The 72,089-nt window shown below is 38.9% G+C and overlaps 3 protein-coding genes across 6 annotated transcripts in view; all 3 read right to left on the reverse strand.

The window, feature by feature from the left end:
• Positions 1-7,444, reverse strand: part of LOC146400842 (UDP-glucuronosyltransferase 2B18-like) — a 21,359-nt gene extending 13,915 nt beyond the window's left edge. For 2 of the 3 annotated variants that reach the window (XR_014812634.1, XM_084972423.1), the window contains exons 1-2: positions 6,694-7,444; positions 5,924-6,072 (exon numbers count right to left, since the gene is read on the reverse strand). The gene's annotated coding sequence lies outside the window, so the exon portion shown is untranslated. Of the gene's footprint in view, positions 1-3,802; positions 3,935-5,923; positions 6,073-6,693 lie in introns of those variants that run through there. The other variant, XR_014812633.1, reaches the window with a different exon arrangement.
• An 11,362-nt stretch (positions 7,445-18,806) lies between these two features.
• LOC110262115 (UDP-glucuronosyltransferase 2B31-like) lies at positions 18,807-42,443 on the reverse strand. Of its 2 annotated transcripts, XM_084972424.1 has the most exons (6): positions 41,696-42,443; positions 40,926-41,074; positions 26,795-26,926; positions 24,761-24,848; positions 23,646-23,865; positions 18,807-21,466 (listed from the first exon to the last, which is right to left on the reverse strand). In XM_084972424.1, the coding sequence occupies exons 1-6, from the start codon at positions 42,414-42,416 to the stop codon at positions 21,187-21,189; spliced, it is 1,590 nt and encodes a 529-aa protein (XP_084828550.1). In that variant the 5' UTR covers positions 42,417-42,443; the 3' UTR covers positions 18,807-21,186. The 2 variants fall into 2 exon arrangements, with proteins under 2 accessions (XP_084828550.1, XP_020957065.2); XM_021101406.2 differs by lacking the exons at positions 18,807-21,466; positions 23,646-23,865; positions 24,761-24,848; positions 26,795-26,926 and adding an exon at positions 37,995-38,134.
• A 15,675-nt stretch (positions 42,444-58,118) lies between these two features.
• The window catches only part of LOC146400843 (UDP-glucuronosyltransferase 2B31-like), a 21,354-nt gene continuing 7,383 nt past the window's right edge, over positions 58,119-72,089 (reverse strand). The window contains exons 3-6 of the mRNA XM_084972426.1: positions 64,622-64,753; positions 62,590-62,677; positions 61,475-61,694; positions 58,119-59,294 (exon numbers count right to left, since the gene is read on the reverse strand). Of these exons, the coding sequence (XP_084828552.1) occupies positions 59,015-59,294; positions 61,475-61,694; positions 62,590-62,677; positions 64,622-64,753 (720 nt within the window). The 3' untranslated portion in view covers positions 58,119-59,014. The remainder of the gene's footprint in view (positions 59,295-61,474; positions 61,695-62,589; positions 62,678-64,621; positions 64,754-72,089) is intronic.

The raw sequence follows: 72,089 nt of genomic DNA on the forward strand, positions 1-72,089 counted from the left end.
CAACCCTTCCACCATAAAATGTATGGCTTCTCATCCTAATTGTTGTCACAAAAGTTCTTTTCAAAATGATGATTATTATTATTGTTACTATTATTATTTTGGCCGCATCTGCAGCATATAGAAGTGTCTGGGCTGGGGATAAAATCCAAGCCATAGCTGTGATCTGCGCCAAAGCTGTGCCAGTGCTGGATCCTTTAACCCCTGCCCACTGCACCACAGAGGCAACTCCTTCAAAATGATTTTTCGCAGAAAAGTAAAAGAGGATTTAAAAAAGAAACCTCAGTCTTGCAAATTATAATGTGTAGAGTTTTATTAAAAATATAATTTCACCCTGATGATATCAGGTTCATTATTAAGTTCACTGAAGTTTTCTCATGACTCCTCTTACCACTTCCAGGTAATATACACATACCCGTTTACCTCCAGCGGTCGTTAAAGTTACCTGCCTTCAGTATTTTGTCTCATTGGCTTGCTACCCAAGGCTGCTTCATCTCTGCCATGGAAGATGCATCCCTATCGTATTATTGTAATACATCATTTCTTCAAAAATCGGTCACTGATGTGAACTGGTTATTCTCATTCTCTGACACCTTTATGAAAATATGGTGAGCTAATGGCCAAAAAGAAGGCAAAATATGAACAATTGTAAAAATGAACTAAGATTTACTCATACTCTCTGTGCAAGGATATCCTTAGTTTAAAATTCATATGCTTTTCTAAGGAGATGAAATATATGTGGCATCAAACATCATGCAGTTTAAGGTTTATAACGTATTGATTTGTTCATGTATACATTGTAATAGGATTGTCATGTTCATGACTGTTCGTACCTCATTCATGTCACATAATTATCATTTCTTTTTTTGTGGCTGGAATGATTAAAGTCTAGTCAGAGGAGGATTGATGATTATAACATAATATTGTTGTCCATATTCACTGTATGATAACTTAGCTCTCTAGGAATTATTTACTGTAGGATGCAAGTTTGCGCCCTTAAAAAATTCTTTCCTATTCTCCCATGCCTGAGCTTCTAGTAGCCACCATATCCCTCTCTGTTTTTACAGGTGTGACTTCTTTTAGATTCCACACATAAGGGATGCCATACAGGAGTTCCCATCGTGGCGCAGTGGGTAACAAATCTGACTCGAAACCATGAGGTTGCGTGTTCGATCCCTGGCCTTGCTCAGTGGGTTAAGGACCCGGTATTGCCGTGAGCTGTGGTGTAGGTCACAGACACGGCTCAGATCTGTGTTGCTGTGGGTCTAGCGTAGGCCAGTGGCTACAGCTCCGATTTGACCCCTAGCCTGGGAACCTCCATATGCCATGGGAGCAGCCCTAGAAATGGCAAAAAGACAAAAACAAAAACAAAAACGGATACCATACACTGTTAGTCTTTGTGCAAAAACATAAAATTTACAAGCATTAGCTAGACTAACCATGAAAAAATAAAGAATCAAATGGGTTAAATTAGAAATGAAAGAGGAGGCATAACTTATACTACAGAACTATTCAGGGCCACAAGACACTGTCGTGTAGGAGTATGTGCCAACAAATTACGTAATCAAGAAGAATGGATATGTTTCTAGAAACACACACTCTATCAAGGCTGAATCATGAAGAACTAGAAAATCCTAGCAGTCATAATTTGTAAAGATATTAAACCAGTAATTAAAGATCTCCAAATACAGAAAACCCCAGAACCAGATGGCTTCATTGACGAAACATTTAAAGAACAACTGATGTCCGTCCTTCAGAAAATTAGCAAGGAGAGAGGAAATATTTCTGAACTTATTTCACAAGGCCAATAGTACCTCGATAAGCTATAGATAAAGACATTACAAATAAAGAGGCCTACAAGCCACTATCCAGGATGAATACAGAGGCAAAAACTCTCATCCAAATATTAGCCAGCCAAAATTCCTGACCATAGGAAAAGGATTGTATACCATGACCAAGTGGGATTTATCCCTAGGATTCAAGGATGGTTCAACATGCCCAAATCATTGCAGATAGGACCTTGCATTAATAGGAAGAAACCGAAAATAACTTGATCATCTCGATAGATGCAAAATAACATTTGACAAGAGACAGTATCCTTTCCTGATAAAAACTCTCAACTTATAGGGTAGAGAAGGAACATACCTCAACATAATAAAACCCATACATGACAAACCCAAAGCTAACATGATGCTCAACAGTGACCAATCGAAAGGTTTTTTTTTCTTCTGCGATTAGGAAAATGGCAAGGGCGCTCGCTCGCACACTAATTTGACATAGTATTCCAAGTCCTAACAGCACAACGTGGCAAGGCAACGTGGTAAAAAGTATCCAAATCAGAAAGGAAAGAGTAAAATTCTCAGTTTTTTTTACAGATGGCATGAATTTTTGTATTGGAAATTCCAGAGACTCAACCCAAATCCTAAGCTAACCAACAAATCCAGTAGAGCTGCCAGCTATAATATCAACACACAGAAATCAGTTGCATTTTCCTACACTAGAAATGAAACATCTGAAGAAATAGCCCATTGATAACAGCATCAAAAACAAAAATGTAAGTAGAGACGTATTTAACCAATGAAGCGAAAGGTCTGAACCTTGATAACTCCGAGACTTTGTCGAAAGAAATAAAAGACATAAATGGAGAGGCATCGTGTGTTCATGGATCAGAGAGTAAATGCTGCTGAACTGGCCTCACACCTTCCAGTTTCAAATTGTACTGCAAGGATACAGTGTTTAAAACAATACAGAACTGGCCTAAAAATAGACAAACAGACCAGTGCAACAGAACACAGGGTCACGGGATTAAAATTGTGAGTTTATAGTCAACCACTATTCAACAAGGGAGGCAAGAACACCCAATGGGGAGAGGTTAGTCTGTCTCTTCTTCTCTGAGAAAACTGAATAAACACATGCAAAAAAAGTGTAATGCCGCCTCTATCTTACATGTCTCTTAAAAATTAGCTTAAAATGGACCAAAGACATATACAGATTAGACCAGATACTGTAACTCTCCTAAAAGAAAACATAGGGAGAAATCTCTTTGACATTGGTCTTGAAAATGATTATTTTGGATATGACACCAAAACTATGACAAAAGAAAAAAGTCAACAAGTGGAACTGTATCAAACTTAAAATCTCCTGCATGGCAAAAAAAAAAAAAAAAAAAAAAAAGGAGTCAACAAGTTGAAAACAAAGTACAGAATGGGAGAAACATTTTCAAATTGCATATGGAATGAGGGATTAAACCCCAAAATATATAGAGAGCTCATTCAACCCATCAACAAAATTCATTCCATAGAAAAGAGTAAATGAACAAAACTGACATTTGTCCAGAGAAAACATCCAAATGGCTAACAAGTTTGTGAAAAGATGCTTGACATTACTAAGCATCAGGGAGAGGCAAATCAAAACTGCAATATCACCTCGCACCTGTTGGAAGTCTACCACTAAGAAGAGAAAACCGTTGGTAGAATGTGGAGAAAAGTGAATGCTTGTACATCATCACTTAGAAGGTAAATGGACTCTGCCTCCATGGAAAACAAAATGAACATTTCTACAAAAAATAAAAAATAGATCTGCTATGTGACCATCTATCCCACTTCTGGGTATGAACCTAAAGAAAATAAAAACAGGATAGTGAAAAGCTGTTTGTGCTCCCATGTTTATTACAGCATGATTCCTAATAGCCAAGGGAAATAACCTAAAGGCCCATCAACTGATGAATGCATAAGAAGATTTAAACACACACACCCACACCCACCCACCCACCCACCCCCACCCCCACACACCCACACCCACACTCAAAAAAACACACTGGATGTTACTCCTCCACGAGAAAGAAAGAAATCCTGTCATGTTCAACCACATGGATGGACCTTGAGGACATTCTTCTGGAAATTGTGCTTCCATTTGAATCGTTCTTCTACTCCCACACCTAAATATACATCGTGACATATAGTTTTAAAATTGTAATTCTAACTGATATTCTTTTGTTACCTGCAAGACAACTGTGATCTCGTTATATCTGTTATTTTCCAGCTAAACCGCATACCTGATTTAGCATAAATAGGTATTTGATAAAATGATTATAATGATGTGATGTACACACTATAATTTACTTAAACATTGCTTAATTTTGGATATGTAGATTACTTCCGGGGTGACTTTTATGAATTACTGTCCAAAATAGCGTGTTTGCACATCTCGATTATTTTCCTGTATAGTTTCATAGGCGTACACTGTGAAGTCAAAGGCTGTAAGCATTTTTATGATTCTTGATGAATTCTGCCAAACATCTTAATACTTTAAGAAGTATAGAAATTTTCTGAGAGAACATAATAACTAATGGAAAGGTTAGTAGTTCGAAGGAATTGCTTCTTTACGTAATGAAGTCTTTCCAGTCATTGACTCAGATTCAAATCTTGTGTTGCATCTTAGTAATAGCAGCTACTATTACTAATTGTTACAATTATACTGTTAGTCATCTTTCACTCTGTCCTTCTTCCTCTCCTCCTAACTTCCCCTCCTACCCACAGTATCACTTTCCTGAAATGAGAATGGTGAGCTCTTTCCAAAAATAGGGCTAGATAGCACAGAAATTTCACTAATGTTCTCTCAGCCTCTGGATATTGTAAGAGCTACCATAGAGAATCCAAACAATTTGCAGTCAAAAGAGATACTGAGTTTTCTCCTTGAAAGAAACATCAGTTTCATTTTTCCATCAATAAGGAGTGGACAAAAGGCTCTCCTAAGGGGTCACTCCCAAGAGTTGGCTAAAGAGTATTTGCTTCCTATTTATGTCTAAACTACACAGAAAACCGATCGTGTCAACTTAGAACAGACTAGATTCTTGCTTACCTTCATGAGGACTAGCACCCTAGAAACTTGGGTGATTTTTGAGAAATTTTGGGATTTTTTAACCTATGGGCAGTTTCCAGATTCAAGAGGTATAAATTATTTTCTCTTTAATATATGTTCAGAATTTATGGTTTCAATATGTGCAGTGTATGTTTTCTCTGTGTTCACACCGTCAGGCCGCTATGAACTTGGGGCCTACGTTCCTTAGGGTGCTTTAGAGGTTTGCTATAGGATTGGTGTAGGCAGAAAACACCTGGCCTAATAGACTAAGCTATGTCTTTTATGCTGTATGATGTGAACCCTGGAATTTCAAATGAGGCACGGTTTAAATGCTGATGTGCAAGTGGGGAAAGGTTGGATTTGGCCTCAGAAGTTGTTAAGACTTACATTTCTATCGTTGAAGAATGGTATTTTTTTAGCTAGGGCACTGGTGAAGGGCCTCATCCTCCAAAATAATTAAGAAACTTTTAGAATCTTTTAGAATTTTAGAATTTAGAATTTAAAATTAGGAGTATTAGAATCTTCTCAACTAATTACTAACCTTAAAAGCTTCTTAGCACTAAAACTTTTAAAAATTAAATGTAAATTAAAAAATTACATGTCAGCTTTTCCCATTGTCTCAAATAATGTAATGGGCCTTCCTGAAAGATAAAGCAAAACAGTAACTAAAGTGACACATTTCACTTGATGTTTATGACTTGCTTGCATTCTGTCTTTCCAGGTAGAGTGCCAGGTGGTAGAAAATGTATCTACACTCTTTCTCTGCCTTTCAGCACCTACTCCTGGTATATGCTAGTCATTTAATGTTTATTCTTATAATGAATGTCTGATGCCTTATTATATGTTAAAAAACGAGGATGGTAATAACTGATATATTCTCAAAGTCTCCCAGAGGTCCCTTTATTTCATAAAGATACTGAAATTCAGAGAGTTGAGGCAGAAACGAATATGCGAGGTACTAATTGGCAGGTCATTCTATCCATCTTCCTATTCGAACTAAGGAGTGGAGGATTATTCCTACTGAAAATGTAAAGTAGAAAAAGCACAACAAACCAAATCAGGTTACCTTAGGTAGGGGTTTGGCAGGTTTGCAATGGAAGCCTCCAATAAATTCAAAATTTGGTAGCAGTGGGCGGGGAAAATCAAAATCCCAATAATTTCAAATGAGCCACATGTCAGCTTTCCCCATTGTCTCAAATAATGTAGTGGGCCTTCCTGAAAGATAAAGCAAAACAACAACGACAAAAGTTAGATGAAATGAGAATATATTCAGGTGCATACATTAGGTAAGTTTTGGAAAGGAGCTGGGAATGATGTAGCCAGAGATGTTTGCAAATGTCTGTTCTTGATAAAGCAGTTATGTATCTCCGTGTAATGTATATCAGCTCATCTCATATAATGCAGAAATGGAGCTACATCAGTAGAAACAATCTCTAAATACTCCCCAGATTTTTGTGTTACACACACCTGTGTGAGTCCTCAGTCTACCTGTCATCATTTATTATGACATTCTATGAGGCTTAGAGTGACCTTTTTAGTGAACGTAGAACTTTAGTAATGTGTTTATAATTGCTTGGAGAAGTCCTAAGTGTTTTAATATGTGGCTTAGAGTTTGGGGAATGTTCTGAACTAGTAATACTTCACAGGGTTTATCTTACCCAATGATTTAATGTTTCCAAAGTGTTTACAAGATTGATGGATCATTTTATATTTTCATTTTTCATCAATTCACTTATAAGGGACAAATTCCTGGGGCTTAATATTTACATAAACGCAGCCACCAAGGCATTAGGAAACTTAGCTCTTCATGTTAAACCAACTAAAAGCATGACTTACCTAGTGCTTCACTGTAAAATTGATTCCACTTCTTCTCATTAAATGTCTGGAACCAGAAGTCCAAAAAAACTACATATAACATATTTTTAACCCTCTCCGTGAATGTCATGTGATCACTAAGTTCTGACATAACAACAGGTACATAGGACGGTGGGAATGGAAGCTTTCCACCGAATTTTTCAATTGAATAACCAGTTGAGAAGCGGAGGCTGTACACCAGCGGTATGTTGAGTATCTCAGCCACCAGCTCACCACAGGGTATAACGGGATCTGCAAGAACAACATCAAACCTTGATTCTTGTAGCTTTGTCATAAATTTCTTGTTTAATATAGCATCTTTACAGAGCTTCAGTGCAATGTCAGAGAATTTCCAAAAGAAATTTTGAATTTTTAAAAGATGTGTCCAAAGTGAATCTTTTGTAGCATGTCTCCATTTCTCGATAAACTGCTTGACAAAATTATCAAAGTAATCTTTAGTTATCGATGTAGGGAAAATCTCAAATTTGATAGTAGATGATTTGTTGACATCAACAACAACGGCAGCTGGCGATGTCAGAACCGTCACCTCATGACCCCTGCTGACAAGTTCCTCCAGAATTATCTTCATGTTAATCCAGTGACTATATTCCATTGGCCACACCAGCACCTTTCCACACCTGCCAGAGCTAAAGTAGCACGTCAGCTGTAGCAGCAGCAGGAGTGAGAGCCATTTCAGAGACATCTTATTCATATGTAGTACTTTTTAAAAATTAGTCTACCCTTTTGTTACTGCCCTTGCTTATATCCGAGGAGAAATCAATCAGGAAGTTAAAATATAACTCCTACACCTTAAGTAAATACCTTATATGAATGGTCAGCAGCTGTGGCAAGCAACTGAAGGGGCAAAGTGTAGAACACTCCATGTTCCTGTGGTGTGCTGAATGTTGTTCCTGGGCTTTATCCATCTAAAAGTCAATGACCTTGCACAAGCACATGAACTATATTATGTAAGAGATAAGACATTTGTAAAATCAATAGAAAGTGAGAGGCCCTCTTGTCTCCTTTCTTCTTGACAGGAAATTAGAGATAAGGTGATACTAGCAGGATGGAGTGTTATGGGGTGCAACACCTGTATCCCCCACAAAAACAACAAAAATAATAAATGAACAACTATGAATGATGAATTATAAAGCATAAACTATAAATTGTAAAGCAAATGTAAATTACTTTGGGATAGCTCTGGGCCACAGGGAAGGAGCAGCAGATACCCTGCAGAGTTTAAAACCAGAAGATGGCCATATAGTAAAGCTTAGCAAAGATGGGATCTCCATCATGCCCTCCTCCAGTTCAGAGCAGCTTAGAAGCAGCAGGGCTCCTTTCAGAGGAATTTCACTTTAGGAAGAAAGGAGACTAGGAGAAGGTCCATAAGGCTTAGACACTTTCAGCCTTTGCTGCTGAGGGCTTCCCCAGCCTTCCCCAGCACAGTCCAGTTGCCAGAGCTGCCCAGGGCCCTTGCAGCCATGTCTTTTCTGAGGCAGGAGCTGTCCCTGTGGTGACCTGACCTTGAGGCCCCATCAGCCCTCTGCCTTGCTTTTCCTGGTTGAGTTGCCACAGTGCCCTGCCATTGATGGCACTAGAGCCACTCCTGTCTAGTCTCCTCCCAGGATCTAGGTCAGTGCTTTGTCCTGCCGTGGCCAGGGCCGTGCTGCTGTTGCTTTGCACTCACGCTGTGTTTTTCATTGTGGCTTGGGCTGGCCATTACCTAGCTGAGGTGTCGCTGCTCTGCACTGTATCTGTGGGTCCTAAGTCATGGCCCCAACCTGTCATTCCTTGGGCTAAGGGGCTGCTACTCTGCACTTTACCCTGGGTCCTAAGTCAGTGCTGTGACCTGCCAATACTACTGCCACACCACTGCTGCTCCACATCCCACCTCATGAGTCCTGACACGTGGTTTTAACCAAGGGAACATGCTGCTGCTGCTGCTGCTGCTCTGTGCCTTCTCCTGAGGGCAGAATTGGAATCTTGACCCACCCTCCTGAGGCAGTGCTGCTAGAGGACCCTGCCCTCCTGGGCTTAAGCCATAGTTGGATCCTCTCATCTCAGGGCCTGTACCAGCCCCCCTCCCCAGAATTATATTCACTCTATGCCGCACACCTAGCAAGACAACTGTATACATGTTTTACCTGCTTGCTTGTTATATTTATTCAGAGAAGAAAGGAGGAGAAATGGGTAGTCACCCAGCCTCGTAAAATTAATTATCTTCCCCGGTGCTCTCTGCTTTATCCTGTGGATTGGCACTGCAGTCTGAGTTTACTTTCTTCAGCCTGAAGACCTTCCTTCAGTTTTTCCCGTAAGGCAGGTGTTCCAGCAATGAATTCTTTCTTCCTGTGAAGGGTCACCAGAATGTCTGTATTTTGCCCTCATTTTTGAAAGATATCTTTGTTCGATGTAGAATTTTTGATTGACAGTTTTTCTTTCAGCCCTTTGAATATGTCATCCCACTCTCATGTAACATCCATTGTTCTGATGAGATATATATAAGTCCTGTATTTTGGAGTTCCCTTGTATGGATATGCTCTTTTTGGCTTAATGCTACAAGTTTTTTGTTTTTGTCTTTTAAAATTTCACTAATGTCTGTGTAAAGCTCTCCTATATTTATTCTACTTGGAATTGGGGATGTATAGATTAACATTTTCCATCATATTTGGGGATTTTTTCAAGCATTTTTTTAAGTACTTTACTCTTGTCCTTTTTCTATGGACTTTCATTTGGTGGATGTTAGTGGGATGAATTATGTCCCACCTTTCTCTAAACCTCTGTTCATTTTTTTTTTTTTTTTGCGTTTTTTTTCTCTCTGTTCTTTGGAGTGTATTATCTTATTGAGCTCTCTTCAAGTTCATAGGCTTTTTCATCAGCCTCTCAAACCATCAGTTAACTCCTCCTTGTAAACTTTATTTTTGGTTATGGTAGTTTCCAACTCCAAAATTTCCATTTGATTCTTTGGAAGAATATTTCTATCTATTTTTTACATACTTTATTGCTTGGGATGGATGTACTTATTATACTCTCCCCACATCTTTAAGCATGGTTTGCTGAAATTAGGTTCTACGCTTTTTGGAATTTATCCATTTCTTCTAAGTTGTTCAGTTTGTTGGAGTATAGTGATTCACAATAGTTTCTTATGATGATTTGCGTTTTTTATTTTGGTTTCTCCTATTATCAATTTGAGTGTTTTTTTGTTGTTGTTGTTAGTTTCCTTTTAATCACTGAACACATGTAAAATAGCTAATTTGAAGAGTTTCAACGTTAGAGCCAACTTTTTGTTCCCCTCACAGACAGTTTTCATTATTTGCTTTTTTCCCCACGTACATCACATTTTCCTACTTATGTATCTTGTGAAATTTTTGCTAAACTGTGACATTTAGAAAATAGAGTGTAGCAACTCTGGATACTGGTCCTCTCCAGGTCTGTCTGTTGTCGCTGTTATTTGTTTAGTGCCTAAGTGCACTATTTTAGTGAAGTCTCTTTCCTTTACTATGCAGAGTCTCTGTTGTGTCTCTTCAGAGGGCGTTGCCTCGGGCATATTCACATTCCTGGGGATGACAGGTATTTTGTTCAGGCACACCTTTGACTCTCTATTGTCTTACTGTTAGCCTTCAGCAGTTGTTGGGTGATTGTGCTCTAATTTTTGATATCTTGGGACTATAACTTGCTCCAGATTCTGACGCTAAAATGTTCAGCCACTTTTGTAGGCTCATAATTTTTGAAGTCAATATTTGAGGTGTGTTTCTACCTCAGGACGGCTTTTCTTTGGTGTTCTCTGATAAAGTAGCTTGCCAGTGGTTTAAAGCCTACCTCAGGAAGGCTTTTCTTTGGTGTTCTCTGGTGAAGTAGCTTGCCAGTGGTTTAATGTGCATGAATCATGAAGCCTCCAGATTCCTCTTAATTGGTACCAACTAATCTTTCATAGTTTGAGGGCACTCTTAGCCACGAGCCTCCCAGAGTCTGTTTCAAATAAAGTGAATTCCTTCCACGTACCTTTGAGCGCTCTCTGTTTTACTTACCGTGTCTCCCTTTGTTCAAACTTTCTGAATGTTGGCTTCCAGAGCTGGGGACAGGGACAGTGGCACACATCTCTCCGAGCGAGATTCCTGCTTTAGATGTAAACTGTAGCCTCTATTTTTAGTTTGCCTCTTTCCTCATGGACACTCAATTCTATGAAAGAGCTGGGGCAATGACCATTTGGGATTCGGTGTTCTCAATACACTATGCCTGAAAAGAACCTCTGCCCTAGGAGTCAGGCTACGTGGAAGAAGGGAGGACCTTCTTGGCTCCACCTTCTGGATCTTAGCCTCTGTAACACATTGCTGAAGTGTGTGTGTGAGAGAAATGCAAGTGGACTGACCCTTCTAAGGAGACACCATAGTAGTCAGATGGGAGCTGTGGTGAGTGAGAGCCCGGTGTTCTTTCTGAACCTGCTAGGATTGGAGTCTCGATCTGAGTAAGAAGGGTATGAGAGGGAGCAGAATGAGCTTTAAATGACAAGGCTCTCACTGATTTTACTCTTGGTAGTACTGTTTTCTGGAATAAAATGGGTCTTTTTTAGCTGTTTGTCTTTAGGACAATTTCTAGATACCTTAAATAGTTGTTTCAAAAAATAATTTTCACTAGAAGTTCTTGTTTCCTGTGGGAGCTGGTCTATGGAATTCAGGTCTGGGAGGTTCATGCGGTTGTTGTAATTTTTCTCTACATTCCTCTCTTTTAATATATGGTATATCCTTGCACGTAGTCCATAAAAGAGCAACCATGGGAATAAAAGGAAATTTTAATACATCTGTGAATTTTAATTGAAGAACGCTGAAGATATAGGAAGAGTATGCAAAGAAGCCTGGTTAAAAGTATAGTCTTGTATGTCTTTTTTCCTCTCCCCTTTGGGTGTTACTGACATGCACGATGATGTGAAGACAATGCCAATTTACTTGGGTTGGGAATGGGTGAATTGGAAGTAACTGTTTAATGTGTGTGTCACTTTTTGCGGGATGAACATACTCTGGTTCCTGCTAAAGATGAGAGTTGTACATCATGTGAATGTATGAATGATATTGAATTACGCAATTTATAATAGATGGTCAGACGCATTTTGTGTTATGTGTATTTTACTTTAATTTTAAAAACACAGATGGCTGCCAAGGTTTGGTCCAGAGGCCGTTTTTAAACATCATTAGTTTGTAATATTTATTTATTTATTTATCTATCTATCTATGTATTTCTATTGAAGTCTATTTGATAAACATTTTTGTGTTAGTTTCAGCAGTAAAGCATAATGATTCAGTATTTTTGTAGATTATATTCCATTATTGGTTATTATAAGATATTGGGTGTAATTCCCAGTGCTGTACAGTAAATCATTGTTGCTTATCTGTTTTATGGTAGTAGTTTGTATTTCTTACCCCACACTCCTCATTTGTCCCTCCCGCTCCCTCATTTGGTAACCGTAATTTTATTGTCTATATATATGAATCTGTTTCTGTTTTTTATATGTATTCATCTGTATCACATTTTAAGTATTATCCTACAGTACTCATCTTTCCTCTCTGACTTATTTCACTGCCCCAAATATTCTCTAAGCCCACCCCTGTTACTGCAAACTGCAGTATTTCATTTTGTCCTTATGACTGAATGATAATTTCTTGTACACATATACCACATCTTCTTAAGACAATTGTCTGTTGATGGGCACTTGAGTTGCTTTCATATTTTGCCTACTGAAAGAGTACTGCTGTGAATATTGGGGTACATGTTTTGAACTAGATTTTTTGAATTTTTTCAGATGTAAACCCAGGAGTGGAGTTGCTGGATTATGTGGTAGTTGTAGGTTTAATTTTCTGAGGAAACGCCATACAGTTTTCCATAGCTGTTTCACCTATTTACAACCCCAGCAACAGTACATGAGGGTTCCCTTTTCTCCAATGATTCTTCAACATTTGCTATTTGAACACTTTTTGATGATAGCCATTCTGACCAGTGTGAAGTGATATCTCATTGTCATTTCGACTTGTATTTCTTTGCTAGAAAGCAGTGCTGGCAATATTTTCATGTTCCTGTGAGACTTCCATGTGTCTTCTTTGGAAAAATGTTTATTCATATCTTCTGCCAATTTGGGGGATTTTCTTTTCATATTTAGTTGTATGAGCTTTTTGTATACTTTGGATATTATCCTTGTCAGTCCCATCATTTGCAAATATTTTCTCACATTCCATAGCTTGTAATTTTGTTTGGTCTATCAGTTTCTTTGCTGTTCAATGTAATTTAAGCTTAATTAAGTCCCATTCACTTAATTTGCCTTTATTTCTTTTTCCTTGGGAGACTAACCAAGGATAATTTTGCTACAATTTATGTCAAAGATTGTTTTGCCTCTGTTCTCTTCTAGGAGTTTTATGGTTTCATGTCTTGCATTTAAACCATTTGAGGTTACTTTCGTATGGGGGTGAGAGTGTTCTAACCTCATTATTTTTCATATGACTGTCCAGTTTTACATCGCCATTGTTTTTTCTGCTTTTTGGGGCCACACCCAGGGCATATGGAGTTTCTCAGGCTAGGGGTTGAATCAGAGCTGTAGCCGCTGGCCTACACCACAGCCACAGCAATGCAGGATCCTCGCCATGTCTGCGACTTACACCACAGCTCACGGCAACACCAGACCCTTAACCTACGAAGGAGGCCAGGGATCAAACACGCAGCCTCATGGTTACTAGTTGAACGCATTTCCGCTGCGCCACAAGGGGAAGTCCTCCATCACCATTTGCTGAAGAGACTGTCTTTTCACTTTTGTATGTTCCTGCCTCCTTTGCTGTGGAAGGACTGTAGGCATATGGCTTTTTTTTTTTAGGCTGCCTATTCTGTTCGAAGATCTATGTGTCTCTTTTTGGGCCAATACCACAATGCTTCCATTATTGTAGCCTTGTGGTCTTGCCTAAAGTCTGGCAAGGTTATACCACCAACTTTGTTCATTTTTCTCCTGATTGCCTTTGCCATTTAGAGTTCTTTGTGGTTCCACATAAATTTTAGTATTGTTTATGCTAGTTCTGTGAAGAATGTCCTAGGTGTTTTAATAGGGAATGTGTTAAATATGTAGGTGCTTTGGGTACTATGTTTGTTTTAACAACATTAATTCTTCCAATCCAAGAACAAGGAATGTCTTTCCATTCTTTGAATCATCTCCAGTTTCCTTCATTCGTGTTTTTTTTTTTTTTTTTTTTTATAGTTTTCAGTGTATACGTCTGTCTACCTTTTTGGTTCAGTTGATTCTTAGGAATTTTAATTTTTTTCGATGTGATTTTAAGCAGATTGTTTCTTTTTTTAAACTTCTGATAGTTTGTTATTAGTGTACATAAATGCAACAGATTTCTGTATATTAATCTTGTATTCTGCCCCTTTGCTGATTCATTTAGTAGTTCAAATCATTTTTGTGTGGAGACTTTAGGGTTCGTTGCAGAGAGTATCATGTCAACGGCAAAGAGTGAGACTGTTGTCTCTTCTCTCCCAATTTGGATAATTTTATTTCTTTTTCTTCTCTGATTCCTGCAGCTAAGACTGAGTATTCTATGATAGATAGATGCAGTAAGAGTGGACCTCCTGACTGTTTCTGAATGTGGCAGGAAGGCTCCTGGCTTTTCACTGTTGAATAATCTTATTATTTGTGAGTTTGTCATATATGGCCCTTATTATATTGAGATATATTTCCTCTATAGCAACTTTGATGAGAGTTTTTCTTCATGAATGGATGCTTAATCACGTGCTGCTTTGTGTCTATTGACACAATCCTGTGATTTTTGCTTTTTTTTTTCTTTTTGAGCCTTTTTGGGGGTCACGCCTGTGGCATATGGAAGTTTCCAGGCTCGAAGTCATATTGGAGCTGCAGCTGCTGGCCTATGCCACAGCCACAGCAACATGAGATCCCAGCTGGGTCTGTGGCCTATATCACAGGTCACAGCAGTGCTGGATCCTTAACTCACTGAGCAAGGCTAGGGATTGAACTTGCATCCTCATGGATACTAGTCAGGTTTGTTACTGCTGAGCCACAATGGGAATCCCTCATTTTTTTCTTAATATGCGTATCACACTGATTTGCCTATGTGGAATCAAACTTGTGACCCTGGAATAATTCCAACATGAACTGGTGAGTGATCTTATATTTATGTATTCTTGGATTCAGTTTGCTAATATTTTGTTGAGGATTTTTGTATATATATTTATCAAAGATATTGGTCTGTATTTTTTTTTTTTTTGCATTGACATTGACTAGTTTTGTTATCAGGGTAACGATGGGTTCATAGAGTAAATTTGGATGCATTCACTCTTTTTTACTTTTTTGGAATAGGTTGAGAATGATAGGTATAAGTGATTCTTTAATGTTTGGTAGAAATGCCTCTGAAGTCATCCGGTCCTGGAATTTTGTTTGCAGGACGTTTTATTTTATTTTTTTAAATGACGGGTTCTTTTGTACTTCTAGGAATTGGTCTGTTCAAATTGTCTGTTTCTTCTTCAATTAGTCTCAGCAAATTGTATATTTCTAGAAGTTTGTCCATTTCTTCTGCATTGTCCAATGCGTGGGCCTATAACTATTTATAATATATACTTCTGATTTTTTGTATCTCTGTAGTATTAGTTGTCATACTTTTGCTTTCATGATGTTCTGTTTATGTCTCCTCTCTTATTCATGGTGAGCCTGGATAAAAGTATGTCAATTTTGTTAATTTAAAAAGAAAAACTAGCTCTTCGTTCTATTGATCTTTTCTAATGTTTTTTTTTTAAACTTCTAATTTATTTTTGCTCTGAACTTTATCAATGCCCTCCTTCTGCTGTCTTTGTTTTCTGCTGTCTGCTGTCTTTGGAGTTGTTTTTTCTTCTATTTGTACTTTTTTGGGTGCTCAGGTTGTTTACTTGAGATTTTTCTTGTTTCTCAGGAAGGTGTGTCTCACTCACTATGACCTTCCCTCTTAGAACAGCTTTAACTGCATCCTAAAGATTTTAGAAAGCTGTGTTTTCATTAGTCTCATGGTATTTTCTCATTTCCTCTTGATTCCATCATTGACCCATTGATTTTTAATGGCATGTTGTTAAGTCTCAACATGTTTGTTGTCTTCTTTCTACAGATGATTTCTAGTTTCATAGCATAGTTGTTTGAAAGATGTTTGACACAACTTCTCTCCTCTTAAATTTGTTGAGACTTGTTTTGTGACCTCCTTTGTGGTCTATCCTAGAGTCTTCCATGAATTCTTAGCAAAAAGTATTTTCTGTTTTTTGGAGGTGGTATCCTGTAGATATCAATTAAGTCCTACTGGTCTACTGTATCCATAAGGATATCTGTTGCCTTATGGATTTTCTGTCTGGATATCAGTGTGGTGTTAAAATCTCCCACAATTATTGCATAATTGTCCATTCTCTTTTTCTCTGTTAGTATTTGCTTTATATATCCAGGTTCTCCTCTACTGGGTGTGTATATATGAAGGAGTATCATATCCTCTTCTTGCATTGATCCCTTTATCATTATATAAAGGCCTTTTTTTTTTTTTGTCTTTTGCCATGGACTTAATTTTAAATCCATTTTGTCTGATATGAGTGTGGCTACCCTCCTCTGATGTTGTTTCCATTTGCCAAAAAAATATCTTTTTCCATCTCCTCCTTTTGAGTCTGTGTGTTTCTTTCCCCTTTAATTGAGCCTCTTGTAGGCATCATATTGCAGATTTTTGTATGTTTTAAAAATCCATTTAGTTACACTATATCTTTGATTGGAGCCTTTAGTCCATTAACATTTAGAGTAATAATTCAAAGGTATGTGCTTATGGCCATTTTAATCATTGTTTTCCAATTTTCTAAAAGAAATTCTTCTCCGTTCATTTCTTCTTTTTGTTTTTCCACTTTGTGGCCTGGTGATTTTCTCTTGTGACATCGCTAAGTGCATTCATTTTTTTTATTTTTGCGAATCTCTATATGCTTTTTATTTGTGGTTACCATGAGATTTGTTTATGATGCCCTGTAAATATGTCTACTTGCTTTGGCAGAGCCCTTGTTCAGCTGGTAGATGAACTGTGGTATGCTGGTTGTGGTGGCTTTGAAAGAGCGCCTACTAAGCACTGGTAGTGGCAGCATCCTCCCCACCAGAACCACACTGCAAGCCCAAGCTTTCTCTGCATAGCTATACTGAGTCTTCTCGCAGGGCCAGGCTGGCCCAGATGCTGTGCCATGCAGGGTTGTGGAAGGAACAGGGCTGGGATGTTTTCCCCACTCAGATTTGGGAGTATTGTGAGGAAGCAATGGCCAGGGTAGAGCTTCTCCTTACTCTTTTTTTCTTTGGGGGGGTGGGGCGGCAAGTCAGCACATATGCACTCTTTGGGAGTAGAGTTTCACTTTCTCCATCTCTACTGTTCATCTCAGTATTCTTCCCATGAGTCAAGTGATTTGTTTCCTCCGTACAAGACACCAGGACGTGGACATCCAGCCTGTAGCTTGACTCCTTAGCTCTTCAGGGTAAGGGTCCATCTATGAGGACCTTTTTCCTTTCCAGTCCCTCCCAGGGGCAGAGGTCCCAATCTCATGACCTTTTCCCATCCTACCTGGTTGTATGCAAAGTTTTCTTGTAGCTTTGTTTTATAGGCCCTTTGCCAGTTTCTAGGTATCTGTCTGTGGCAGTTATTCCCCATGAAGCTGTACCTTTTGATGTGTTTGTGGTGGGAGGTGAACCTCATGTGCTCCTACTCCACCATCTTGATGTGATTTTGTCATGATCCCATAAATTTAATTCCTGCATATTTAATTTTGGCATATTTAGCTTCTACATATTTAACAGGAGATGCAGATTACTATTAACATTTATATTTGAAACATTAAATCTACTTCAAATAAATGCGAAGACTGAAATCACTGTGGAAAATTTTCTATGCATGTAGATGTAAACAGTTATTGCAAGTTATACTTTGCTGTATACAACACTTATTTAATGCTTTGCTGTGGACATTTATGCAAACTACTAATAAATCCATGAATCAGGTGATGCTGTCGCCTTATCTACTTTATAGTCATGGGGTAGCCCCGTTATAGGGAGGTTAAGTAACATACTTACTAGAACATAGCTCTGTAGTATTTATATGGTGACTGAAAATGATGTTATATGGTATTCAGACTGCAACCTCTTAACCATGATGGTATGGTGACTTCTTTTTCTGGGTAACAGTTCTTTTTACAATGTAGTATTTGGCAGTTTCCTATTTTTAAACTACATTTGAATTGTATTATTATGACAAAATATAATTATTGTTCCAGTTATGCATTGGTACGTGAAAAGGGCACTTAAGTATAGGGGCTTACAACCCTTACAACCACAGTACTCATGTTATTTTAATAAAATGAGTTATAGCTATGGGTCTTTTCTGGGCTCAGCCAGGTGATTCTTGTCAGAGATTTCTCAGGTGATTATGGTCTTGTGGCGGCTAGGGTTGTAATCCCGTGGACATACCTGGTGATTGTTCTGAGAAGATCAAAACCGCTGTGGAGATGGAACTCCTGGGATGTTTTAGACTTATGTGTGTATCTCTTCACCATATGCTCATCTATCCTGGAGACTTTGGGTGTGGTACAGATCTCCATAGCAAGTAGGGGGATAGATGAAAGAGAGAGAGAGAGAGACAGAATATGTTGCATTTTGTAACTGCACCTTGGAGATTAAGCTCAAGCATTTGTGAGACGGCAAAAAGATTTACTGAAGTTCAAGTGAAGTTCAACTTCTATTTCGTGGGAGCGCTGTCACATATTTATGGTCATGTCTCAAAAATACTACAAAGAGAAGTTTTTGAAGTTAGCCAGCAGAGGTCCCTAAGGGATTGTAAAAATCGTGCAATGTGGACCTAAAAACCACAGTAAAGTCCTTAAAATTTTGTGAGTTAAGATCTTTAAACTACTGAACTTTCAATTGTGTGTTCTAGTATATTTATTTATAGTATTTGAAATATGAAGCCGGTGTCCTAAAAATTGTCCTTCCTTGGATCTATTCCATCGCATGCCAGATTTCCAGTCAATTCATGGTTTCTGAAGGAATTGATTGCTATCATGATATGAACATCTCAGCACTTCATATCTTGGATTAACATGTTTATTCCAGTCATTATTTAAAACCACATAATTAATGCATAAAAACATTGTTGCGTGAGGGCAAGTAGTAAAGAAGTATATTGAATAAAAACTTAAATTTTTATCATTGGAAATTCTGTGTATTCTTTAAGATCCTTTCTTCTGAGGTATACTGATTAAAATGGGACATGGAGAGCATTCAACGGTATTGCTCACATCTCTCCATTCTCTCCCATGGTTGTATGTAGCCCATGCCTGTGCTGTTCGTTCATTTACTGATGGTCATTGAAGTGCCAGTGGGACTCTTCAGAATATAACTGAGAACATGTGCAGTTCTTTCTACATGACACATTCCTAGATGTAGAGTTTCACTCTCAAATTGCATGTTTACATTTTATTGAAAAGCATTTTTTCCCATGTTATACTTCCAGGAAAGCAGTCCCACCAGATTATTTGTTCGGCAAATCATCTGAAGGAAAATAATTTATTGACTTAATTTCCATTTCCCAGAGCACGAGTGAGGTTTGTCACCCTTTACACGCCATTGGCCATTTCACGTCCGTGAATTTCCTCTTCATATGCTTCATTTACTTTCATACGAGACTGTTTGATTTTTTGTGTGTGTGATTTGTAATAATTCTCACGGTATGGAGACCACCGATCCCTTTTCTGTTACAAGTGTGGCAGGATAGATTTGAGAATTTTATTTAAGCCTGTATATGTGCTTGAACATTTTTATCTACTGTGGCATCATATTAGTTCTCTTTTTCTTTAAAAATGTGTCTGCTACCTAGGGAGTCTGTGTGGAAAATTCTATGGTAAAGTTTGCCTATACTTCCCCAAGAGTCAAACTTCTAAGTTTTTTAAAAGAAATTATTCCTTATGCAGCAGCATTTTGATCATATGACTTGAATGGAAGGCCTCTTGACCAGTCCTGCAAGTGTGCTTTTCCTCCCCTGGACCACTTTGATCATAAGTGCTTTCCTGACTTGTAGTTTTCAGGAGTGCTTTCAGAATGCTTTCATGTGATTTACTAATTTTCCATAAAATGTTTGTAATTTTTGTATTCTCATTGTTATAGAAATCCAAAGAAAATGATATTTTTATTATTTACCGTCATGAAAAGGACTGAATGTTTACTTATAATTTTATAGGATGGCTGGGTCAATATGATCCTGAGGAAAGCACAAAATAATGAGACATGCTGATCAAAAGTGTGCTTGTATCAATTAATAATCATTAATTAAGGGAATTTGTTTTGTGGCTCAGCAGAAATAACTCCAACTAGTATCCATGATGATGTGGGTTTGATTCCTGGCCTCAGTGGGTCAGGGAAACAGCATTGACATGAGCTGTGTTGTAGGTCGCAGATGCTGCTCACATCCCTCATTGCTGTGACTGTGGCAAAGGCCAGCAGCTGTAGCTCTGATTTGGCCACTAGCCTGGTTACATCCATATGCTGCAGGTGAGCCCTAAAAGGAAAAAACAATCATTAATTCACTCTTCTGTTCAATAAATACATTTAATTTCACAACATACCTGCAAGTAATTTTGATAGATCCAGGTATCTTTGTAGAAAATGAAAATTCAATAAATCCCCTTGGAGTACAGGTCATGTATTATGCTAATATGCAGTGGAGAACTTAAGTCAACTACCGGAGGCTGAATATGGGAGTGGAAGTCATTGTGACAAGAAGAAGATGAGAATTAGGTTACAAATTCCCAGATTTTCACACATAGGTCTATTTTTTAATAGGAAGCTGGTAGCAGTTGCTAGAATTCGAATTCCACCAACATTCCATGAGGAAATGCATTAAACTGGATGACGGCAACTGGTTTGCCAAGGCTTTAGATAGGAAGTGATGCTGAGGCTGGATGCAGAGGAAACACCAAGAAGTTTTAGAGGTCTCACAAAAAAATGAAAGGGTAACTCTTCTTACATAATTCCAATTATTGCACACATTCTCTGGCAAGATAAAACTGTAAAATTCTGCACCTGAATGAAGTTAAAAATTCTGAATATTGACAACGTGTGGGTACTCTGGGTGTACTTGTTATTGTTCTTATGTCTATGCACCCCATGTGAACCACAGTTAAATTCAATCATGTCTTTTGATATAACTATTGAATTAAAATAATAACTTTCAATATATACCCATATAATTTTATTTTGATGGATTTTTTCACTAGGTGACCTCTTGGCATGACCTAGGTCTAACTCTTGAACAGGCAGAAGGTCCCGGGTACACAAGTTTTGCCCTGAGATGTTAAATTATGAGAAGTCATTTTGTCACAGGAGGATGGGAACCTTGTCATACCTCCTTCCTGCTGGAATAAACGGAAGAGTTCTATCTACTGGGCCATACCCGCTTCTGGCCTCAGACACAGCTACTGCCTTTTTGCCTTCTCTCCCGCATTAGCCAACTTCCGGCAACAAAACAGACAACCCCTTGTGAGGGCAAATGCAGCCGTTGCCACACAGGCCAGCAGGAGCCCAATGACATCCAGAGAGTGGTACTGGTACCAGGTGAGGTCGTGGGCTGCTGGCCACAGGTGCTTGGCTCCTTTGTGGCGCATGACAAACTCGATCCAGAAGACCGCCCGGTCCAGAGGCTTTACAGGCTGATCATGTTGAATGGTTGATAACCTCATCACGTTTTCTTTGTAGCTGAAGGACAAAGAAGCAGAATCAATGTAGAGAATGAACTAGGAAGGATAAATGTGACATTTTCGTGCCAGTGGTAAAAAGGAGTGTCGCACAGTGGGGAAGAAAGACAGATTATTTTTCAGAGATGACTATAGAGACCTTAGTTTATGGGCTACAGTTTGTTACATGAGTAGGATTTCAACCTATGAAGAAAAGAGAGGAGATGTGAGAGGAGAAGTAGTTGTAGTATAAGGAGTGGAAGAACTTAAGTTGCAACAGCAAAAAAAAAAAAAAAAGAAAAAAAAAGGAAAAAAAAAAGGGAAAAGAAAGAAAGGAAGTGCAGTAACTATGTGCTTTGAAAGTTCAAACTTTGATTTCCCCAGTAGGGCATTGTTAATAGACCCAGTGGACAAGTTTTAAAATACTGTCATAATCCAGGGATATGCATAAATCCATGATGGTGTTCAGAGGCCAGTCTAGGCAGGGTTGCTCAGGAGCTGGTGTTGACCTAGTATTAGGAAAGTAGTGGTTAAAAGGGTGGAAGTGGATTGCCTTGGTTTGAATCCTGACTCTGACGCTTACTTTGTTGCCTGCCTCTGTCTGTTCCTCAGTTTTTGAGTATCAGATGGAATGGTTAGGAATAGCCTCCTATCTGATTATTGGGAGGAACAATATATTGATTTGTAGAAGTGTTCCTAGCCCACAGTAGACTCTCAGTGAATGCTTGCTAGTATTGATATTGGTTTTCGTGGTAGCTAATTTAGAATAGAGTGTGCTCAACATTTGACTTATTTGGCATTGCAGTTACATTTGTTCCCACTCTGTTAAAGTCATTATGGATCAAAAGGCACGGAAGGAGGAGGCCTCGAGAGATAGGGCTCACAAACCGGAAATCCCAAGGTGCTATGGCATGGGAAAGGAGCAATAAGGATGGAGGTCAGTTCTGTCCTGTTCTGTGGAAACACAGAGGGAGCCCTGGGGCTCTGAGTGGAGGGTGGTAATCAGGAAGTGTTTGTAATACAGTGGAAAAGTCTGTAAGGAAGTAGTAAGGGAATGTGAGCTCAGGACTTAGTACGATATATAACATATTGTAATCAGTCAGTATAAACTAGGTAAAAATTATCTTCATTTTGGATACTACCTTCACACTCTTAAAAAAATCAAAATCTATAATGATACTAGAGATGTATTTTTACATAAAATCACCAAAATGATGTATACGTAAAAAACAAGAAGAAGAAATATGTACTTCTTACGCTGCTCTCTTCGGATAATCGTTGTGCTAAAATTAAAATTTAACAACACTGCTTTAAAGCACAAATGTCCACAGTGTATTATTACCAATATATTCTCCAAATGTGTATTTTCCAAAATCATTGTGAAACACAGGAGATATTCATATTTATATATACACATACATGTATATGTCATTGTTACAATATTTATAGTATTCGAGAAATTAATATAAGTCATGAAATAATTTGGAAGCCGAATGACTTGCGTTTCTGAAAATTGGGCTTTTATGTAGTAATGTACCAATGTCTTGTCCAAATCAAATGCTTTTTTATTTTATAATTCTTCCAAATAAGACAAATGCAAGCCCAAGCAAAAGAACTAAGACTATAACTACATTGATAGGTAGTATCTGTCTTATTGTATTGGGGTACATTAGAAAGTTCTAGGTGTTACCTGTTCTCAGTAATGGGTTCAAAATGTTAGCATAGAAACTTTGGGAAGTGTTAATTGTAATGGCAATTTGAGATTGATTACGTCATGGTGGTTTACTAACAACAAACCATCTTGGAAGAGGTTTAAACATTAAATGAGTCCATGTGCCGAAAAAAAAGTCACAAGTCTGCAAATGACTGCCTTTATAATATACATGATTTCCCAGTTGAACCTGGTTCAAAATGCTTCTTCTTAATTCTTCTGCTCCTACCTCAGTGATTGTTCTCATGCGAATGATTAGTGCTTTCAAAATTTTCCCACCATCCTTACATCCTCTGACAAAAGTTCCCCCTAAAAGCAGGGGAAAAAAACCTTAATGTGACCCAGTAGGTTACTGATGACTGTTTCAAAGCATTGAGCAAAGCTTACTCCTCATTGTGTTTGTGTCAAGACTCATTGCTGACCCACTAGCCTTCATCTGGGAACCTCTCTAGAAACAGCATCAAGTAAAAAAAAAACAAACTATACTCACAAAGGGTTGTTAATGACTTGCTTCAAGGCATTGACCAGATCTGTTCTTGACATTGTGTCCAAGTCCAATCTTACAGCTGCTCCCTTGGCTGTCATGTGAGCGATGTTATCAGGCTGATCAGCAAACAGAGGAATGCCCACCATAGGGACCCCATGGTAGATGGCCTCAAAAATGCCATTGGCGCCACCATGAGTTATGAAAGCTTTGGTTTGGGGATGACCTAGGATTGAGTGAATTTCAGGAAAGGAATTAATTTTATGTCTTAAAACAAAATGATCCTGTGCACATTAGAAGGCACTGAAAGCAGCAGTGTCTTCTAGATAACAGATGATTATGTACAGGAAATGGCATTTCAAGTGCTTTCAGAACTCAGAGCAAGAAACCCCTTGGTCTGCTGGAGAGGTCAGTGAAGACTTCATGAAAGCAGTGCTGTGTCACTTGCATTTCACAGATGAGTCCAAGATTGTCCCGTGAGCAGGACTTCCTTGAAAGAACCTCCTGGGTCAAAGAGAGCATGTGTGTAACCCAGGGGGAAGACAATGCCGGAAATACCCGCTCTCCAAGAAGTAGGAGGTCACTGAATCTGATGGGAAGGGCATCAGGGTAACAGGAAAAGCATAAAGGTAGTGGCACTGGAACCAGAGAAAAGAAAAGCTACACTGTATCATGAAATCTGGAATCAGCTCATGAAACAATTTTGGATTTTTTCCTGTAGAAAATGGAGAGTCCCTGGTAATGAAGGAGGGCTTGGTTTTCTGTGGCATTTCAAATACCTCTAGAGAGGGGGAAAGACTGCTGCAAGGAAAGAATTCAGCCAGAGAAAGACAATCCACAACGTTCTTTCTAATTTCACTGTGAGAAGTAGTTACAGTCAAAATAAATCTACTTTGATTCTGGCCATGAGAAATGTGACCTGCTTTAACAAAATGCCATCTCTATTGTAGTCGCTCCTCTTGTCCTCAGAGGCTGGAAATAAAAATAAAGGACCAAAGTTTTCTTTCTGAAAATTAGTTTCAATAATAAATGCTAGGAGAATGATAGATATTCCTGCAGAAGTATTAACATTCTGCTCAGCTGTTACTCATGTTTTCAGTATTTGTTCTCCCAAGTCTTACCAAGAAGGTCATTTTGGGGGATCCACTTATACAGCCGAGTATTGGGTCCTAAGGTATCAGGTTTCTTGCCTTCGTATTTCCACAGAACCTGTCAGGGTAAAGAAATCCTTGATTCCATGAATCAACTTCAGAGTTATAGCAGTAGAGTTCTATAGAGATTCAAAGACATCTAGTTAAATGCTCTCCATATGACAGCTAAGGAAATGAGGCCACACGCTCTTCAGTGACAGTAACTACGAATGCTCTGACCTCAGCTCACATTTACACAGTTATGATTATATTCAGTCAGGTATGGACTGTAATCGTGACCTCTCACACATGATGCCATAGGCAATTGAGATTCAATGACAATTCAAATATTTAAGAAAATGTTAGGTGCTCTAATTCTATTGAAAAAAAAAATAGTGTCAAATTACTAGTCACCTACACATTATTTTTTTTTTATTTCATACACAAGCTTTGATTTTCAAATTTGGTATTCACTTGTGTATTTCTTTTTGACTGCTCCTTATGTTCACTTATACCTTGAGTTATTTTAGGAGAGTTTTACACCTCGTAATTGACATGTATAGGGAAATGGAAGTCCTTAGGCTGTTAGGAGAAATAAATGTTTTTGCTTATTTATAATTTATTACTAATAAGTTAATTAGTACTGCTTAGGAAGCATAAGGAATTTTAGATTATAAATCGATAAGCACTAATTCCAAGAACAATGACAATTGGTAATTTCTGATATGAACCCAGAGTATTGCCATTATTAAAAAGTTTAGAAATTCATTAAATTTAGAGACGGGGAGTTTGTTGGTAGTTTGTAAGTAAAACTAAGTCTGTTGAAAAAGTTGCAGAACTATGATGCAAAAATGTATTCACTGGACTCTGAGCAGTTTAACAATGAAGCACAAGGCATTGACCGCGTTGGTCAAGATGTGGTTTCTATGCACAGTACCAAAAGAAGTTACTAATCTTGAAATTCCTATGCAATTTTCATAAATTGAATTATAATTTATTAGTGCTTAACCCCTATTTGCACTGTGAATAGAACATCCTTTAAGTTCCCAGCCAACAATTAGCGTACCTGGCTAGGAGAATACTAGGATATCAGATAGTAAACTGAAAAGGAATATCCAAATATCCAAAGACACCAAGTGTATATTACATGTTAGAAAATAGTTTTCTGCTCTATTTTATGGAGAAAGAGGCAGCTGCGCTTTTTCCATGCCCGTCTTCCTCATGCTTGACCCCTTGGTATAGTCCCTCCTCCTTCCTCAGTGAGGAGGGGTAATCTTCAAATAGGTTAGAAGCAGAGTTCATTAAGGGCCAGACTTTACAATGCACAGGGTTCACTTTAAAGGGCAACCCCCCATCTTCATCTTTTATCTTCCTGCTTCAGACATTGGCAGGACCCAGTCCAGTAGGGGAGGCTGATGTTTCTCTTTGTCTAAATCACTGTGACTATGGGGGTAGCTGGAAGCAGCCTGATGAACCCTGGCTACTCTTTCTCTGAACAGCACCTTGAAGAGTACACAGAATGGGTGTGTGTCAACATTTAGAGGAGTTCAGTAGGGTCCGGGATTATCTGACAAGTATGAACTGCATGTCATATTCCAGACTTTTGCCAATATTGCTTAACATTACTGTGCTATTACACTTACTGTTAAAATTTAACTCCTGAGAACATCTCTATGTGAACCATGTCCTCAGGAGTCCTTCTGGGTAAAGGAGCAAATGACTAGGCAAAATTTGGTATTTCTTTTCCTGTCCATGATATCATTATAATACCAAATTTCACAAGGTTGCTGTTAAATAACTTTTTTTGGGGGGGATTACAATGTTAAACCAGAATTACTGTCAGTCAAATATACTCTGTCTACTAATGCAGCAGCTGCCATGTATATTTTGCTTGTCCAATATATCTGAGATAAGGTGGACCTATCATGATGGTTTGCCTTTCTTGCAGGAAATGTCTAATCAGGTCTTTCACAGAATTTAACAGTCTCATAAAATAGTTGTCCACAATTGTATTCCTTCATCTACCTTTTGGGGAATCTGGGCAAAGGCTGATGCAATTGTATTGGCTCTTTCTTCTGTCATGTTACTGATCATTGACCCCAGAGTAAAGAGCACAATACCATGTTCTCCAGCACTCTGGACAAACTCTTCCATTTCCTGTAAGAGAAGAATTTGCTGCATCACAGAAGAGTCACAACATGGTCGAGATTATTGGAAGGATTGCTACAAACAACAAAAGAGAGAAAATCTGGTAGCATCAGAAATTATTAGCGTGATGGCTTTAAAAAAATAGTAAAATACACATAAAATTTACCATCTTGATCATTCCTAAGTGCATAGTTCAGTAGGTGCAAGTACATTCATATTATGCACCCAATCTTTAGAAGTTTTTCATTTGGCAACGCTGGAAATCTATTTCCATCGAAAACTCCATCATTCTCTTCTCCTAGGCTCTGGCAACCTTCTCCTTACTCTACTCTGTTCTACTCCGTATTTCTACAGAATTGCCTCACCTGGATACTTCCTTATAGTTGAATGGTACAGTATTGATATGTCTGTGACAGGCTTATTTCATTTAGTGTAAGGTTCACCCATGTTGTGTCAAGTGTCAGCAAATGGCAATGAAGATAGCACAGTCCAAAACACAGCAAAAGCAGTTCTAAGAGGGATTGTTTGGTGATAGAGTCCTATTTCAGAAAATAAGAAAACCCTATGGAACCACAAAAGACTCAGAATCGCCAAAGCAATCCTGAGAAACAAAAACCAAGCAGGAGGCATTCTCTCCCAGACTTCAGGAAATACTACAAAGCCACAGTCATCAAAACAGTGTGGTACTGGTATCAAAACAGACAGACAGACCAATGGAACAGAATAGAGAACCCAGAAATAAACCCTGACACCTATGGTCAATTAATCTTTGACAAGGGAGGCAAGAACATAAAATGGGAAAAAGAGAGTCTATTCAGCAAACATTGCTGGCAAACCTGGACAGCTCCATGCAAAGCAATGAAACTAGAACACACCCTCACACCATGCACAAAAATACACTCAAAATGGCTGAAAGACTTAAATATACGACAGGACACCATCAAACTCCTAGAAGAAAACATAGGCAAAACACTCTCTGACATCAACATCATGAGTATTTTCTCAGGTCAGTCTCCCAAAGCAATAGAAATTAGAGCAAAAATAAACCCATGGGACCTCATCAAACTGAAAAGCTTTTGCACAGCAAAGGAAACCCAAAAGAAAACAAAAAGACAACTTTCAGAATGGGAGAAAATACTTTCACATGATGCCACAGACAAGGGCTTAATCTCTAGAATATATAAGCAACTTATACAACCCAACAGCAAAAAAGCCAATCACCCAATGGAAAAATGGGCAAACGACCTGAATAGACATTTCTCCAAAGAAGATATACAGATGGCCAGCAAACACGTGAAAAAATGCTCAACATCGCTGATTATAAGAGAAATGCAAATCAAAACTACCATGAGATACCACCTCACACCAGTCAGAATGGCCATCCTTAATAAGTCCACAAATAACAAGTGCTGGAGGGGCTGTGGAGAAAAGGGAACCCTCCTGCACTGTTGGTGGGAATGTAAGCTGGTACAGCCACTATGGAGAACAGTTTGGAGATACCTTAGAAATCTATACATAGAACTTCCATATGACCCTGCAATCCCACTCTTGGGCATCTATCCGGACAAAACTCTCCTTAAAAGAGACACATGCACCTGCATGTTCATTGCAGCACTATTCACAATAGCCAGGACATGGAAACAACCCAAATGTCCATCGACAGATGATTGGATTCGGAAGAGGTGGTATATATACACAATGGAATACTACTCGTCCATAAAACAGAATGACATAATGCCATTTGCAGCAACATGGATGGAACTAGAGAATCTCATCCTGAGTGAAATGAGCCAGAAAGACAAAGATAAATACCATATGATGTCACTTATAACTGGAATCTAATATCCAGCACAAATGAACATCTCCTCAGAAAAGAAAATCATGGACTTGGAGAAAAGACTTGTGGCTGCCTGATGGGTGAGGGAGGGAGTGGGAGGGATCGGGAGCTTGGGCTGATCAGACACAACTTAGAATAGATTTCCAAGGAGATCCTGTTGAATAGCATTGAGAACTTTGTCTAGATACTCATGTTGCAACAGAACAAAGGGTGGGGAAAAAATGTAATTGGAATGTATACATGTAAGCATAACCTGACCCCCTTGCTGTACAGTGGGAAAAAAAAAAGAAAATAAGAAAACCCTCAAATAAACAACCCAACTTGACCTCTATGGCATCTGGGTAAGGAAGAACAAACAAAACTCAGAGTTAGAGAAGGAAAGAAAACATAGAGACCAGAGCAGAAATACATGAGATAGAGATGGGGAAAAGAAGAGAAAAGATCAATGAAGCAAAAGGCTGGCTTCTGAGACCAAAGACAAAACAATAAGATAAAATAAAAACGGTTTTCCCATCATGGGTTAATGAATCTGACTGGTATCCATTAGGATGCAAGTCTGATCATTGGCCTTGCTCAGTGGGTTAAGGACCTGGCATTGCAGTGAGCAGTGGTGTAGGTTGCAGCTGCAACTCGGATCCCTCATTGCTGTGGCTGTGGTGTAGGCTGGCAGCTATAGCTCCAACCGGACCCCTCTTCTTGGAACCTCCATATGCCACGGGTGCAGCCCTAAAAAGACAAAGACATGAAAAAAACCCTGGTTTTTGAAAAGAGAAACAAAATTGATTAGGCTTCAACTAGACTCATCAAGAAAAGATGGGAGCGTGCTCAAGGCAATAAACTTAGCAAAGAAAAAGGAGAAATTACAGCTGACACCACAGAAATGCAAGGATCATAACAGACTCCTACACCCACCTCTATTCCAACAACAGATGTAACCTAGAAGAAATGGACACTAAGATTTTTACTAGGGTAAAATCTTCTAAGACCGCATCAGGAGGAAACGGAAAACAGAAATAAGTCAGTCACTTGGACTGAAATCAATTATATCATTTAAAACATCCAAAAAACAGAAATCCAGGATCAAATGTCCTTGCAGGCAAATTCTATCAAACATTTAGAGAAGAGTTAACACCTCTATTTCTGAAATTCTTTCAAAGATTTGCTGAGGAACTTGCCTGTGCATTCTATGAAGCCACCCTCATCCTGATTCCAAAATCAGACCAAAACACCTCACCAAAAAAGCACCCCTCCAAAAAAATACAATAAAATAAAAAGACTACAGGCCAATATCATTGTTGGACATAGATGTAAAAATACTCAAGAAAATGTTACTATCTGGAATCCACCAGTACAATAACTGGATCATGCACCATGATCAAGTGGCTTTTATACCATGGATGCAAGGATTTTCTAATATACACAAGTCAGTCAATGTTATACACCACATCAACAAACAGAAGGCTAAAAACCATATGGTCATTCCAAAAGATGCTGAAAAAGATTTTGACAAAATTCAACCCCACTCGTTTGTTGACCCTCCAGAAAGTGGGCAACAAGGGATCCTAACTCAGTATAATAAAGGCCATACACGACAAACCCACAGCCCACATCATTCTCAATGTTGAAATGCTGAAACTGCTTCTGCTAAGGTCAGGAAAAGGACATGGAGGTCCATTCTCACCAATTTTCTTCAACATAGTTTTGGCAGTCCTAGCTACAGCAACTGGAGAAGAAAAAGAAATAAAAGTAGCGAAGAACGGAAAAGACATATACCTATCACTGTTTGCAGATGACATGATACTATACATAGAACCTCCTAAAGATGCTACCAGAAAACTGCTAAAGATAATCAATAAATTTGGCAAAGGTGCAGGACTCAAAATTAATATGCAGAAATCTCATACACTAACTACAAAATATCAGAAAGGGAAATCTGAAAAGCACAATCCCATTCACCATTGCCTCAAAGAGAAGAAAGTACCTAACCTACATAAAGGGGCAAAAGACCTGTACTGCAAAAACTGTAAGGCATTGATGAAGGAAACCGAAGATTACACAAACAGATGGAAACATATGCTATGTTCTTTGATTGGAAGAATCAATATTGTTAAAATTACTATACTACCCAAGGTCGTCTACATATTCAGGACAATCCCTATTAAAAAACCATTAGCATTTTCCCAGAAATGGATCAAAAAACTTGAAAATTTGTATGGAAACACAAAAGACCCCAAATAGCCAAAGCAATCTTGAGGAAAAAAACAAAGCTGGAGGCATCATCTCCCTCGCCTCTGACTACACTACAAAGCTACAGTCATCAGAAGAGTCTGGTTCTGGCACAAAAACAGAAATATATGTCAATGCAACATCATAGAAAGTCCAGAAATAAATCCATGCACTTGTGGTCAACTGATCTAAAGGAGGCAGGAATATACAATGGAGAAAAAAACAGTCTCTTCAATAAGTGGTGCTTACTGAACAGCTACATGCAGAAGAGTGAAATTAGACAGCTACATGCAGAAGAATGAAATTAGAACACACTCTAACACTACACACAAAAATAAACTCTAAAAGGATTAAAAATCTAAATGTAAGACCGGATACTCTAAAACCCTTCAAGGAAAACATAGGCAAAACACTATGACATAAACTGCAGCAATATTTTTTGGATCCACCTCTTAGAGTGATGACAACAAAAACGAAAATCGACAAATCATACCTCTATAAACTTAAATGCTTTTTCGCAGCAAAGGAATCCATGAATAAAATTAAAAGACAAGCTGCAGAATGGGAGGAAGTATTTGCAAAGCGAACAACAAGGGATTATTTTCTAAAATATACAAACAACTCATGCAGTTCAATATCAAAAAATAGTCAAAAAATGGGCAGAAAATCTAAACAGACGTGTCTCCAAAGAAGACATACAGATAGCCCTCAGACACGTGACAGGGTGTCCAGTGCGGCTAATAGCTAGAGGTATGCACTCAAAACTACAGCCAGGTAATCACCTAGTCAGAATGGCCGTCATCAAAAATCTCTATACAGCAAAGGCTGGAGAGTTTGTGGAGAAAAGGGACCCCCCCCTTACACTGTTGGTGGGAATGTAAGTGGGTGCAGCCTCTATGGAGAACAGTATGGAGGTTCCCTACAAAAATAATATAGGACTACCATATTATCTTGTGATCTGACTCCTGGGCATATATCCAGAGAAAATCATAATTTGAAAAGATAAATGTATCCCAACGGTCACTGCAGCAATATTTACAGTAGACAAAACATGGAAGTAACTTAAATGTCCGTCAGCAGAGGACTGGATGAAACAGATGTGGTACATGTATGCAGTGGACTCTGACTCAGCCATAAAAAGGAGTGAAATAATGCCATTTCCGGCAACATGGATGGACCCGGAAATTATCATGCTAAGTGAAGTAAGGAGGAGAAAATACGTCATATGCGATCACTGATAAGTGAACTCTAATGCAAGTGATACAAAAGCACGTACAAATCAGAAACAGAATCAAAGATTTGAAAACCAAACTTAAGGTTACCAGAGGTGAAACATAGGCAGATTAAATTAGGGGATGGGGATTGACATATACACACAATCAGATGTAAAAGAGCTAACTCGGCTCTACCGTATAGCGCACGGAAATCTACTGGATACTGTGTAATAACCAATATGAGAAAATAATCTGAAAAGAATTGAGTATGTGTACATGTAACAGGATGTGTAACTGATTTACTGTGCTGTATACCTGAACCTAACACAACTTTGTAAGTCAATTCGACTCCAATAAAATCAAATGTGAATTCCAAAAGAAAGAAAGAACGTTGCCAACTGTCAAAAAAATTGTGAATGTTGTGTTGTGTCAAAATTGACTTTTAAAGGCTGAGTAATATTTCTTTTCCTTTTTTTTTTGTCTTATTTTTAGGGCCTCATCGGTGGCATATGGAAGTTCCCAGGATAGGGGTGGTATTGGAGCTATGGCTGCCAGCCTACAGCATAGCCACAGCAACCCAGGCTCCAAGCCGTGTCTGCCACTTACACCATAGCTCACCGCAATGCCAGATCTTTCACCCACTGAGTGAGACCAGGGGTTGAACCCACATCCTCATGGATGCTAGTTGGGTTTATTACCGCTGAGCCACCATGGGAACTCCTAGGCTGAGTAATATTTCATTGATTGTAGATAATACATTGTGGTTTGTGCTTTACCTGTTGATTGACAGTTGGGTTGCCTCAACCTCTTGGATTTAATGACTAGTGCTTTCATGACCATGGTTTGCCAAATCTCTTTGGGATCCTACCTTCAACTTTTGTGAGTATGTACCCCAAAGAGGAATTGGTGAACTATCTATTAATTCTATTTTCAATTTTTCGAGGAAGCTCCATATTTTCTTTCTTTCTTACTTTTTTTTTTTTCCTCCAAGGCCTCTCTCCTGAGGTTCCTGGGAAGGAGATGTGGGATATGAAGTCAGTTTGTTGCATTACGGGTATTTGTGCAAATGTGTGTGTGGGTTGTGTGTGTAAGCAAGAAATGAAATCAAGCCAGTACACAGTAGTGAGGAAGAGATGCTATTCAACAATATTGTCCTCAGACTCTTCATCAATAATGTTAATAGTTAACACAGATTCTTGGAAGGCAGGCACATAGCAGGATTTAAGTTACCCTTAATTATTACTATAATTCTACTGAATCATTTGTTTATTCTAGACAGACTTTCTGGAGAATTATTTTAGACTAGTCATCAGTATTCCATTTCCCTGACCCTAAGAACGAAGAAATATTTGTGATTTGAACGACTTGATATCTATCCTTCTCTCAGCTCTATAGTCCTTATACCTTACTTTAAACTTTGTCACGATTTCCCAAATTCTCTCTCTCTTACTAATCACTGGATTGAGGAGTCTGGTGTTTGACTTTGGAAACGTTCCTGGGTCCTTTTTATCATCCAGAGATACACTGTGTGGTTAAATATTTGAATGACCATATTGCTGGGTTTGTTTACATATGACAGCTTTTGCCCTGAGATACATCGCATAACTGATGTCACAGTAGAACGTAGATGTGTAACGGGTTGTAAGGGACCCTTCATCACCATCTCACAGAGCCCCCCAGGGAATACCACCCCACAGGAGAGGTATACCAGGGTTTCCATAGCATAGTTTTGGTCACCTGTTGTGTGGTCACTTCAGAGTAAGTGAAGCTCCAGGTGAAGCCCTATTTGCCTGGAGTTGTTTCAGAATTAGTTTGTCCTGTGATTTCTTTGCATTTCCCAATATAAATGTTATATTTTATCCGCTAGAACAATATCCAATTGCGGAGTGAATGTACTCTATGTACAAAAAATGTGGACAGGCAGAATTTTCCTGGATATGTGTTCCAAAACCACACACCCATCTTTCTTCTTTTTTTCTCCTTTAAATTCATCATTCTGAAAATAACTACCCAACCCTTCCACCATAAAATGTATGGCTTCTCATCCTAATTGTTGTCACAAAAGTTCTTTTCAAAATGATGATTATTATTATTGTTACTATTATTATTTTGGCCGCATCTGCAGCATATAGAAGTGTCTGGGCTGGGGATAAAATCCAAGCCATAGCTGTGATCTGCGCCAAAGCTGTGCCAGTGCTGGATCCTTTAACCCCTGCCCACTGCACCACAGAGGCAACTCCTTCAAAATGATTTTTCGCAGAAAAGTAAAAGAGGATTTAAAAAAGAAACCTCAGTCTTGCAAATTATAATGTGTAGAGTTTTATTAAAAATATAATTTCACCCTGATGATATCAGGTTCATTATTAAGTTCACTGAAGTTTTCTCATGACTCCTCTTACCACTTCCAGGTAATATACACATACCCGTTTACCTCCAGCGGTCGTTAAAGTTACCTGCCTTCAGTATTTTGTCTCATTGGCTTGCTACCCAAGGCTGCTTCATCTCTGCCATGGAAGATGCATCCCTATCGTATTATTGTAATACATCATTTCTTCAAAAATCGGTCACTGATGTGAACTGGTTATTCTCATTCTCTGACACCTTTATGAAAATATGGTGAGCTAATGGCCAAAAAGAAGGCAAAATATGAACAATTGTAAAAATGAACTAAGATTTACTCATACTCTCTGTGCAAGGATATCCTTAGTTTAAAATTCATATGCTTTTCTAAGGAGATGAAATATATGTGGCATCAAACATCATGCAGTTTAAGGTTTATAACGTATTGATTTGTTCATGTATACATTGTAATAGGATTGTCATGTTCATGACTGTTCGTACCTCATTCATGTCACATAATTATCATTTCTTTTTTTGTGGCTGGAATGATTAAAGTCTAGTCAGAGGAGGATTGATGATTATAACATAATATTGTTGTCCATATTCACTGTATGATAACTTAGCTCTCTAGGAATTATTTACTGTAGGATGCAAGTTTGCGCCCTTAAAAAATTCTTTCCTATTCTCCCATGCCTGAGCTTCTAGTAGCCACCATATCCCTCTCTGTTTTTACAGGTGTGACTTCTTTTAGATTCCACACATAAGGGATGCCATACAGGAGTTCCCATCGTGGCGCAGTGGGTAACAAATCTGACTCGAAACCATGAGGTTGCGTGTTCGATCCCTGGCCTTGCTCAGTGGGTTAAGGACCCGGTATTGCCGTGAGCTGTGGTGTAGGTCACAGACACGGCTCAGATCTGTGTTGCTGTGGGTCTAGCGTAGGCCAGTGGCTACAGCTCCGATTTGACCCCTAGCCTGGGAACCTCCATATGCCATGGGAGCAGCCCTAGAAATGGCAAAAAGACAAAAACAAAAACAAAAACGGATACCATACACTGTTAGTCTTTGTGCAAAAACATAAAATTTACAAGCATTAGCTAGACTAACCATGAAAAAATAAAGAATCAAATGGGTTAAATTAGAAATGAAAGAGGAGGCATAACTTATACTACAGAACTATTCAGGGCCACAAGACACTGTCGTGTAGGAGTATGTGCCAACAAATTACGTAATCAAGAAGAATGGATATGTTTCTAGAAACACACACTCTATCAAGGCTGAATCATGAAGAACTAGAAAATCCTAGCAGTCATAATTTGTAAAGATATTAAACCAGTAATTAAAGATCTCCAAATACAGAAAACCCCAGAACCAGATGGCTTCATTGACGAAACATTTAAAGAACAACTGATGTCCGTCCTTCAGAAAATTAGCAAGGAGAGAGGAAATATTTCTGAACTTATTTCACAAGGCCAATAGTACCTCGATAAGCTATAGATAAAGACATTACAAATAAAGAGGCCTACAAGCCACTATCCAGGATGAATACAGAGGCAAAAACTCTCATCCAAATATTAGCCAGCCAAAATTCCTGACCATAGGAAAAGGATTGTATACCATGACCAAGTGGGATTTATCCCTAGGATTCAAGGATGGTTCAACATGCCCAATCATTGCAGATAGGACCTTGCATTAATAGGAAGAAACCGAAAATAACTTGATCATCTCGATAGATGCAAAATAACATTTGACAAGAGACAGTATCCTTTCCTGATAAAAACTCTCAACTTATAGGGTAGAGAAGGAACATACCTCAACATAATAAAACCCATACATGACAAACCCAAAGCTAACATGATGCTCAACAGTGACCAATCGAAAGGTTTTTTTTTCTTCTGCGATTAGGAAAATGGCAAGGGCGCTCGCTCGCACACTAATTTGACATAGTATTCCAAGTCCTAACAGCACAACGTGGCAAGGCAACGTGGTAAAAAGTATCCAAATCAGAAAGGAAAGAGTAAAATTCTCAGTTTTTTTTACAGATGGCATGAATTTTTGTATTGGAAATTCCAGAGACTCAACCCAAATCCTAAGCTAACCAACAAATCCAGTAGAGCTGCCAGCTATAATATCAACACACAGAAATCAGTTGCATTTTCCTACACTAGAAATGAAACATCTGAAGAAATAGCCCATTGATAACAGCATCAAAAACAAAAATGTAAGTAGAGACGTATTTAACCAATGAAGCGAAAGGTCTGAACCTTGATAACTCCGAGACTTTGTCGAAAGAAATAAAAGACATAAATGGAGAGGCATCGTGTGTTCATGGATCAGAGAGTAAATGCTGCTGAACTGGCCTCACACCTTCCAGTTTCAAATTGTACTGCAAGGATACAGTGTTTAAAACAATACAGAACTGGCCTAAAAATAGACAAACAGACCAGTGCAACAGAACACAGGGTCACGGGATTAAAATTGTGAGTTTATAGTCAACCACTATTCAACAAGGGAGGCAAGAACACCCAATGGGGAGAGGTTAGTCTGTCTCTTCTTCTCTGAGAAAACTGAATAAACACATGCAAAAAAAGTGTAATGCCGCCTCTATCTTACATGTCTCTTAAAAATTAGCTTAAAATGGACCAAAGACATATACAGATTAGACCAGATACTGTAACTCTCCTAAAAGAAAACATAGGGAGAAATCTCTTTGACATTGGTCTTGAAAATGATTATTTTGGATATGACACCAAAACTATGACAAAAGAAAAAAGTCAACAAGTGGAACTGTATCAAACTTAAAATCTCCTGCATGGCAAAAAAAAAAAAAAAAAAAAAAAAGGAGTCAACAAGTTGAAAACAAAGTACAGAATGGGAGAAACATTTTCAAATTGCATATGGAATGAGGGATTAAACCCCAAAATATATAGAGAGCTCATTCAACCCATCAACAAAATTCATTCCATAGAAAAGAGTAAATGAACAAAACTGACATTTGTCCAGAGAAAACATCCAAATGGCTAACAAGTTTGTGAAAAGATGCTTGACATTACTAAGCATCAGGGAGAGGCAAATCAAAACTGCAATATCACCTCGCACCTGTTGGAAGTCTACCACTAAGAAGAGAAAACCGTTGGTAGAATGTGGAGAAAAGTGAATGCTTGTACATCATCACTTAGAAGGTAAATGGACTCTGCCTCCATGGAAAACAAAATGAACATTTCTACAAAAAATAAAAAATAGATCTGCTATGTGACCATCTATTCCACTTCTGGGTATGAACCTAAAGAAAATAAAAACAGGATAGTGAAAAGCTGTTTGTGCTCCCATGTTTATTACAGCATGATTCCTAATAGCCAAGGGAAATAACCTAAAGGCCCATCAACTGATGAATGCATAAGAAGATTTAAACACACACACCCACACCCACCCACCCACCCACCCCCACACACATCCACACCCACACTCAAAAAAACACACTGGATGTTACTCCTCCATGAGAAAGAAAGAAATCCTGTCATGTTCAACCACATGGATGGACCTTGAGGACATTCTTCTGGAAATTGTGCTTCCATTTGAATCGTTCTTCTACTCCCACACCTAAATATACATCGTGACATATAGTTTTAAAATTGTAATTCTAACTGATATTCTTTTGTTACCTGCAAGACAACTGTGATCTCGTTATATCTGTTATTTTCCAGCTAAACCGCATACCTGATTTAGCATAAATAGGTATTTGATAAAATGATTATAATGATGTGATGTACACACTATAATTTACTTAAACATTGCTTAATTTTGGATATGTAGATTACTTCCGGGGTGACTTTTATGAATTACTGTCCAAAATAGCGTGTTTGCACATCTCGATTATTTTCCTGTATAGTTTCATAGGCGTACACTGTGAAGTCAAAGGCTGTAAGCATTTTTATGATTCTTGATGAATTCTGCCAAACATCTTAATACTTTAAGAAGTATAGAAATTTTCTGAGAGAACATAATAACTAATGGAAAGGTTAGTAGTTCGAAGGAATTGCTTCTTTACGTAATGAAGTCTTTCCAGTCATTGACTCAGATTCAAATCTTGTGTTGCATCTTAGTAATAGCAGCTACTATTACTAATTGTTACAATTATACTGTTAGTCATCTTTCACTCTGTCCTTCTTCCTCTCCTCCTAACTTCCCCTCCTACCCACAGTATCACTTTCCTGAAATGAGAATGGTGAGCTCTTTCCAAAAATAGGGCTAGATAGCACAGAAATTTCACTAATGTTCTCTCAGCCTCTGGATATTGTAAGAGCTACCATAGAGAATCCAAACAATTTGCAGTCAAAAGAGATACTGAGTTTTCTCCTTGAAAGAAACATCAGTTTCAGTTTTCCATCAATAAGGAGTGGACAAAAGGCTCTCCTAAGGGGTCACTCCCAAGTGTTGGCTAAAGAGTATTTGCTTCCTATTTATGTCTAAACTACACAGAAAACCGATCGTGTCAACTTAGAACAGACTAGATTCTTGCTTACCTTCATGAGGACTAGCACCCTAGAAACTTGGGTGATTTTTGAGAAATTTTGGGATTTTTTAACCTATGGGCAGTTTCCAGATTCAAGAGGTATAAATTATTTTCTCTTTAATATATGTTCAGAATTTATGGTTTCAATATGTGCAGTGTATGTTTTCTCTGTGTTCACACCGTCAGGCCGCTATGAACTTGGGGCCTACGTTCCTTAGGGTGCTTTAGAGGTTTGCTATAGGATTGGTGTAGGCAGAAAACACCTGGCCTAATAGACTAAGCTATGTCTTTTATGCTGTATGATGTGAACCCTGGAATTTCAAATGAGGCATGGTTTAAATGCTGATGTGCAAGTGGGGAAAGGTTGGATTTGGCCTCAGAAGTTGTTAAGACTTACATTTCTATCGTTGAAGAATGGTATTTTTTTAGCTAGGGCACTGGTGAAGGGCATCATCCTCCAAAATAATTAAGAAACTTTTAGAATCTTTTAGAATTTTAGAATTTAGAATTTAAAATTAGGAGTATTAGAATCTTCTCAACTAATTACTAACCTTAAAAGCTTCTTAGCATTAAAACTTTTAAAAATTAAATGTATTAGATTATATTTTATTAACTATAATTTTTATTCCAAATTAACATTTATTAGTTTTGTTGAATTGTTTCTATAAAGTTCCTTTTTTAATTAAAAAAACTTGAAAAATTTGCTCCCCATGGGCTCTAATCACCAGAACGTTGCTGGAGAATATACTTTTGAGGTTCCAGAAAACCCGTTCTGATTAAATTAAGAATTAGGTCCAGGTGGCTGGCATAGATTGGGTTATGGAAAGTTTGCAATACAAAAAAAATAACAGTAAAGGCAGTAGTTGTTATTTCCTCTGGATCACTGAGCATATGCCGGAGACATTTTGGCTGTTTCATGCGTACTAACCAATTTCCCCCCAGGAACAACAATATGAAGTAACTCCTATTATGATAAAATTGAGTGTGGTTATATCTCTGTAAACATTGCAGTCTAGTAGTCAGTCATTATTGCCTCTATCTCCCAACAGCCTGTTAAAAGGTACGCCTTTCCTTCTGGCCCCTTTACATTCCAATTCAGGGCCTACATCCTACATTTTTAAAAACATCTGATCATTTCTCTCCCTTTCTTTACCTTTTTAAATTTCCGCCTAACTCCTTTACTAGATGCCTCAAACTTCTTATAATTATGTTTTCAACTTACCTATCCAGCATCATCTGCCTCCTTGCTCAGCCTCTTCCTGTTTAGATTAACCTTAGACCTCTTGGGAATTGTCATTAACATTCTGCTTGCTTTTAGTCTGTGGCTTCCCCACCCCTGCCCTATCACTTCTTATTCCTGCACATCCCTCCGATCTCCCCTTAATTATCAGTGCCTCAGAGGTACTTGCTCTGATTCCTGCGGGATGCTTCCTTGGCGGTGTGGTGTTTCTTACCGTGACACATTTCACTTGATGTTTATGACTTGCTTGCATTCTGTCTTTCCAGGTAGAGTGCCAGGTGGTAGAAAATGTATCTACACTCTTTCTCTGCCTTTCAGCACCTACTCCTGGTATATGCTAGTCATTTTATGTTTATTCTTATAATGAATGTCTGATGCCTTATTATATGTTAAAAAACGAGGATGGTAATAACTGATATATTCTCAAAGTCTCCCAGAGATCCCTTTATTTCGTAAAGGTACTGAAATTCAGCGAGTTGAGGTGGTATAGAAAGGAATATGTGAGGTACTAATTAGCAGGTCATTCTATCCGGCTTGCCACATCTCTCACTGTAATCAAACATTCGAACTAAAGAGTGGAGGATTATTCCTACTGAAAATGTAAAGTAGAAAAAGCACAACAAACCAAATTAGGTTACCTTAGGTAGGGGTTTGGCAGGTTTGCAATGGAAGCCTCCAATAAATTCAAAATTTGGTAGCAGTGGGCGAGGAAATTCAAAATCCCAATAGTTTCGAATGAGCCACATGTCAGCTTTCCCCATTGTCTCAAATAATGTAGTGGGCCTTCCTGAAAGAAAAGAAAAACAACAACGACAAAAGTTAGATGAAATGAGAATATATTCAGGTGCATACATTAGGTAAGTTTTGGAAAGGAGCTTGGAATGATGTAGCCAGAGATGTTTGCAAATGTCTGTTCTTGATAAAGCAGTTATGTATCTTTGTGTAATGTATATCAGCTCATCTCATATAATGCAGAAATGGAGCTACATCAGTAGAAACAATCTCTAAATACTCCCCAGATTTTTGTGTTACACACACCTGTGTGAGTCCTCAGTCTACCTGTCATCATTTATTATGACATTCTATGAGGCTTAGAGTGACCTTTTTAGTGAACGTAGAACTTTAGTAATGTGTTTATAATTGCTTGGAGAAGTCCTAAGTGTTTTAATATGTGGCTTACGAGTTTGGGGAATGTTCTGAACTAGTAATACTTCACAGGGTTTATCTTACCCAATGATTTAATGTTTCCAAAGTGTTTACAAGATTGATGGATCATTTTATATTTTCATTTTTCATCGCTTCACTTATAAGAGACAAATTCCTGGGGTTTAATATTTACATAAACGCAGCCACCAAGGCATTAGGAAACTTAGGTCTTCATGTTAAACCAACTAAAATCATGACCTACCTAGTGCTTCACTGTAAAATTGATTCCACTTCTTCTCATTAAATATCTGGAACCAGAAGTCCAAAAAAACTACATATAACATATTTTTAACCCTCTCCGTGAATGTCATGTGATCACTAAGTTCTGACATAACAACAGGTACATAGGACGGTGGGAATGGAAGCTTTCCACCGAATTTTTCAATTGAATAACCAGGAGAGAAGCGGAGGCTGTACACCAGCGGTATGTTGAGTATCTCAGCCACCAGCTCAGCACAGGGTAAGATGGGATCTGCAAGGATGACATCAAACCTTGATTCTTGTAGTTTTGTCATAAGTTTCTTGTTCAAGACAGCATCTTTACAGATCTTCAGTGAAACATCAGAAAGTCCTGAAAATATATTTTGCACTGTTGCAATATGTATCCAAAATGAATGTTTTGCCCCCTGTATCCATTCAGTGAGAAGCTGCTGGAAGAAATTCTCATAATCCTCTTGACTTACAGATGCAGGGAAACTCTCAAATTTGATAGTAGGTGATTTGTTGGGATCAACAAGAATGGCAGCTGATGATTTTAGAACAGTCACCTCATGACCCCTGGTGACAAGTTCCTCCAGAATTATCTTCATATTAATCCAGTGACTATATTCCATTGGCCACACCAGCACCTTTCCACACCTGCCAGAGCTAAAGTAGCAAGTCAGCTGTAGCAGCAGCAGAAGTGAGAGCCATTTCAGTGACATCTTGTCCACTATTACTTTTAAGAAATTATGTATCTTTTGCTTTTGCTCATGTTTATACCCGAGGAGCCACCAATCATGGAGTTGTTTAAAGTGTAACACCCACACCTGCAGTAAATAATTTATAAGAATTGGCAGCAGCTATGGCAAGCAACTGAACGGACAAAGTGTAGACCATTTCATGCTTGGGCAATGTGTTTACCTTTGTTTTGTTTGTGCTTTACCCCTTGACACGCCAATGACCTTGCACATGCAAACCAACTATATTGTGCAAGGGATAAGTCTTTCGTAAAATCAATAGAAATTGAGGGGCTCGCTTGTCTGCATTCTTCCTGACAGGTAATGAGAGAAAAGATGCTATGAGTCGGTGGAGTGTTGTGAGGGCCAACACGTGTATCCCCCACAGAAACAACAAAGACAATAAACGAGCCACTACGAACCAATGTGATTTACTTTGGGAAAGCTCTGGGCTACAATGCAGAAGCAGCAGGTGCTTGGTTCCCAGGGGAATGGAGACAGATCCCCACCCCCCAAATGTGGCTTTCACCTTGGAGCCCTGCTGCGGACATGGGTACTGCCAGCACAAAATCTACACCCGCTCCCAGAATGTGGATGCTCCAGTTGGGCATCAGGAAACACTGGCCTGCGGAAAACCACTGCCTGCATAGATTAACCACCTACAAGGATTGACTGCCCTCTGTCATGAGACTCAACCCCCTACCCCTCCTTTGACCTTCCCCTCCTCCTTCTTTGCTGTTCCTGCCACAAGTTCCCTCCATGACCTCCAACCACTGATTCCCACCACAGATGTTTTTAAGCCTAGCACCTCCTCACAGTCAGAGCTGGTGCCGTCTTGAGCTCAGCCCGTCCCCCTCTGAGGCCTTAATAAATCTCTCCCGCTTTCCCAACTTGGCCTTGCACGTTCTACCCTCGGCAAACCTAACAGCGGGTACCCTACAGAGTTTAGAAACAAAGGATGGCCATGTAGAGAAGCTTAGGAAAGTTGGGATCTCCATCACGCCCTCCTCCAGTTCAGAGCAGCTTAGAAGCAGCAGGGCTCCTTTCAGAGGAATTTCGCTTTAGGAAGAAAGGAGACTAGGAGAAGGTCCATAAGGCTTAATACTGCTGTAGACACTTTCAGCCTTTGCTGCTGAGGGCTTCCCCAGCCTTCCCCAGCACTGAGTCCAGTTGCCAGAGCTGCCCAGGGTCCTTGCAGCCATGTCCTTTCTGAGGCAGGAGCTGTCCCTGTGGTGACCTGACCTTGAGGCCCCATCAGCCCTCTGCCTTGCTTTTCCTGGTTGAGTTGCCACAGTGCCGTGCCATTGATGGCCCTAGAGCCACTCCTGTCTAGTCTCCTCCCAGGATCTAGGTCAGTGCTTTGTCCTGCCGTGGCCGGGGCTGTGCTGCTGTTGCTTTGCACTCACGCTGTGTTTTTCATTGTGGCTTGGGCTGGCCATTACCTAGCTGAGGTGTCGCTGCTCTGCACTGTATCTGTGGGTCCTAAGTCATGGCCCCAACCTGTCATTCCTTGGGCTAAGGGGCTGCTACTCTGCACTTTACCCTGGGTCCTAAGTCAGTCCTGTGACCTGCCAATACTACTGCCACACCACTGCTGCTCCAAATCCCACCCCATGAGTCCTGACAGGTGGCTTTAACAGGCCATCAGAGGGAACATGCTGCTGCTGCTGCTGCTGCTGCTGCTGCTGCTGCTGCTGCTGCTGCTGCTGCTGCTGCTGCTGCTCTGTGCCTTCTCCTGAGGGCAGAATTGGAATGTTGACCCACCCTCCTGAGGCAGTGCTGCTAGAGGACCCTGCCCTCCTGGGCTTAAGCCGTAGTTGGATCCTCTCATCTCAGGGCCTGTACCAGCTCCCCTCCCCAGAATTATATTCACTCTATGCCGCACACCTAGCAAGACAACTGTATACATGTTTTACCTGCTTGCTTGTTATATTTATTCAGAGAAGAAAGGAGGAGAAATGGGTAGTCACCCAGCCTCGTAAAATTAATTATCTTCCCCGGTGCTCTCTGCTATATCCTGTGGATTGGCACTGCAGTCTGAGTTTACTTTCTTCAGCCTGAACCTTCCTTCAGTTTTTCCCGTAAGGCAGATGTTCCAGCAGTGAATTCTTTTCTCCTGTGAAGGGTCATAGGAATATCTCTGTTTTGCTCTTAATATGGTAAATAGTTTTTGTTCGGTATAGATTTTGATTGATAGTTTTTCTTTCAGTCTTCTGAATATGTCATCCCACTATTACATAACATCCACTGTTTCCGATGAGGTATAAGTCGTGTCTTTTGGAGTTCCCTTGTTTGGATGCATTCTTCTTGGCTTAGTGCTTCAAGGTTTTTGTCATTAGCTTTTAACATTTCACTGAAGTCTGTGTATAGTGCTCCTGTGCTTATTCTACTTGGAATTGGGGATGTATTGATTCACATTTTCCATCATATTTATTGTGTTTTTGGGCATCATTTTTTAAGAAATTGTTTACTCTTCTCCTTTTTTTTTTTTTTTCAGGTACTCCAATTTTGTGGATGTTAGTGTGATTAATTATGTCCCACCTTTCTGGTTTTTTACAAACATTCACTTGTATCATATTTTAGCTACCTGTAAGTAATATTTTATAGTATTTGTCTTCCTCTTATTTCACCTTACTTACAAAATATTTTCTAAGTCCTCCTTGTTACTGCAAATTGCAATATTTCATTTTTTTCTTATGAATGAGTGATATTTTATTGTTCATATATACCACGTCTTTTTAAGACAGTTGTTTATTGATGGGCACTTGGGTTGCTACCATATTGTGCTTCTTGAAATGGTCTTGGTATGAACATCAAGGTGCATGTATGTATCTTTTTCAACTCGAGTTTTTTATTTTTTCCGATATATATACCCAGGAGTGGAATTTCTGGATTTTGTGGTAGTTCTATTTTTAGTTTTCTGAGGACTCTCCACACTGTTTTCCATAGTTGTTTCACCAGTTTACCCAGTCCCAGGATCAGTGCATGAGAGTTCCCCTTTCTCCACATCTTCTTCAAGTTTACTGATTGTAGACGGTTTTGATGATAACCATTCTGACCAGAGTGAAGTGATAACTCATTGTCACTTTGATTCTCAGTTCTTTTTTTAAAAAAATGCAATGTCTTTCATTGTATTTACAGTTGTACAACCATGATCAGAATCCAATTTGAGAACATTTCCATCCAAACCCCCAGTCCATCCCTCCCCCACCACCAACCTGTGTCCTTTGGTAACTGTAAGTTTTTCAAAGACTGTGAGTCAGTTTCTGTTCTGCACAGAAGTTCCTTGTGTCCTTTGTTTTAGATTCTACATATAAGTGACAGCATATGATGTTTGGGTCTCACTTTCTGACTAATTTCTCTTAGCATGATAATTTCTATGTCCGCCCCTGTTGCTGCAAATGCCATTATTTCAGTCCTTTTTCATGGCAAAGCAAAATTCCACTGTATGCATGTAACACATCTTTTTTATCCACTCATCTGCTGATGGACATTTAAATTGCTTCCATGTCCTGGCTACTGCATATAGTGCTGCAGTGAATATTGGGGTACATGTATCTTTTTGCATCATTGTTTTCTCTGGCCAGATGCCCAGGACTGGGACTTCTGGATCATATGATAATTCTATGTTTAGTTTCTTGAGGACTCTCCATACTATTTTCCATAGTGGTTGCACCAATTTATATTCCCACCAACAGTGGAAGAAGGTTCCCTTTTGTCCACACCCTCTCCGGCATTTACATACAGTTTGTAAAGGTTTTGACTATGGCCATTCTGGGCTGGTGTAAGGTGGTACCTCATAGTGGTTTGGGTTTGCATTTCTCTAATAACTAGTGATGTTGAACATCTGATCATGGGTTTTTTGACCATCTGTATGTCTTCTTTGGAGAAAGGTATGTTTAGATTGCTTGCCCATTTTTTGATGGGGTTGTTTGTTTGCTTGTTTGTTTGTTTGGTATTTAGCTGCAGAGGGTATTGATATATTTTGGAGATTAATCCCTTGTCAGTCACGTCATTTGCAAATATTTTTCACCATCCTGTGGGTTGTCTTTTTGTTTTGTCTAGGATTTGCTTTGCTGTGCGAAAACTTGTAAGTTTAATCAAGTCCCATTGGTTTGTTTTTATTGTCGTGACTCTAGGAGGTGAATCTGGGAAGATATTGCTGCAGTTTATGTCATAGAGTGTTTGGCCTCCGTTTTCCTCTAAGTGTTTTATGGTATCTGGTCTTATATTTAGGTTTTTAATCCATTTCGAGTTTATTTTTGTGTATGGTGTTAGGACGTGTTGTATTTTCACTCTTTTACATGTAGCTATTAAATTTTCCCCGCACGACATATTGAAGGGACTGTCTTTTCCTCCCTTGTATTTTCTCCCCTCCTTTGTCATAGATTAGTTGATGATAGGTGCTTGGGTTTAATTCTGGGCTTTCTACCCTGTCCTACTGATCTATATATAGTTCTGTTTTTGTGCCAGTGCCATCCTGTTTTGATGACTGTAGCTTTGTAGATAGGCTGAAGTCAGGGAGCCTGACTCCTCCTGCCCCATTTTTCTTTCTCAAGATGTCTTTGGCTATTCTGGGTCTTTTGTACCTCCAAACAAATTTTAAAGAGTTTTTTCTAGCCGTGTGAAAAGTGCCATTGGTAATTTGATCAGAATTTCATTGACTCCGCAGATTGCCTTGGGTAGTGTTGTCATTTTGACAATATTGATTCTTCCAAATCTCGAGCATGGTATATCTCTCCATGTGTTTGTGTCATCTTTGACTTCTTTCATCAGCATCTTATAGTTTTCAGAGTAGAGGTCTTTAGTCTCTTTAGGTAGGTTTATTCCTAGTTTTTTGTTCTATCTGATGTGATGGTAAATGGGATCGTTTCCTGAATTTCTCTTTCTGATGTTTCATTTTTCGTATGTAAAAATGCAGTTGATTTCTGTGTATTAATTTTGTATCCCACAGGTTTACCAAATAAATTGATGAGTTCTAACAGTTTTCTGGTTGTGTCTTTAGGATTTTCTAGATATAGTATCATGTCATCTACAAATAATGATAGCTTTATTGTTTCCTTCCCAATTTGTGTTCCTTTTAGTTCTTTCTCTTCTCTGATTGCCTTGGCTAGGACTTGGAGAACCGTGTGAATAGCCGGGGTGAGAGCAGACATCCTCGTCTTATTCCTGGTCTCAATGGGAATTCTTTCAGCTTTTCACCATTGAGAATGATGTTAGCTGTGGATTTGTCATATGTGGCTTTTACAATGTTGAGGTAGGTTCCCTCTATGGCCTCTTTCTGAAGGGTTTTAATCAGAAATCGCTGTTGGATTTTGCCAACAGCTTTTTCTTTATCTGCTGAGAAGATCATATACGGTTTTTAGTCTTCGGTTTGTTAATGTGGTGTGTCACACTGATTTATTTGTGGATATTGTAGAAGCCTTGCGTCCCTGGGATAAATCCCACTTGATCATGGTTTTCTGTCGTTTTCAAGTAGTGCTAGTTTTGGTTTGCTAGTATTATGTTGAGGATTTTTGCATCTAGTTTGTCAGTGATATTGGTCTATAATTTTCGTGTGTGTGTGTGTGTGTGTGTGTGTGTGTGTGTGTGTGTGTGGTATGTTTGGTTTTGGTATCAGGATGATAGTGGCCACAGAGAATGAGGTTGGGAGTTTTCCTTCCTCTGCAATTTTTTGGAATAGTTTCATAAGGAAAGGTGTTGACTCTTCTCTAGGTTTTGGATAGAATTCATCTGTGAAGCCACGGTCCTGGCCTGGACTTTTGTTTGTCCACCACCTGGTCCTGGACTTTTGTTTGTTGGAAGTTTTTAAATCATGGTTTCAATTTCAGTACTTGTGATTGGTCTCTTCATCGTTTCTATTTTGTCTTGGTGTAGTCTTGGAAGATTGTATCTTCCTATGAATTTGTCAGTTTCTTCTAGGCCGTCTGTTTTATTGGCATATAGTTGCTTGTAGTCGTCTCTCGTGATGTTTGGATTTCTGTGATGCCCATTGTAACTTCTTTTCCATTTGTAATGTTTTTGATTTTGAGTCCTCTCTCTTTTTTTCTTGATGAGTCCGACTTAGGGTTTTTCAGCTTTGTTGATCTTTTCAAAGAACCAGCTTTTAGTTTCATTGATCTCTTCCACGGTTTTCTTCATTTCTACCTCATTTATTTCTGCTCTGATCTTTATGATTTCTTTCCTTCCAATAACTTTGGGGTTTGCCTCTTATTCTTTCTCTGGTTGTTTAGGTGTGAAGTTAGGTTTTTTATTAGAGCTTTTTCTTCTTTCCGAGGGTAGGCTTATACTGCTCTAAACTTCCCTCTTAGAACTACTTCTGATGGATCCCATAGGTTTTGGATTGTTGTGTCTTTGTTGTCATTTGCTTCTAGGTATTTTTTACTATCCTCTTTGATTTGTTCAGGGATCCACTGATTGTTTAGCAGCATGTTGTTTAGTCTTCACATGCCTGTGGTTTTGCTTTTTTTTTTTTTTTAATTGATTTCCAGTCATACAGCATTGCAGTTGGAAAAGATGCTTGATGTGATTTCAGTTTTCTTAAATTTAGCAAAGCTTGGTTTGTGGCCCAGAATGTGTTCTAACCTAAAGAATGTTCTGTGTGCCCTTGAAAAGAATGTGTATTCTACTGCTTTTGGATGGAATGTCCTATAAATAACTGTTATGCCCATCTGGTCTAATGCATCACTTTAAGACTTGTGCAGCCATGTTGATTTTCTGTCTGGGTGGCCTGTCCATTGCAGTAAGTGGGGTGTGAAGTCCCCCGCTATTACTGTGTTGTTTTCAAATTCTCCTTTGTAGGCTGCCGGCAGTTGCCTTATATATTGAGATGATCCTGTGTTGGGTGCCTATATATTTCCAATTGTTATATCTTCTTCTTGGATTAATCCTTTGACCATTATGTAATGTCCTTCTCTGTCTCTTGTAATATTCTTTAGTTTGAGGTCGGTTTTTTCCTGATACAAGTATTGCTATTCCTGCTTTCTTTTGCTTTCCTTTTTCATGGAATAGTTCCTTCCATCCTCTCACTTTCAATCATCTTAATGATTTTTATTTGTTTCCATTAGAGCTGGTTTACAGAGTTCTGTCACTTTTCTACCGTACAGCAAGGTGACCCAGTAACACATACACACATACATTCTTTTTCCTCACATTAGGATATTCTGTCATATCACTTGCAATTTGTACGTGTCCCTAGACCGGAAGCATGTCTCTTGAAGTCAGCATATATATGGGTCTTATGTTTGTGTCCATTCAGCCAGTCTGTGTCTTCTGTTTGGGGCATTTAGTCCATTGACATTTAAGGACATTGTTGATATGGATGTTCTTATTGAGATTTTATTAGTTGTTTTGGATTTGTTTTTGTTGGTCATTTTTCATCCCTTCTCTTGTTCTCTTCTCTTGTGGTTTGATGACTATTTTTAGTGGTCTGTTTGGATTGCATTTTCTCACTTGCGTATCTATTGTAGACTTCTGGTTTTCAGTTTCCATGACGTTTTGCTATAAGTATATGTATATACATATGTATATATGTATACACACACACACACCCACACGCACACACACAGACACACAGATACACAGACACACACACACAAAGACCATTTTAAATTATTGGTGTCTTCATTGCAAATGCATCTCCAGGATCCTACATTTGTACCGTCCTCATGATTTCTGGTTTTGGTAGCATATTTTTCTTGGATGATTTACCGCTCTTAACTGTATGTATGGCTTTACTGGTGAGCCTTGTCGTTTGTGGTATTTTTGTTTCTAATTGTGGCCTTTTCTGTTCAACCTAGAGAAGTTCCTTTAGTATTTGTTGTAAAGCCGGTTTAGTGGTGCCGAATTAGCTTAGCTTTGGCTTGTTCGTGAAGCTTTTGTTTTCTGCTTCAAATGTGAATGAGAGCCTAGCTGAGTAGAGTAATCTTGGTTGGAGGGTTTCTCCTTTCCTCACTTTACTTACAGCAAGCCACTCCCTTCTGGCCTGCAGAGTTTCTGCTGAAAAGTCAGCCAACAACCTTATTGGGGATCCCTTGTATGTTACTTGTTTCTTTTCCCTGCTGCTTTCAATATTTTCTCTTTGTCTTTAATCTTGATCTGTTTAATTAATATGTGTCTTGGGGTGTTCCTACTGGGGTTTATTTTGTATGGTAGTTGTTGTTCTTCCTGGATTTGAGTGAGTGATTCCTTCCCCAAGTTAGGGAAAAATGAGGCTATTATCTCTTCAAATATGTTTTCTGGCCCTTTCTCTCTCTCTCTTCTCCTTCTGGCACCCCTGTAATACAGATGTTGGTGCATTTAACGTCGTCCCAGAGTTCTCTTACACGGTCTTCATTGTTTTCAATCTTTTTTCTCTTTTCTGTTTTTCAGCAGTGATTTCCACTGGTCTGTCTTCCACCTCGTGTATTCATTCTTCTGGTGCCTCTATTCTGCTCTGCCCTGGGACCCAGTGCACACGAAAGCCTGTGTGCCCCATTCAAGAGTGGGGTCTCTGTCTCCCCCAGGCCCATGGAGCTCCTGCTCACAAGCCCCACTAGCCCCCAATGCCAAATGCTCCAGAGGCTCCTCCTCCCGGTGCCAGACCCCCAGGTGTGGGAAAGTGGTGTGGGGCTCTGACCTCTCACTCCTGTGGGTGAGCATCATTGATGTGGTTACTCTGCAGTCTGTGGGCCTCCCGCCTGGTGGGTGTGGGGTTGCGTGGATCATGTAATTGCCTCTCCTTCCATCTTGATGTGCCCTTCTCTTTTTCTTTTGGAGTAGGATATTGTTTTTGGTAGTCCCCAATTTATTTCGTTGAAGGTTGTTCGCAGTTGTTTGTAATTTTGTTGTCTTCCTGAGAGAAGCTGAGCTCTAGTCCTCCTACTCCACCATCTTAATCCTGTCTCTGCAGTTCTTTAATAATCAGCAATGTTGAGACTATTTTTATGTTCCTGTTTGACATCAGTGTGTCTCCCTGGGAAAATGTTTATTCATATCTTCTGCCCCTTTTTTTGGATTGATTTTTTTTTTTCATATCAAGTCGTATGAGCTGTTTGTATCTTTTGGATATTGTCCTTGTTAGTCCCATCCTTTGCAAATATTTTCTCATATTCCATAGGTTATCATTTTGTTTTGCCTATCATTTTCTTTGGTGTTCAAAATCTCTTAAGGTTAATTAGGTCCCATTTACTTATTTTGGCCTTAATTTCTTTTTCCTTGGGAGACAAATCTAGGATAACTTTGCGTCCATTTATATCAAAGATTGTTTCGTCTATGTGCTCTCCAAGAGTTTTGCAGTTTTATGTCTTACATTTAGCTTGTTAGGCCTTTTTGAGTTTACTTTTCTATGTGGCGTGATAGAAAGTTCTCATCTCATTGTTTGTAATGTGGCTGTCCAGTTTCCCATCACCATTTGCTGAAGAGATTTTCTTGTTTCTTTTGCATATTCATGCCTGCTTTGTTATGGATTGATTGTAGGCATATGGCTTTTTGTCTGGGCTCTCTATTCTGTTGCAGTGATCTCCGTGTGTGTTTTTGTGCCAATACCATACATAATGCTTTCATTATTGTAGTCTTTGTAGTCTTGTCTGAAGTCTGGCAAGGTTCTATCACCGACTTTGTTCTTTTTTCTCCAATTGCCTTTGCCATGCAGCATCTTTTGTGGTTCCACATAAACGTTAGTGTCCTTTGTTCTAGTTCTGTGAAAAATGTTCTAGGCATTTTGATAGGGATTGTGTTAAATCTGCAGATGCTTTGCGTACTGTGATCATTTTGACAACATTCTTTCTTCCAATCCAAGAACAAGGAATATCTTTGCATTTCTTTGAATCCTCTCCAGTTTCCTGTCTCAGCGGTTTTTATAGTTTTCAATGTATAAGTCTTTCTACCTTTTCGTTAGGTTGATTCCTAGGAACGTTATTTGTTTTTGATGTGATTTAAAATAGACTGTTTCTTTCTTTCTCTCCTGAGAGTTTGTTATTAGTGTACATCAGTGCAAGAGATTTCTGTATATTAAACTTGTATCCTGCCCCTTTGCTGAATTCATGTGTTAGCTTTAGTAGTTTTTGTGTGGAGACTATGGGGTTCTCTGCAGAGAGTGTCATGTCAACCAGAAAGCGTGAGAGGTTTATCGCTTCTCTCCCAATCTGGTTACTTTTATTTCTTTTTCTTCTCTTGACTCCTGTGGCTATGACTTCATATCCTATGATAAATAGAGGCGTTGAGAGTGAACATCCTTGACTGTTCCTGAATGTAGCAGGAAGGCTTCCAGCTTTTCAGTGTGGAGTAATCATATTGTCAGTTCATCCTAAATGGCTCTTATTATATCCACTGTGATGAGAGCTTTTATTCATGAATGGATGCTGAATTTCATCAAATGCTATTTTGTGTCTATTGAGATGATCCTGTAATTTTTGGCTTTTTTCTTTGTAATGTGTGTGTCACATTGATTTACCTATGTTGAAGCATCCTTGTGACCCTGGACCAGTTCCAACATGAACTGGTGAATCATCTTATGTATTTCAGGATTCAGTTTGCTAATATTTTGTCGAGAATTTTTGCACCTCTGTTCATCAACGAATGTTCCATATTTTTTTTTGGCATTGATTTTGACTAGTTTTGTTATCATGGTAATGATGGACTCATAGAGTGAATGTGGAAGCGTTCCCTCTTCTTTACTTTGTTGGACTAGATTGAGAAGGATAGGTGTAAGTGATTCTTTATTGTTTGGTGGAAATGCCGCTGAAGTCATCTGGTCCTGGACTGCTGCTTGCCAGGAGAGAGATGTATTTTTTTATGACAGATTCCATTTGACTTCTACTAATTGGTCTGCTCATACTGTCTGTTTTCTCCTCACTGAGTCTCAGCAAATTATGTATTTCTAGAAGTTTGAACATTTCTTCTGCATTGTGCAATTTGTTGGCCTATACATATTTATAATACACACTTTTGATTGTTTTGTATCTTCGTAGTATTGGTTGTTATTCTTTTTCTTTCATGTCTTATTCTGTTCACATGTCTTCTCTCTTTTCTTCGTGGTAAACCTGGATAAGGTATGTCAGTTTTGTTAATTTGAAATGAAAAACTAGCTATTTGGCTATTGATGTTTTCAACTTTTTTAAAGTCTCTGTTTTATTTGTCTTCACGCTGATCTTTATTAATTCCTTCCTTCTGCTTTCTTTGGGCTTGTTTTTTTCCTTCTCTTTCTACTTTTGTATGCTTGATTAGGTGGTTTACTTGAGTTTTTCTTGTTTCTCAGGAAGGTGTGCACCACTGTGACCTTCCCTCCTAGAACAGGATTTGCTGCATCCCAAAGATTTTATAAAGCTGTGTTTTCATTTTCGTTTGTCTCATGGTATTTTCCCATTTCCTCTTGATTCCCTCATTTTCACATTGATTTTTAATAGCATGTTGTTAAGTCTCAACATGTTTGTTCTCGTCTCTCTGTAGATGAATTCTAGTTTCATAGCATAGTTGTTCAAAAGATGTTTGATATAACTTTTCTCCTCTTAACTTTGTGACATCCTTTGTGGTCCCTCTTAGAGAATTTTCCGTGAATACTTGGAAAAAATGTTTGTACATATTTTTGGAGGTAGTGTCCTGAAGATATCAATTACGTCCTACTGGTATACTGTATCTTTAAGGACTTCTGTTTCCTTATAGATTTTCTGTCTGGATGTCAGTGTGATGTTAAGATCTCCCACAGTTATTGCATCACCGTCTATTTCTCTCTCTCTCTCCCCTCTTTCTTTCTTTCTTTCTTTCTTTTTTTTTTTTTTGGTAGGATTTGCTTTACATATTCAGGTTCTCCTCTGTTGGGTGTGTATGTATGAAGGAATATAATCTGCTCTTCTCGTATTGAAGGCTTTATCAATACACAAGGGCCGTTGTTGTCCTTTGACATGGACTTAATTTTATTTTTAATTTTTATTTTTTTTTGTCTTTTTGTCCTTTCTGGGGCTGTACCGTGGCATATGGAAGTTCCCAGGCTAGGGCTCTCATCAGAGCTGCAGCTGCCGGCCTATGCCAGAGCCACAGCAACATGGGATCCAAGCTGCATCTGCGACCTACACCACAGCTCACAGCAACGCCAGATCCCCAACCCACTGAGCGAGGCCAGGGATCAAACCCGCAACCTCATGGTTCCTAGTCAGATTCGTTAACCACTGAGCCCTGACAGGAACTCTGGGTATGGACTTATTTTGTCTGATATTAAGTATGGCTACTCCTACTCTTAGGTTGTTTCCATTTGCACAAAATATCTTTTTCCATCCCTTCATTTTATGTCTGTGTGTGTTTCTTCTTCAAGCGGGTCTCCTGTAGGTATAATGTTGCAGATTTTTGTATGTTTTAAAAATCCATGTAGTTACACCATGTCTTTGGATTGGAGCATTTAGTCCATTGACATTTAGAGTAATTATTCAAATGTATGTACTCATGCCTATTTTAACCCCCGTTTTCTAGGTTTTGTTTGTTTGTTTTTTGTTTTTTGTAGTTCTTCTCTGTTCATTTCTTCTTTTTGTTTTTCCACTTGTGGTTTGGTGATTTTCTTTTGTGGCATTCTTAAGTTCATTCATTTTTTGTTTCTCTGAATCTACGTGTACTGTTGATTTGTGGCTCCCTTGAGATTTGTTTATGCTGCCCTGTAAATATGTCTACTTGCTTTGGGAGGGCCCTTATTCAGCTGGCAGATGAATTGTGGTTACTGGTTGTGGTGGGTTTGAAATAGCGCCTACTAAGCACTGATAGTGGCAGCATCCTCCCCACCAGAACCACACTGCAAGCCCAAGCTTCCTCTGCATAGCTATTCCGAGTCTTCTCCCGGGGCCAAGCTGGCCCGGGTGCTGTGCCATGCAGTGTTGTGGGAGGAACAGGGCTGGGATGTTTTCCCCACTCCGACTGGGAGTATTGTGAGGAAACAACTGCCAGGTAGAGCTTCTCCTTACCCTTTTTATGCAAGTCAGTACATACACACTCTTTGGGAGTAAAGACTTGCCTTCTCCAGCTCTACTGTTCATCTGGGTATTTCCCCCATGAGTCAAGTGGTTTGTTGCCTCCATATAGGACACCAGGACCTGGACGCGCCATCTGTAGCTTGACTCCTTAGCTCCTCAGGGTAAGGGTCTCTCTGTGAGGACCTTTTCTTCCTTTCCAACCCCTCCCAGGGGCAGAGGTCCCAATCCTATGACCTTTTCCCATCCTACCTGGTTGTATGTAAATTTCTTCTTGTAGCTTTGGTTTATAGGCCTTCTGCCTGTTTCTAGGTGGCAATTATTCCCCATGAATCTGTACTTTTGATGTGTTTGTGGTGGGAGGTGAACTTCCTGTGCTCCTACTCCACCATCTTGATGTGATTTTGTCATGGTCCCATAAATTTAATTTTGGCATATTTAGCTTCTACGTATTTAGCAGGAGATGCTGTTATTATTAATGATTATAATTGAAATCTTAAACTTATTTTAAATACATGTGAAGACTGAAATCACTGTGGAAAATTTTCCATGCATTTAGATGTTAACAGTTAATGCACGTTATATTTTGCTGTATACAACGCTTATTTAATGCTTTACAATGGACATTTATGCAAACTGCTAATAAATCCATGAAGTAGGTGATGCCATTACTTCCTTTGCTTTTCACTAATGGGGTAGCTTGATCATAGAGAGGTTAGGTAACATGTCCAATAGCTCATAACTCTATTGTATTTATGTGGTGAGTTCAATTGCTTCTATCTGTGTTCAGTCTGCAGCCTCTTAAACATGATGGTATGGTGCCTTCTTTTTCTGGGTTAGAGTTCTTTTTAAAATGTAGTATTGATAGTTTCCCTTACGAAACTACATTTTACTTGTAATCATGCGACAAAATGTAATTATTTTTCCAGTTAAAATTGCACTTAAATATACGGGCTTAGAACCACAATACACATGTTATTTTTACAAAATGAGTTATAGCTCTGGTCTTGCCCGGGCTCAGCCAGGGGACTCTTGTCAGAGATTTCTCATGTGATGACAGTCTTGTGGTGGCTAGGGTTGAAATCCTGTGGACATACCTGGTGTTTGGCTTGAGAAGACCCAAACCACTGTGGAGGTGGAACTCCCAGGACGTTTCAGGCTCATGTGTGTGTCTCTTCACCATCTGCTCATTTATCCTGGAAACTTTGGGTATGGTACAGATCTCCATAGTGAGGAGGGAGACAGAGAGACGAGAGAGAGACAGAATGTTACATTTTGTAACTGCACCTTGGAAATTAAGCTCAAGCATTTGTGAGACGGCAGCAAGACTTACTGAAGTTCAAGTGAAGCTCAACTTCTATTTCATGGGAGTACTGTCACATATTTATGGTCATGTCTCAAAAATACTACAAAGAGAAGTTTTTGAAGTTAGCCAGCAGAGGTCCCTAAGGTATTGTAAAAATCATGCAATGTTGACCTAAAAACCACAGTAAAGTCCTTAAAATTTTGTGAGTTAAGATGTTTAAACTACTGAAATTTTAATTGTGTGTTCTAGTACATTTATTTATAATATTTGGACTATGACTCTGGTGTCCTTAAAACTGTCCTTCCTTGGACCTATTCCATCGCATGCCAGATTTCCAGTCAATTCGTGTTTTCTTAAGGAATCGATTGCTATCATGATATGAACATCTTAGCACTCCACAGCTTGGATTAATATGTTTATTCCAGTCGTTATTTCAAAATCACATAACTAATGCATAAAAACATTGTTGTGAGAGGGCCCATACTAAAGAAGTAATCAAATAAAAACAAATTTTTAGTATTGGAAATTCCAGTGTATTCTTTAAGATTATTTCCTCTGAGGTATACAAATCACATATATTTAAATTGATTTCCAAATACTTGTTTTTGGTAACTGTGGAACCTGTTCTTCTTTACCGATTATTTAATGTGACGTGGAGAGCATTCAACTGTATTGCTCACATCTCTCCATTCTCTCCCATGGTGGTATGTAGCCCATGCCTGTGCTGTACGTTCATATACTGACGGCCATTGAAGTGCTAGGGGGAATCTTCAGAATATAACTGAGAACATGTGCAGTTCTTTCTACATGACACATTCCTAGATGTAGAATTACACTCTCAAATCACATGTTCACATTTTGTTGAAAAGTGTTTTTTCCACGTTATACTTTGAGAAAAATAGCCATGCCAGATTATTTGTTTGGCAAATCATCCGAAGGGAAATAATTTATTAGCTCAATTTCCATTGCCCAGAGCATGAGTGAGGTTTGTCACCTTTTATATGTCATTGGCCAATTCACATCTGTGAATTTCCTGTCCCTCTCCTTCATTTACTTTCATATGAGACTGATTTTTTTGTTTGAGATCTGTAGTAATCCTCGCTGGGTGAAGACTACCACATCTTTTTCTGTCACACGTGGTGCAGGATAGATTTGAGACAATTATTTAAGCCCGTATATGTGATTGAACAAATTTTATCTGCCGTGGCCTTGTATTGGTTCTATGTTTCTTTAAAAATGTGTCTGGGAGCTCCCGTCATGGCTCAGTGGTTAATGAACCCAGCTAGGATCCGTGAAGACATGGGATCGATCAGTCGCTGGCATTCTGGCATTGCTGTGAGCCATAGTGCAGGCTGGCAGCTGACCTCCAATTCGACCCCTAGCCTGGGATCGTCCATGTGCCAAGGGTGCAGCCCTAAAAATGGAAAAACCAAAAAAATCATTAATTCACTCTTTGTTCAACAAATACATTTTATTTCACAACATATCTGCAAGTAATTAACTGATATAGATCGACAGATCCAGGTACATTTGTAGAAAATGAAAAATAAGTCCCTTTGGAGTACAGGTTATTTAGTATGTTAATATGCAGTGGGAACTTAAGTCAACTACCAGAGGCTGAATATGGGAGTGGAAGTCATCAGATGAATATTTTTAAAGATAATAAGAAAATGAGAATTAGGGTATGAATTCAAAGATTTTCACACATAGATCTATTTTTTTTAATAGCAGTTCCTATATTTTGAATTCTCCAAAATTTCCCAGGGAAATACGTTAAAGTGGATGACGGTAACTGGCTTGCCAGGGTTTTAGACAGGAAGTGATGCTGAGGCTGGATGCAGAGGAAACACCAAGAAGTTTTAGGAGTCTCACAAAAAAATGAAAGGGTAATTCTTCTTACATAATTCCAATTATTGCACACATTCTCTGGCAAGTTAAAACTGTAAAATTCTTCTCCAAAATAAATTTAATTATTCTGAATATCGACAACATGTGGATACTCTGGGTGTACTTGTTATTGTTCTTATGTCTATGCACCCCATGTGAACCACAGTTAAATTCAATCATGTCTTTTGATATAACTATTGAATTAAAATAATAACCTTCAATGTATACCCATGTAATTCTATTTTGATGGATTTTTTCACTAGGTGACCTCTTGGCATGACCTAGGTCTAACTCTGAAACAGGCAGAAAGTCCCTGGTGCATAAGTCTTGCCCTGAGATGTTAAATTATGAGAAGTCATTTTGTCACAGGAGGATGGGAACCTTGTCATACCTCCTTCCTGCTGGAATAAACGGAAGAGTTCTATCTACTGGGCCATACCCGCTTCTGGCCTCAGATACAGCTATTCCCTTTTTGCTTTCTTTCTTGCATTAGCCAACTTCCGGCAACAAAACAGACAACCCCTTGTGAGGGCAAATGCAGCCGTTGCCACACAGGCCAGCAGGAACCCAATGACATCCAGAGAGTGGTACTGGTACCAGGTGAGGTCGTGGGCTGCTGGCCACAGGTGCTTGGCTCCTTTGTGGCGCATGACAAACTCGATCCAGAAGACTGCCCGGTCCAGAGGCTTTACAGGCTGATCATGTTGAATGGTTGATAACCTCATCACGTTTTCTTTGTAGCTGAAGGACAAAGAAGCAGAATCAATGTAGAGAATGAACTAGGAAGGATAAATGTGACATTTTCGTGCCAGTGGTAAAAAGGAGTGTCGCACAGTGGGGAAGAAAGACAGATTATTTTTCAGAGATGACTATAGAGACCTTAGCTTATGGGCTACAGTTTGTTACATGAGTAGGATTTCAACCTATGAAGAAAAGAGAGGAGATGTGAGAGGAGAAGTAGTTGTAGTATAAGGAGTGGAAGAACTTAAGTTGCAACAGCAAAAAAAAAAAAAAAAGAAAAAAAAAAGGAAAAAAAAAAGGGAAAAGAAAGAAAGGAAGTGCAGTAACTATGTGCTTTGAAAGTTCAAACTTTGATTTCCCCAGTAGGGCATTGTTAATAGACCCAGTGGACAAGTTTTAAAATACTGTCATAATCCAGGGATATGCATAAATCCATGATGGTGTTCAGAGGCCAGTCTAGGCAGGGTTGCTCAGGAGCTGGTGTTGACCTAGTATTAGGAAAGTAGTGGTTAAAAGGGTGGAAGTGGATTGCCTTGGTTTGAATCCTGACTCTGACGCTTACTTTGTTGCCTGCCTCTGTCTGTTCCTCAGTTTTTGAGTATCAGATGGAATGGTTAGGAATAGCCTCCTATCTGATTATTGGGAGGAACAATATATTGATTTGTAGAAGTGTTCCTAGCCCACAGTAGACTCTCAGTGAATGCTTGCTAGTATTGATATTGGTTTTCGTGGTAGCTAATTTAGAATAGAGTGTGCTCAACATTTGACTTATTTGGCATTGCAGTTACATTTGTTCCCACTCTGTTAAAGTCATTATGGATCAAAAGGCACGGAAGGAGGAGGCCTCGAGAGATAGGGCTCACAAACCGGAAATCCCAAGGTGCTATGGCATGGGAAAGGAGCAATAAGGATGGAGGTCAGTTCTGTCCTGTTCTGTGGAAACACAGAGGGAGCCCTGGGGCTCTGAGTGGAGGGTGGTAATCAGGAAGTGTTTGTAATACAGTGGAAAAGTCTGTAAGGAAGTAGTAAGGGAATGTGAGCTCAGGACTTAGTACGATATATAACATATTGTAATCAGTCAGTATAAACTAGGTAAAAATTATCTTCATTTTGGATACTACCTTCACACTCTTAAAAAAATCAAAATCTATAATGATACTAGAGATGTATTTTTACATAAAATCACCAAAATGATGTATACGTAAAAAACAAGAAGAAGAAATATGTACTTCTTACGCTGCTCTCTTCGGATAATCGTTGTGCTAAAATTAAAATTTAACAACACTGCTTTAAAGCACAAATGTCCACAGTGTATTATTACCAATATATTCTCCAAATGTGTATTTTCCAAAATCATTGTGAAACACAGGAGATATTCATATTTATATATACACATACATGTATATGTCATTGTTACAATATTTATAGTATTCGAGAAATTAATATAAGTCATGAAATAATTTGGAAGCCGAATGACTTGCGTTTCTGAAAATTGGGCTTTTATGTAGTAATGTACCAATGTCTTGTCCAAATCAAATGCTTTTTTATTTTATAATTCTTCCAAATAAGACAAATGCAAGCCCAAGCAAAAGAACTAAGACTATAACTACATTGATAGGTAGTATCTGTCTTATTGTATTGGGGTACATTAGAAAGTTCTAGGTGTTACCTGTTCTCAGTAATGGGTTCAAAATGTTAGCATAGAAACTTTGGGAAGTGTTAATTGTAATGGCAATTTGAGATTGATTACGTCATGGTGGTTTACTAACAACAAACCATCTTGGAAGAGGTTTAAACATTAAATGAGTCCATGTGCCGAAAAAAAAGTCACAAGTCTGCAAATGACTGCCTTTATAATATACATGATTTCCCAGTTGAACCTGGTTCAAAATGCTTCTTCTTAATTCTTCTGCTCCTACCTCAGTGATTGTTCTCATGCGAATGATTAGTGCTTTCAAAATTTTCCCACCATCCTTACATCCTCTGACAAAAGTTCCCCCTAAAAGCAGGGGAAAAAAACCTTAATGTGACCCAGTAGGTTACTGATGACTGTTTCAAAGCATTGAGCAAAGCTTACTCCTCATTGTGTTTATGTCAAGACTCATTGCTGACCCACTAGCCTTCATCTGGGAACCTCTCTAGAAACAGCATCAAGTAAAAAAAAAACAAACTATACTCACAAAGGGTTGTTAATGACTTGCTTCAAGGCATTGACCAGATCTGTTGTTGACACTGTGTCCAAGTCCAATCTTACAGCTGCTCCCTTGACTGTCATGTGAGCGATGTTATCAGGCTGATCAGCAAACAGAGGAATGCCCACCATAGGGACCCCATGGTAGATGGCCTCAAAAATGCCATTGGCGCCACCATGAGTTATGAAAGCTTTGGTTTGGGGATGACCTAGGATTGAGTGAATTTCAGGAAAGGAATTAATTTTATGTCTTAAAACAAAATGATCCTGTGCACATTAGAAGGCACTGAAAGCAGCAGTGTCTTCTAGATAACAGATGATTATGTACAGGAAATGGCATTTCAAGTGCTTTCAGAACTCAGAGCAAGAAACCCCTTGGTCTGCTGGAGAGGTCAGTGAAGACTTCATGAAAGCAGTGCTGTGTCACTTGCATTTCACAGATGAGTCCAAGATTGTCCTGTGAGCAGGACTTCCTTGAAAGAACCTCCTGGGTCAAAGAGAGCATGTGTGTAACCCAGGGGGGAGACAATGCCGGAAATACCCGCTCTCCAAGAAGTAGGAGGTCACTGAATCTGATGGGAAGGGCATCAGGGTAACAGGAAAAGCATAAAGGTAGTGGCACTGGAACCAGAGGAAAGAAAAGCTACACTGTATCATGAAATCTGGAATCAGCTCATGAAACAATTTTGGATTTTTTCCTGTAGAAAATGGAGAGTCCCTGGTAATGAAGGAGGGCTTGGTTTTCTGTGGCATTTCAAATACCTCTAGAGAGGGGGAAAGACTGCTGCAAGGAAAGAATTCAGCGAGAGAAAGACAATCCACAACGTTCTTTCTAATTTCACTGTGAGAAGCAGTTACAGTCAAAATAAATCTACTTCGATTCTGGCCATGAGAAATGTGACCTGCTTTAACAAAATGCCATCTCTATTGTAGTCGCTCCTTTTGTCCTCAGAGGCTGGAAATAAAAATAAAGGACCAAAGTTTTCTTTCTGAAAATTAGTTTCAATAATAAATGCTAGGAGAATGATAGATATTCCTGTAGAAGTATTAACATTCTGCTCAGCTGTTACTCATGTTTTCAGTATTTGTTCTCCCAAGTCTTACCAAGAAGGTCATTTTGGGGGATCCACTTATACAGCCGAGTATTGGGTCCTAAGGTATCAGGTTTCTTGCCTTCGTATTTCCACAGAACCTGTCAGGGTAAAGAAATCCTTGATTCCATGAATCAACTTCAGAGTTATAGCAGTAGAGTTCTATAGAGATTCAAAGACATCTAGTTAAATGCTCTCCATATGACAGCTAAGGAAATGAGGCCACACGCTCTTCAGTGACAGTAACTACGAATGCTCTGACCTCAGCTCACATTTACACAGTTATGATTATATTCAGTCAGGAATGGACTGTAATCATGACCTCTCACACATGATGCCATAGGCAATTGAGATTCAATGACAATTCAAATATTTAAGAAAATGTTAGGTGCTCTAATTCTATTGAAAAAAAATAGTGTCAAATTACTAGTCACCTACACATTATTTTTTTTTTATTTCATACACAAGCTTTGATTTTCAAATTTGGTATTCACTTGTGTATTTCTTTTTGACTGCTCCTTATGTTCACTTATACCTTGAGTTATTTTAGGAGAGTTTTACACCTCGTAATTGACATGTATAGGGAAATGGAAGTCCTTAGGCTGTTAGGAGAAATAAATGTTTTTGCTTATTTATAATTTATTACTAATAAGTTAATTAGTACTGCTTAGGAAGCATAAGGAATTTTAGATTATAAATCGATAAGCACTAATTCCAAGAACAATGACAATTGGTAATTTCTGATATGAACCCAGAGTATTGCCATTATTAAAAAGTTTAGAAATTCATTAAATTTAGAGACGGGGAGTTTGTTGGTAGTTTGTAAGTAAAACTAAGTCTGTTGAAAAAGTTGCAGAACTATGATGCAAAAATGTATTCACTGGACTCTGAGCAGTTTAACAATGAAGCACAAGGCATTGACCGCGTTGGTCAAGATGTGGTTTCTATGCACAGTACCAAAAGAAGTTACTAATCTTGAAATTCCTATGCAATTTTCATAAATTGAATTATAATTTATTAGTGCTTAACCCCTATTTGCACTGTGAATAGAACATCCTTTAAGTTCCCAGCCAACAATTAGCGTACCTGGCTAGGAGAATACTAGGATATCAGATAGTAAACTGAAAAGGAATATCCAAATATCCAAAGACACCAAGTGTATATTACATGTTAGAAAATAGTTTTCTGCTCTATTTTATGGAGAAAGAGGCAGCTGCGCTTTTTCCATGCCCGTCTTCCTCATGCTTGACCCCTTGGTATAGTCCCTCCTCCTTCCTCAGTGAGGAGGGGTAATCTTCAAATAGGTTAGAAGCAGAGTTCATTAAGGGCCAGACTTTACAATGCACAGGGTTCACTTTAAAGGGCAACCCCCCATCTTCATCTTTTATCTTCCTGCTTCAGACATTGGCAGGACCCAGTCCAGTAGGGGAGGCTGATGTTTCTCTTTGTCTAAATCACTGTGACTATGGGGGTAGCTGGAAGCAGCCTGATGAACCCTGGCTACTCTTTCTCTGAACAGCACCTTGAAGAGTACACAGAATGGGTGTGTGTCAACATTTAGAGGAGTTCAGTAGGGTCCGGGATTATCTGACAAGTATGAACTGCATGTCATATTCCAGACTTTTGCCAATATTGCTTAACATTACTGTGCTATTACACTTACTGTTAAAATTTAACTCCTGAGAACATCTCTATGTGAACCATGTCCTCAGGAGTCCTTCTGGGTAAAGGAGCAAATGACTAGGCAAAATTTGGTATTTCTTTTCCTGTCCATGATATCATTATAATACCAAATTTCACAAGGTTGCTGTTAAATAACTTTTTTTGGGGGGGATTACAATGTTAAACCAGAATTACTGTCAGTCAAATATACTCTGTCTACAAATGCAGCAGCTGCCATGTATATTTTGCTTGTCCAATATATCTGAGATAAGGTGGACCTATCATGATGGTTTGCCTTTCTTGCAGGAAATGTCTAATCAGGTCTTTCACAGAATTTAACAGTCTCATAAAATAGTTGTCCACAATTGTATTCCTTCATCTACCTTTTGGGGAATCTGGGCAAAGGCTGATGCAATTGTATTGGCTCTTTCTTCTGTCATGTTACTGATCATTGACCCCAGAGTAAAGAGCACAATACCATGTTCTCCAGCACTCTGGACAAACTCTTCCATTTCCTGTAAGAGAAGAATTTGCTGCATCACAGAAGAGTCACAACATGGTCGAGATTATTGGAAGGATTGCTACAAACAACAAAAGAGAGAAAATCTGGTAGCATCAGAAATTATTAGCGTGATGGCTTTAAAAAAATAGTAAAATACACATAAAATTTACCATCTTGATCATTCCTAAGTGCATAGTTCAGTAGGTGCAAGTACATTCATATTATGCACCCAATCTTTAGAAGTTTTTCATTTGGCAACGCTGGAAATCTATTTCCATCGAAAACTCCATCATTCTCTTTTCCCAGGCCCTGGCAACCTTCTCCTTACTCTACTCTGTTCTACTCCGTATTTCTACAGAAATGCCTCACCTGGATACTTCCTTATAGTTGAATGGTACAGTATTGATATGTCTGTGACAGGCTTATTTCATTTAGTGTAAGGTTCACCCATGTTGTGTCAAGTGTCAGCAAATGGCAATGAAGATAGCACAGTCCAAAACACAGCAAAAGCAGTTCCAAGAGGGATTGTTTGGTGATAGAGTCCTATTTCAGAAAATAAGAAAACCCTATGGAACCACAAAAGACCCAGAATCGCCAAAGCAATCCTGAGAAACAAAAACCAAGCAGGAGGCATTCTCTCCCAGACTTCAGGAAATACTACAAAGCCACAGTCATCAAAACAGTGTGGTACTGGTATCAAAACAGACAGACAGACCAATGGAACAGAATAAAGAACCCAGAAATAATCCCTGACACCTATGGTCAATTAATCTTTGACAAGGGAGGCAAGAACATAAAATGGGAAAAAGAGAGTCTATTCAGCAAACATTGCTGGCAAACCTGGACAGCTCCATGCAAAGCAATGAAACTAGAACACACCCTCACACCATGCACAAAAATACACTCAAAATGGCTGAAAGACTTAAATATACGACAGGACACCATCAAACTCCTAGAAGAAAACATAGGCAAAACACTCTCTGACATCAACATCATGAGTATTTTCTCAGGTCAGTCTCCCAAAGCAATAGAAATTAGAGCAAAAATAAACCCATGGGACCTCATCAAACTGAAAAGCTTTTGCACAGCAAAGGAAACCCAAAAGAAAACAAAAAGACAACTTTCAGAATGGGAGAAAATACTTTCACATGATGCCACAGACAAGGGCTTAATCTCTAGAATATATAAGCAACTTATACAACCCAACAGCAAAAAAGCCAATCACCCAATGGAAAAATGGGCCAAAGACCTGAATAGACATTTCTCCAAGGAAGATATACAGATGGCCAGCAAACACGTGAAAAAATGCTCAACATCGCTGATTATAAGAGAAATGCAAATCAAAACTACCATGAGATACCACCTCACACCAGTCAGGATGGCCATCCTTAATAAGTCCACAAATAACAAGTGCTGGAGGGGCTGTGGAGAAAAGGGAACCCTCCTGCACTGTTGGTGGGAATGTAAGCTGGTACAGCCACTATGGAGAACAGTTTGGAGATACCTTAGAAATCTATACATAGAACTTCCATATGACCCTGCAATCCCACTCTTGGGCATCTATCCGGACAAAACTCTCCTTAAAAGAGACACATGCACCTGCATGTTCATTGCAGCACTATTCACAATAGCCAGGACATGGAAACAACCCAAATGTCCATCGACAGATGATTGGATTCGGAAGAGGTGGTATATATACACAATGGAATACTACTCGGCCATAAAACAGAATGACATAATGCCATTTGCAGCAACATGGATGGAACTAGAGAATCTCATCCTGAGTGAAATGAGCCAGAAAGACAAAGATAAATACCATATGATGTCACTTATAACTGGAATCTAATATCCAGCACAAATGAACATCTCCTCAGAAAAGAAAATCATGGACTTGGAGAAAAGACTTGTGGCTGCCTGATGGGTGAGGGAGGGAGTGGGAGAGATCGGGAGCTTGGGCTGATCAGACACAACTTAGAATAGATTTCCAAGGAGATCCTGCTGAGTAGCATTGAGAACTTTGTCTAGATACTCATGTTGCAACAGAACAAAGGGTGGGGAAAAAATGTAATTGGAATGTATACATGTAAGCATAACCTGACCCCCTTGCTGTACAGTGGGAAAAAAAAGAAAATAAGAAAACCCCCAAATAAACAACCCTAACTTGACCTCTATGGCATCTGGGTAAGGAAGAACAAACAAAACTCAAGAGTTAGAGAGGAAAGAAAACATAGAGACCAGAGCAGAAATACATGAGATAGAGATGGGGAAAAGAAGAGAAAAGATCAATGAAGCAAAAGGCTGGCTTCTGAGACCAAAGACAAAACAATAAGATAAAATAAAAACGGTTTTCCCATCATGGGTTAATGAATCTGACTGGTATCTATTAGGATGCAAATCTGATCATTGGCCTTGCTCAGTGGGTTAAGGACCTGGCATTGCAGTGAGCAGTGGTGTAGGTTGCAGCTGCAACTCGGATCCCCCATTGCTGTGGCTGTGGTGTAGGCTGGCAGCTATAGCTCCAACCGGACCCCTCTTCTTGGAACCTCCATATGCCGCGGGTGCAGCCCTAAAAAGACAAAGACATGAAAAAAACCCTGGTTTTTGAAAAGAGAAACAAAATTGATTAGGCTTCAACTAGACTCATCAAGAAAAGATGGGAGCGTGCTCAAGGCAATAAACTTAGCAAAGAAAAAGGAGAAATTACAGCTGACACCACAGAAATGCAAGGATCATAACAGACTCCTACACCCACCTCTATTCCAACAACAGATGTAACCTAGAAGAAATGGACACTAAGATTTTTACTAGGGTAAAATCTTCTAAGACCGCATCAGGAGGAAACGGAAAACAGAAATAAGTCAGTCACTTGGACTGAAATCAATTATATCATTTAAAACATCCAAAAAACAGAAATCCAGGATCAAATGTCCTTGCAGGCAAATTCTATCAAACATTTAGAGAAGAGTTAACACCTCTATTTCTGAAATTCTTTCAAAGATTTGCTGAGGAACTTGCCTGTGCATTCTATGAAGCCACCCTCATCCTGATTCCAAAATCAGACCAAAACACCTCACCAAAAAAGCACCCCTCCAAAAAAATACAATAAAATAAAAAGACTACAGGCCAATATCATTGTTGGACATAGATGTAAAAATACTCAAGAAAATGTTACTATCTGGAATCCACCAGTACAATAACTGGATCATGCACCATGATCAAGTGGCTTTTATACCATGGATGCAAGGATTTTCTAATATACACAAGTCAGTCAATGTTATACACCACATCAACAAACAGAAGGCTAAAAACCATATGGTCATTCCAAAAGATGCTGAAAAAGATTTTGACAAAATTCAACCCCACTCGTTTGTTGACCCTCCAGAAAGTGGGCAACGAGGGATCCTAACTCAGTATAATAAAGGCCATACACGACAAACCCACAGCCCACATCATTCTCAATGTTGAAATGCTGAAACTGCTTCTGCTAAGGTCAGGAAAAGGACATGGAGGTCCATTCTCACCAATTTTCTTCAACATAGTTTTGGCAGTCCTAGCTACAGCAACTAGAGAAGAAAAAGAAATAAAAGTAGCGAAGAACGGAAAAGACATATACCTATCACTGTTTGCAGATGACATGATACTATACATAGAACCTCCTAAAGATGCTACCAGAAAACTGCTAAAGATAATCAATAAATTTGGCAAAGGTGCAGGACTCAAAATTAATATGCAGAAATCTCATACACTAACTACAAAATATCAGAAAGGGAAATCTGAAAAACACAATCCCATTCACCATTGCCTCAAAGAGAAGAAAGTACCTAACCTACATAAAGGGGCAAAAGACCTGTACTGCAAAAACTGTAAGGCATTGATGAAGGAAACCGAAGATTACACAAACAGATGGAAACATATGCTATGTTCTTTGATTGGAAGAATCAATATTGTTAAAATTACTATACTACCCAAGGTCGTCTACATATTCAGGACAATCCCTATTAAAAAACCATTAGCATTTTCCCAGAAATGGATCAAAAAACTTGAAAATTTGTATGGAAACACAAAAGACCCCAAATAGCCAAAGCAATCTTGAGGAAAAAAACAAAGCTGGAGGCATCAGTCTCCCTTGCCTCTGACTACACTACAAAGCTACAGTCATCAGAAGAGTCTGGTTCTGGCACAAAAACAGAAATATATGTCAATGCAACATCATAGAAAGTCCAGAAATAAATCCATGCACTTGTGGTCAACTGATCTAAAGGAGGCAGGAATATACAATGGAGAAAAAAACAGTCTCTTCAATAAGTGGTGCTTACTGAACAGCTACATGCAGAAGAGTGAAATTAGACAGCTACATGCAGAAGAATGAAATTAGAACACACTCTAACACTACACACAAAAATAAACTCTAAAAGGATTAAAAATCTAAATGTAAGACCGGATACTCTAAAACCCTTCAAGGAAAACATAGGCAAAACACTATGACATAAACTGCAGCAATATTTTTTGGATCCACCTCTTAGAGTGATGACAACAAAAACGAAAATCGACAAATCATACCTCTATAAACTTAAATGCTTTTTCGCAGCAAAGGAATCCATGAATAAAATTAAAAGACAAGCTGCAGAATGGGAGGAAGTATTTGCAAAGCGAACAACAAGGGATTATTTTCTAAAATATACAAACAACTCATGCAGTTCAATATCAAAAAATAGTCAAAAAATGGGCAGAAAATCTAAACAGACGTGTCTCCAAAGAAGACATACAGATAGCCCTCAGACACGTGACAGGGTGTCCAGTGCGGCTAATAGCTAGAGGTATGCACTCAAAACTACAGCCAGGTAATCACCTAGTCAGAATGGCCGTCATCAAAAATCTCTATACAGCAAAGGCTGGAGAGTTTGTGGAGAAAAGGGACCCCCCCCTTACACTGTTGGTGGGAATGTAAGTGGGTGCAGCCTCTATGGAGAACAGTATGGAGGTTCCCTACAAAAATAATATAGGACTACCATATTATCTTGTGATCTGACTCCTGGGCATATATCCAGAGAAAATCATAATTTGAAAAGATAAATGTATCCCAACGGTCACTGCAGCAATATTTACAGTAGACAAAACATGGAAGTAACTTAAATGTCCGTCAGCAGAGGACTGGATGAAACAGATGTGGTACATGTATGCAGTGGACTCTGACTCAGCCATAAAAAGGAGTGAAATAATGCCATTTCCGGCAACATGGATGGACCCGGAAATTATCATGCTAAGTGAAGTAAGGAGGAGAAAATACGTCATATGCGATCACTGATAAGTGAACTCTAATGCAAGTGATACAAAAGCACGTACAAATCAGAAACAGAATCAAAGATTTGAAAACCAAACTTAAGGTTACCAGAGGTGAAACATAGGCAGATTAAATTAGGGGATGGGGATTGACATATACACACAATCAGATGTAAAAGAGGTAACTCGGCTCTACCGTATAGCGCACGGAAATCTACTGGATACTGTGTAATAACCAATATGAGAAAATAATCTGAAAAGAAATGAGTATGTGTACATGTAACAGGATGTGTAACTGATTTACTGTGCTGTATACCTGAACCTAACACAACTTTGTAAGTCAATTCGATTCCAATAAAATCAAATGTGAATTCCAAAAGAAAGAAAGAACGTTGCCAACTGTCAAAAAAATTGTGAATGTTGTGTTGTGTCAAAATTGACTTTTAAAGGCTGAGTAATATTTCTTTTTCTTTTTTTTTGTCTTATTTTTAGGGCCTCATCGGTGGCATATGGAAGTTCCCAGGATAGGGGTGGTATTGGAGCTATGGCTGCCAGCCTACAGCATAGCCACAGCAACCCAGGCTCCAAGCCGTGTCTGCCACTTACACCATAGCTCACCGCAATGCCAGATCTTTCACCCACTGAGCGAGACCAGGGGTTGAACCCACATCCTCATGGATACTAGTTGGGTTTATTACCGCTGAGCCACCATGGGAACTCCTAGGCTGAGTAATATTTCATTGATTGTAGATAATACATTGTGGTTTGTGCTTTACCTGTTGATTGACAGTTGGGTTGCCTCAACCTCTTGGATTTAATGACTAGTGCTTTCATGACCATGGTTTGCCAAATCTCTTTGGGATCCTACCTTCAACTTTTGTGAGTATGTACCCCAAAGAGGAATTGGTGAACTATCTATTAATTCTATTTTCAATTTTTCGAGGAAGCTCCATATTTTCTTTCTTTCTTACTTTTTTTTTTTCTCCAAGGCCTCTCTCCTGAGGTTCCTGGGAAGGAGATGTGGGATATGAAGTCAGTTTCTTGCATTACGGGTATTTGTGCAAATGTGTGTGTGGGTTGTGTGTGTAAGCAAGAAATGAAATCAAGCCAGTACACAGTAGTGAGGAAGAGATGCTATTCAACAATATTGTCCTCAGACTCTTCATCAATAATGTTAATAGTTAACACAGATTCTTGGAAGGCAGGCACATAGCAGGATTTAAGTTACCCTTAATTATTACTATAATTCTACTGAATCATTTGTTTATTCTAGACAGACTTTCTGGAGAATTATTTTAGACTAGTCATCAGTATTCCATTTCCCTGACCCTAAGAATGAAGAAATATTTGTGATTTGAATGACTTGATATCTATCCTTCTCTCAGCTCTATAGTCCTTATACCTTACTTTAAACTTTGTCACAATTTCCCAAATTCTCTCTCTCTTACTAATCACTGGATTGAGGAGTCTGGTGTTTGACTTTGGAAACGTTCCTGGGTCCTTTTTATCATCCAGAGATACACTGTGTGGTTAAATATTTGAATGACCATATTGCTGGGTTTGTTTACATATGACAGCTTTTGCCCTGAGATACATCGCATAACTGATGTCACAGTAGAACGTAGATGTGTAACGGGTTGTAAGGGACCCTTCATCACCATCTCACAGAGCCCCCCAGGGAATACCACCCCACAGGAGAGGTATACCAGGGTTTCCATAGCATAGTTTTGGTCACCTGTTGTGTGGTCACTTCAGAGTAAGTGAAGCTCCAGGTGAAGCCCTATTTGCCTGGAGTTGTTTCAGAATTAGTTTGTCCTGTGATTTCTTTGCATTTCCCAATATAAATGTTATATTTTATCCGCTAGAACAATATCCAATTGCGGAGTGAATGTACTCTATGTACAAAAAATGTGGACAGGCAGAATTTTCCTGGATATGTGTTCCAAAACCACACACCCATCTTTCTTCTTTTTTTCTCCTTTAAATTCATCATTCTGAAAATAACTAACCAACCCTTCCACCATAAAATGTATGGCTTCTCATCCTAATTGTTGTCACAAAAGTTCTTT

This window comes from Sus scrofa, chromosome 8, assembly GCF_054392235.1.
Source record: "Sus scrofa isolate SSC_HxYL_T2T_F1_AM1 chromosome 8, Sscrofa_HxYL_maternal_Yorkshire_Landrace_v2.0, whole genome shotgun sequence".
NCBI classification, from domain to species: Eukaryota; Metazoa; Chordata; class Mammalia; order Artiodactyla; family Suidae; genus Sus; species Sus scrofa.

Coding starts and splice junctions, on each gene's coding strand:
- LOC110262115 (XM_084972424.1), bottom strand. CDS start 42,416: ATGTCACTGAAATGGCTCTCACTTCTGCTGCTGCTACAGCTGACTTGC. Junction 24,849..26,794: donor TTGCCCAGATTCCCCAAAAG/GTAGATGAAGGA, acceptor TTACCCTGACAG/GTTCTGTGGAAATACGAAGG. Junction 21,467..23,645: donor CAAGTCATTAACAACCCTTT/GTGAGTATAGTT, acceptor TTTGTCCTTCAG/CTACAAAGAAAACGTGATGA.